A 52,729-nucleotide genomic window follows, 5' to 3' on the forward strand; every position below is an offset into this window, starting at 1 on the left:
AGGTGAAATATTACAAATCGCTCTGATTGGCAGTTTCACTTTCAACAGCCAATCAGAGCGATCGTAGCCACGAGGGGGTGAAGCCACCCCCCCTGGGCTAAACTACCACTCCCCCTGTCCCTGCAGATCGGGTGAAATGGGAGTTAACCCTTTCACCCGATCTGCAGGGACGCGATCTTTCCATGACGCCACATAGGCGTCATGGGTCGGATTGGCACCGACTTTCATGACGCCTACGTGGCGTCATGGGTCGGGAAGGGGTTAAAGAAGTTAGATAGGGAGAAGAGGTGGGTGAAGATGAGGTCCAATGTGTGGCCATCTTTGTGAGTGGCTGCAGAAGACCATTGGGCGAGGCCGAAGGAGGAAGTGAGAGATAGAAGGTTAGTGGCAGCTGAGAGGGAAGTGTCAATGGGGATGTTGAAGTCACCCATGATGATAGTGGGGATGTCCGCAGAAAGGAAATGAAGTAGGTGGTGAAGTGGTCAAAGAAGGTGGTGGCTGGCCCTGGGGGGTAAATGACAGCCAGTTGGAGGTTGGTGGGGGAGTAGATGCGCATAGAGTGCACCTCAAAGGAAGGGAGGGTAACAGAGGGTGGCAGTGGGATTGGGGTGAAGGAGCAGTTATCTGACAGGAGAAAACCAACTCCTCCGCCATGCTTGCTGCTGAGGCGGGGTGTGTGGGAAAGGTGGAAGCCTCCGTAAGAGAGTGCAGCAGGGGAGACTGTGTCAGAAGGGGTGAGCCAGGTTTCGGTGATGGCGAGGAAGGAAAGTTTGGTAGTAACAAAAAGATCATGGATGTAGGAGAGCTTGTTGCAGACAGAGCGAGCGTTCCACAGAGCTCCTGTTAGTGGGACTGGGGAGGCGGGGGCTGGGCGAATGGGTATAAGGTTAGAGAGGTTACAGAAATTTCTGATAGAGCGTGGATGGGAGGTAGAAATGATTGTGGGAATATGGTGAGGAGGACCAGGATTTGGAGAGATATCACCAGCAGTAAGAAGGAGCAGAGAAAGTGTTAGCAAGTGGGAGCAGGAGAGGGCATGAGGGGGCTGTCTGTGCTTGGAGACAGAAGATTGTATGTTAAGGAACAGTTCTGTGGAGGAGGTGAGGTGGATGGGGAGGATTGAAGAGGAGATGAACAGTTCCTTACTAGGAGTAGGGGTTAGGGGAGGTAGCAGAAAGTGAAGGATTATAGGGGTGAATGTGAAAACAAACAGAAACATTGTTTATAGTGACTGGCCAGTTACCTTCAGTTCCCTTCAGGTTCAATTCAGGTTTTAATTCTACTGTAATCCACACTTTTAAGGACACACTTCTAAGGGATCACACTGCATTTGGCAATTATGTCTCAGATTTCAAGTGGGAATGGGAGGAAGTTTTTCCTTGATGCACCAGGAGGCACCGGTAAAACATTGTTCTTTAATTTGCTGCTCGCAGAAATTCACTCAATCAATAACATTGCTCTGGTCGTTGCATCGTCTGGGATTGCGGCCGCTCTCTTAGATGGAGACCTCACGGCTCATCCGGCACTAGGATTGGCCTTGAATCTAGCGCTCTTGGAAACTCCCGTCTGTAATAACACTAAGATCTTTCAAAGATCTGGGGGGATCCAATCGCTTAATGGGGGGAATTGTTGTACTTTTTGCAGGTAACTTCTGCCAAATGTTTCGTGTTCTTAAGGTGACAACACCGGCAGGCCGGCTGAATACTTGTCAGCACGGCAGAGTCCTGCATAGTGTGCATAGTACACTGAGGCCCCTGATCATATGACCACTGTCTCCTCCCCTCCTGTGACCTCAACACAGGTCCTGTGCGCACAGAACAGCCGTATATGTGGCGTGGGGCTCTGCAGGTGGAGGTAGGTGGAGATTCCCAATTACTGGGGATGGGGGGACATTAACCCCTTCAGCACAGAGACGCTTTTGAGGTCTCTGTGGTGTGAACAGTGACATAACAGCTGTGGACAGAATGTGGCTTAGGCTACTTTCACACATCAGGTTTTCAGTGTCAGGCTAAATCCGGCGAATGTTGGAAAAACTAGATCCGGTGCAGATTGTGAAAAACTGATGCGACGGATCCCTTTTTTTTACGGATCCGGCTAGCCTATCTAGATTAATGGATAAAAAAAAAATTAGGAGCATGCTCAGTTTAAAAAACCGGATCAGGCCGCCGGATCCGCCTTTTTCCGGATCTGGCACCTTCTGGCTACCATAGGCTTCCATTCTAGCAAACAGCCGGAAGCGCTGGATCCGGCGCTTCAGGCTTTTTCGCCGGAGACAAAAAACGTTGCTATGGACATTTTTTCAAGAAACCGGAAGCGGCAGAGTTGCCGGATCTGGCGAAAACCGGACGAAACGCAATGTTATCCGGTGCGATCCGGTACTAATACAAGTCTATGGGAAAAAATCCTGATCCGGCGGCAACATTCGCCCGATCCGTTTTTTTGAAAATTAGCCGGATTTAGCCTGACACTGAAAACCTGATGTGTGAAAGTAGCCTTAGCTGGTTCCCAAGTCCACATTAATTCCATTCAGACAACTGCAGGATGAGAGGACAGAAGCCCAGAGAAGCTCTCACAAAATGTGATGTAGATACTAGGGATGAGTGAGCGCGCTCTCCACTACTCAATCTGGCATCCGGAGCTCGGACATGATTGTTACTTGTTCCCAGCCAATAAACATGCAGGGATTTCCCGCCATACACAGTATTGCCGTAGCCATGTGGACTACTGACATTACTGTGACTGTACGGCCACATCACGCTATCAGATTTATAGAAAACCTGGTGATACGATGCTCGGCAGGAAGCAGCTCGGGGAGAGTTGTTATAGGAGGAAGAGCTTAGATTATTGTCCATGCCGCTAAGTATTATAAAGTTGCATCCTTTAGTGTCTTTCATATAGCACTATAGGGTGTATTTAACCCCTTCACCCCGAAGCCTGTTTTCACCTTCCTGGCCAGGTCAATATTTTCAGTTCTGACCACTGTCTCTTTATGAGGTAATAACTCTGGATGCTTCAATGTATCCCACTGATTCTGAGATAGACTTTTCGTGACATATTGTACTTGATTATAGTGGTTAAATTTATTTGATATCACTTCCGTTTTATTTGTGAAAAAATTGAAAGTTAGGCAAAAATTTTGACATTTTCAGACTTTTATTTTTTTATGCCCTTAAATCAGAGATATGTCACATAAGTTAATATATAGCATTTCACACGTGTCTACTCTACATCAGCACAATTTCTGAAACATCATTTTTTTGGTAAGAAGTTACAAGGGTTAAAAGTTGTCGAGCAGTTTCTCATTTCTACTACAAAATTTGCAAAACATTTTTTTTACGGACCACATCACATTTGAAGTGACTTTCAGGGGTCTATATCAGAGGTGTCAAACTGCATTCCTCAAGGGCTGCAAACAGGTCATATTTTCAGGATTTCCTTGTATCGCACAGGTGATAATTTAATCACCTGCACAGAATGATTCCAGCACCTTGTGCAATACAAGGAAATCCTGAAAACATGACCTGTTTGCGGCCCTCGAGGAATGCAGTTTGACACCTCTGGTCTATATGACATAAAGTACCCAAAAGTGACACCATTCAAAAACTGCACCCCTCAAGGTACTCAAAACCACATTCAAGAAGTTTATTAACTCGTCAAGAGCTTGACAGGAACTGAAGCAACATGTAAGGAAAAAATAAACATTTCACTTTTTAGTCACAAAAATGACACAGGTCTGCAAAAAAAAAATTTTCAAGAGCTGTTTTGGTTGTTCCACGTAATCTTATGTTTTTAAGTGTGCTGAATCTGAAAATGACCTCTGTTTTGTCATAGGACATCACGTTTTCTGACAATTTAAGTAACTATGTTAAATAAGACAATACCTCAAAATAAATGAAAATAGACTCATACAATTATTTTTTTATTACAAATGTTTCATGAAAATCATTGTTTAACTGCAATGAGCTCACTAACACACACTAAAATTTATTCTTCTTCCCTGTGAGGCTTCTCTTGGTACATTTACACTTGTGAGTAGCATCTGGAATGTCTCTCTGAAGCATCCAACAGTCGTCTGCCATCATTGTAATGCTCCATCTTCCCTGGTATCTTCTTTCCATCTCTTTGATGTCCTGGTGGAATCGTTCACCTTGCTCTTCACTCACAGCTCCCAAATTTTCAGGAAAGTTGTCAAGGAGAAAATGGACCACAAATGTTTTGGGGTACTTTCTCCAGAGTATGTTGATACCCTATGGGGGAAAACCACTGTTTGGGTGCATGGAAGGTCTTGGAAGGGAAGGAGAACCGTTTGACTTTTTGAATGCAAAATTGGCTGGAATTGAGAGCGGACGCTATGTTGCGTTTGAAGAGCCCCTAATGTGCCTATACAGTTGTAACCCCCCACAAGTGACCCCGTTTTGGAAACTAGACCCCTCAAGGAACTTATCTAGACTTAAAGTGAGCACTTTGAACCGCCAGGTGCTTTACAGAAGTTTATAATGTAGAGCCAAGAAAATAAAAAATATTTTTTTTCCACAAAAATGATCTTTTACCCCCGATTTTTTTAATTCTAACAAGGGTATCATGAGAAAATTGACCACAAAAGTTGTTGTGCAATTTCTACTGAGTATGCCGATACCCCCATATGTGAAAGAAAATCACTGTTTGGGCACACGTCTGGGCTCAGAAGGGAAGGAGTGACGTTTTGGAATTCAGACTTTGAATGGTCTGCGGACGTCATGTCACGTTTGCAGAGCCCCTGATGTTCCTCAACAGTGGAAATCCCCCACAATTGACCCCAATATTGAAACTAGATTCCTTGAGGAATTTATCTAGATGTGTGTTGAGCACTTTGAATCCCCAGGTGCTTCACAGAAGTTTATAACGTAGAGCCATGAAAATAAAAAAATATAAAATTTTCCGCAAAAATTATCTTTTACCCCCGATTTGTATTTATTTTCACAAGGGTATCAGGAGAAAATGTACTGCAATAGTTATTGTGCAATTTATGTAGATACCCCATATGTGGGGGAAAACCACTGTCTGGGCGTATGTCAGGGCTCGGAAGGGAAGGTGTGATGTTTTAGAATTCAGATTTTGGTGGAATGGTCTGTGGGCGTCATGTCGCATTTGCAGAGCGCCTGATGTGCCTAAACAGTAGAAACCCCCCACAAGTGACCCCATTTTGGAAACTACAGGCGCCGGGCCTCTCTGACCTTTCCCGGCGCCTGCACATTGCAGTACTTTGCTCTGCCCTCAACAGGGCAGACAAAGTACGCCTGTGCCAGAGCCTCGACAAGAAGACGAGAAGAGTACGTCATCTGTTGTGAATTCCGCTCTTGGGCTCCCTCCGGTGGTTGTAAGTGGCACTTTTGTGAGTTCTGCTCTTGGGCTCCCTCCGGTGGTTTTAAGTGGAATGGCTGCTCCTTGGATTTAGCAGTCAGCAGCTGCTTCCACTAATTGTCTATTCTGCTCGGCTATTTAGCCTGGCTCTTCTCTTCAGCTTGTGCCACTTGTCAATGGTTCCTGGTTGGATTCACATCTCTGCTTGGATTTCCCTGATATCCTGACCAGTTCAGCAAAGATAAGTCCTTGCTTTGCTCTTTTCTGTCCACATGTTGTGGACTTCATTGTTCGGTACATTCTATGTTTTTGTCCAGCTTGTCAGTATGGATTAATTCAGTTAAGCTGGCAGCTCTGGGAAGCAGATTTACCCTCCACACCTTTAGTCAGGTGTGGAGATTTTTGTAAACTCTGTGGTGGATTTTTCTAGTTTTTAATACTGACCGCACAGTATTCCGTCCTGTCCTATCTATCTAGCTAGACTGGCCTCCTGTGCTACATCCTGGTTTCATTCTACGTATGTCTTTTCCCTTTCCACTCACAGTCATTATTTGTGGGGGGCTATCTATTCTTTGGGGATTTTCTCTGAGGCAAGATAGCTTTCCTGTTTCTATCTTTAGGGGTAGTTAATTCTCAGGCTGTGACGAGGTGTCTAGGGAGTGACAGGAACATCCCACGGCTGCTTCTAGTGTGGTGTTGAGCTTAGGAACTACGGTCAGTACAGGTACCACCTCCTTCAGAGCTTGTCCCATGTTGCTCCTAAACCACCAGTTTATAACAGTACAAGTGGCCAAAAATGAATTAAATGCATCTCAAAAGAAGGAAAAAAAAATTCTGAGCCATTTTTTTTTTTTGCACTCTGTTTTGTCTTTTTTTTCCTCTTGACTTCTGGGTGGTTCAGGATTTTGGCGCTGGCATGGATGTTCAGGGTTTGTTTTCTCGTGTGGATCAACTTGCTGCAGGAGTACAGAGTATCCAAGATTATGTTGTCCAGACTCCGGCTTTGGAGCCTAGAATTCCTACTCCTGATTTGTTTTTTGGGGACAGATCCAAGTTTTTGAACTTTAAAAATAAATGCAAATTGTTTTTTTGCTTTGAAACCCCGTTCTTCTGGTGATCCCATTCAGCAAGTTAAAATCATCATATCCTTGCTGCGTGGTGACCCTCAGGACTTGGCATTTTCCCTTGAATCGGGGGATCTGGCATTGCTGAATGTAGACGCATTTTTTCAAGCGCTCAGATTATTGTATGACGAACCTAATTCTGTGGATCATGCAGAAAGGACCCTGTTGGCCCTGTGTCAAGGTCAGGAAGCGGCAGAATTATACTGCCAGAAATTTAGAAAATGGTCTGTGCTCAATAAGTGGAATGAGGATGCTCTGGCTGCAATTTTCAGAAAAGGTCTTTCTGAAGCCCTTAAAGATGTTATGGTGGGCTTCCCTACGCCTGCTGGTTTGAGCGAATCTATGTCTCTAGCCATTCAGATTGATCGGCGTCTGCGCGAGCGCAAAGCTGTTGTGCACCATATGGCAGTGTCCTCTGAGCAGAGTCCTGAGCCTATGCAATGTGATAGGATTTTGACTAGAACTGAACGGCAGGATTTCAGACGTCAGAATAGGCTGTGTTTTTACTGTGGTGATTCTGCTCATGTTATTTCTGATTGCCCTAAGCGTACTAAGAGGGTCACTAGGTCTGTTACCATCAGTACTGTTCTGCCTAAATTTCTCTTGTCTGTGACCCTGATTTGCTCATTGTCGTCCTTTTCTGTCATGGCATTTGTGGATTCAGGCGCTGCCCTGAACTTAATGGACTTAGAATTCGCCAGGCGTTGTGGCTTTTCCTTGCAGCCTTTGCAGAGCCCTATTCCTTTGAGGGGCATTGATGCCACACCATTGGCCAAGGATAAACCTCAGTACTGGACGCAGATGACCATGTACATGGCTCCAGCACATCAGGAAGATTGCCGTTTTCTGGTGTTGCATAACCTGCATGATGTTGTTGTACTGGGTTTTCCGTGGTTACAGGAACATAATCCGGTGCTGGAGTGGAAAACTATGTCTGTGACTAGTTGGGGTTGTCAAGGGGTACATAGTGACGGTCCTTTGATGTCAATTTCCTCTTCCCCCTCTTCTGAGGTCCCTGAGTTTTTGTCGGATTTCCAGGATGTATTTGATGAGCCCAAGTCCAGTTCCCTTCCACCGCACAGGGACTGTGATTGTGCTATTGACTTGATTCCTGGCTGCAAGTTCCCTAAGAGCCGACTTTTCAATCTGTCTGTACCAGAGCATGCCGCCATGCGGAGCTATGTTAAGGAGTCTTTAGAGAAGGGGCATGTTCGGCCGTCTTCGTCACCATTGGGAGCGGGTTTCTTTTTTGTTGCTAAGAAGGATGGCTCCTTGAGACCCTGTATAGATTATCGTCTTCTTAATAAGATCACGGTCAAATTCCAATACCCCTTGCCTTTGCTTTCTGATTTGTTTGCTCGGATTAAGGGGGCTAGTTGGTTTACTAAAATTGACCTTCGAGGAGCATATAATCTTGTTCGTATTAAACAGGGTGACGAATGGAAGACTGCATTTAATACGCCCGAAGGTCATTTTGAATACCTTGTGATGCCATTCGGGCTCTCTAATGCTCCATCTGTGTTCCAATCCTTCATGCATGATATTTTCCGCAATTATCTTGATAAATTCATGGTTGTATATTTGGATGATATTTTGATTTTTTCCGATGATTGGGAGTCTCATGTGAAGCAGGTCAGGATGGTATTCCAGATCTTTCGTGATAACGCTTTGTTTGTGAAGGGGTCTAAGTGCCTATTCGGAGTTCAGAGGGTCTCTTTTTTGGGTTTTATTTTTTCCCCCTCGTCTATGGAAATGGATCCTGTTAAGGTCCAAGCCATTCATGACTGGATTCAACCCACATCTGTGAAGAGCCTTCAGAAATTTTTTGGCTTTGCTAATTTCTATCGCCGTTTCATTGCCAACTTTTTCAGTGTGGTTAAGCCCCTTACTGATTTGACGAAGAAATGCGCTGATGTGACGAATTGGTCCTCGGCGACTGTTGAGGCCTTTCAGGAGCTTAAACGCCGATTTACTTCTGCCCCTGTGTTGCGTCAGCCGGATGTTTCTCTTCCTTTTCAGGTTGAGGTTGACGCTTCTGAGATTGGGCAGGGGCCGTTTTGTCTCAGAGGAATTCTGATGGTTCCTTGATGAAACCGTGTGTTTTTTTTCCAGAAAGTTTTCACCTGCGGAGCGCAATTATGACGTCGGCAATCGTGAGTTGTTGGCTATGAAGTGGGCATTTGAGGAGTGGCGACATTGGCTTGAGGGAGCCAAGCACCACGTTGTGGTCTTGACTGATCATAAGAATCTGATTTTCCTCGAGTCGGCCAAGCGGCTGAACCCTAGACAGGCTCGATGGTCCCTGTTTTTCTCTCGTTTTGATTTTGTGGTCTCGTATCTTCAGGGATCTAAGAATGTTAAGGCTGATGCCCTCTCTAGGAGTTTTTTGCCTGGCTCTCCTGGAGTCCTTGAGCCGGTTTGCATTCTTAAGGAAGGGGTGAATCTTTCTGCCATCTCCCCTGATTTGCGGCGGGTGCTTCAGGAATTTCAGGCTGATAAACCTGACTGCTGTCCTGTGGGGAAGCTGTTTGTTCCTGATAGATGGACAAGTAAGGTAATTTCTGAGGTTCATTGTTCAGTGTTGGCCGGTCATCCTGGGATTTTTGGTACCAGAGATTTGGTTGCTAGGTCCTTTTGGTGGCCTTCCTTGTTGCGGGATGTGCGTACTTTTGTGCAGTCCTGTGGGACTTGCGCCCGGGCCAAGCCTTGCTGTTCCCGCGCCAGTGGGTTGCTTTTGCCTTTACCGGTCCCTGAGAGGCCCTGGACGCATATTTCCATGGATTTTATTTCGGATCTTCCTGTTTCCCAGAAGATGTCTGTTATCTGGGTGGTTTGTGACCGGTTCTCTAAAATGGTCCATCTGGTACCTTTGCCCAAGTTGCCTTCCTCCTCAGATTTGGTTCCATTGTTTTTTCAGCATGTGGTTCGTTTGCATGGCATTCCGGAGAATATTGTGTCTGACAGAGGTTCTCAGTTTGTTTCTAGGTTTTGGCGGGCCTTTTGTGCTAGGATGGGCATTGATTTGTCTTTTTCTTCGGCGTTTCATCCTCAGACTAATGGCCAAACGGAGCGAACTAATCAGACCTTGGAAACCTATTTGAGATGCTTTGTGTCTGCTGATCAGGATGATTGGGTGGCTTTCTTGCCGTTGGCCGAGTTTGCCCTAATAATAGGGCTAGATCGGCTACTTTGGTTTCACCTTTCTTTTGTAATTTTGGTTTTCATCCTCGTTTTTCTTCGGGGCAGGTTGAGCCTTCTGATTGTCCTGGGGTGGATTCTGTGGTTGACAGGCTGCAGCAGATTTGGACTCATGTGGTGGACAATTTGACGTTGTCTCAGGAAAAGGCTCAACGTTTTGCTAACCGCCGTCGGTGTGTTAGTCCCCGGCTTCATGTGGGGGATTTGGTTTGGTTGTCTTCTCGTCATGTTCCTATGAAGGTTTCTTCCCCTAAGTTTAAGCCTCGGTTTATTGGTCCTTATAAGATTTCTGAAATTATCAATCCGGTGTCTTTTCGTTTGGCTCTTCCAGCCTCTTTTGCAATTCATAATGTTTTTCATAGATCTTTTTTTTTATTCAAATAAATTTTTATTAAGAATAACAAGATAAATGACATGTTACATTCTCATTTTCAATACAAAGCTTTTTTCTCCCCCTTCAAACATTCCCCTTCAATCCCACCACCCCCCAACCCCACCCAACAAAGCAGCTCACCTTGGTTAGCACTTCCATCATTAGACCAATATACTATCTAATCCCTCGGCCAATAATATAAGCCACATTTAACATTACCATTAATTAGGAACCTTAATTAACTCTCCCTCTATAATACCCCTATCCTATAGCAATCCACGGAGACCACATTTTATTGAACATTTCGATTTTCCCTCTTTTTTTATAAAACCCCTTTTCTAGTGTCAGGCCCTGCTTCACATACTGGAGGAACTCTCCTCTTGACGGCGGTTCTTCCCTAATCCAATTTCGAGCTATTACCTTCCTAGCCATGTATAACAATCTGGCAATAGCTATCTTTAGGTTGTTATCCACTCCAATCTCATCCACACATCCCAACAAGCACACCACCTGGTCCCTTGGCACCTTACATCCATACGCACCTTCCATACGACTCAAAACTACCACCCAAAAAGCAGCCAGTCTCGGACACGTCCACATCATATGGAGTATATCAGCATCTGCAGTTTTACACCTCGGGCATTCAGAATCATCACGCAAACCAGCCTTATATAGCACCATCGGTGACTTATAAACCCTGTGTATCACATAGAGCTGTGACAGTCTATACGGTTCGCTCAGTGACAATCGTGGGACCCATTCTAGCACCGACTCCCAAGTCTCATTCTCCATTGGACCCAGATCCCTCTCCCACTTAGCTCTCGCCATTATTGGAAACCCCAATAGGAAAGTGTGCAACAGATCTTTATACAAAGCAGATATGACTCCTCCAGTAGTCCCTTCATTACACACATACTCCAGTACTATATCCCTCTGAATTCCAATACCTCCGTTTCTACTTTGAGCTCCAAAAGCATGCCTCATCCGCAAATACTGAAATTCCCCCACAGTCCCAAGACCAAATTCCGCCTGTAATTGGGAAAATGATTTCAATTCACCTCGCGCAATTATTTGATACACGTATTGAATCCCTTTGACTTGCCATTCTGTCAGTACCCCCAGTGCCTCAGACTCCTGTAAGTTGCTGTTATGCCATAGCGGTGAGAATCTAGTCAAATCCGTGACCCCCCGTATATGTCTCAGCCTACCCCACAGCCTGCGTATCAACAACACAGTCGGGTATAATTTCCCCAGAACCCCCAGGGATCCATCCTCCAAACATTGTACCACTGGCCTTTTTGTCACCACTTCCATCAGCCGCTGTACCGCCCCAGATGACCCTTCATGCGCCCAGCCTTTTAGATGCTGACTCTGGGCTGCAAGAAAATATATTTCAGGGTTAGGCAATGCCAATCCCCCATCTTCCTTGAGTCGCTGAAGTGTCTCCAGTTTGATACGCGGATGCTGTCTCCCCCATATCAAATTCCTGAACAGAGAGTTAATCTGTCTAAATCTCCCGCGTGGTATCCAAACTGGCGCATTATGAAGAATATACAGTATTTTTGGCATCAAAATCATTTTAATAAGATTCACCCTACCTACCACAGATAAATGCAGTTTAAGCCAAGCATCCGCTTTCGCTTTAAGAACACCTAAGATTGGAGTCAGATTTCTATGTATATAGTCAGTAACAGGCATAGATACCCATATTCCAAGGTACTTAAATTGGCTAGTCACCTCCAGTCGCCCATCCTCCAGTGGCTCCCCACCATCATCATCCACCTTAAACAAGACAGACTTACTCCAGTTTATCCTAAGTCCCGACACCGATCCGAAACGCTCAATAATCCCAATGGCTCCCTCCAAGGACGTACCCGGGTCAGCCAGAAATAGCAGAATGTCATCCGCATACAACGCCACCCTTTCTTCAATCATCACATATTTAAACCCAGTCACCTCATCAGACCGTCGAAGCTTAGCAGCCAGTGGTTCCACAGCCAGAGCAAACAAAAGAGGAGAGAGCGGACACCCCTGTCTCATCCCTCTAGCCAGTTGTATGGTCCGTGATAACTCCCCATTTACCCTAACCCTAGCCATCGGCATCGAGTACATCAGTCGAATCCAGGATATGAACTGCGGTCCAAACCCCATACTCCGGAGCACCTGCCAGAGATACCCCCACTCCACACTATCAAATGCCTTATGGGCGTCTAAAGATGCAATAACTCTCTGGCCACAGTTGTCGGATCTGAGTTGCAAATTCATATACAGCCTTCGTAAGTTGATCGCAGTGGACCTATCAGGCATAAAGCCGGACTGGTCTGAATGCACCAGGCCGGAAATAACACTTGTCAACCTCATCGCCAACACCTTAGCCAGGAGTTTAACGTCTGTAGTAAGCAAGGAGATTGGCCGATATGAATCCGGCTGTGTCGGGTCCTTCCCCTCCTTAGGAATCACCACTATTATGGCCTCCCGCATAGATGCCGGTAGACGACCGCCACTCCTAGCCTCCTCCAGAAGTACCCTTAATTTAGGGATCAGCACTTCCCCAAAGTTTTTATAAATTTCAGCAGGAAATCCATCTACGCCAGGTGCCTTCCCATTAGCCATAGACTGCAGTGCTCGACCCAACTCCTCCTCCGTGATGGGAGCTTCCAAATCTTCTCTATCTATGTCACTCAGCCTTGGGAGCTCCAATTCCTCAAGGAACGCCACCGTGTCCTCCACCGACCCATCTACCTGAGAGGAATATAGGTCCGCATAAAAGTCCGCAAAAATGTCCAAAATCTCTGAAGTCTCAGAGACAGCCACACCGCTCCCCGATACCAAAGAATGAACAAAGGAAGTGTTTCTCTGGGCAGAAGCCACCATCGATAGCAAATGACCCACAGATTCGCCCTCCTGGTAAAAAGCCAGATTCATGAATTCCCTCTTCCTTTCAGCCTTACCGAGCAATACCTCCTCCAACTGACTCTGAGCTGCCTTTAGCCTCCTCCCAGCTTCCGGAGTACCCGCTATTACCATCTCATCCTCGGCTATCCTCAGCCCATCAACCGCCAACCTCTCTGTCTCTCTTGATTTCCTCTTACACCTGCTAATATCCCTGAACAGCAGTCCCCTCAAGTACGCTTTCATGGCTTCCCACACAGTAAGAACATCTACACTTCCCTCGTTGATCTCAAAAAATTCCACCAACTCCTTCTTTATCTTTTCCAAGTCCATACTGTGTAGCCAATTAGGGTGAATCTTCCACTCCTTCCTGCTCCCGATCCGTGTCCCCACCGGCCGAAATTCCACCTCAACTGGACTATGGTCTGAAAGAGCCCTAGGTAAATATCTCACGTCCCTTACCATCATGTCCAGTAAACAGTTACCCAGCGCCAAGTCAACCCTAGACAAAGTACCATGAGCTGGCGAGTAGCATGAGTACGTCCTTTCCCCAATATGTCTAACTCTCCATAAATCAATCATACCTACTTCCCGGAAATAGGTCCCAAACGTAGTGATATGTCCCCCTGTTCTATTCTGGGGATTTTTGTTTTTATCCCAAAAGTCATCACAGATATTATTAAGATCGCCAATAATTAGAGATGGTAACGGTCCCCAACGCTCTACCCTCTCCAGCACCTCTCTTATCTTCTTACTTGAGTATGGGGGCGGAATATACATTGCCGCTATACACATCAACACTCCATTTATTTTACATTTCACCACCACATACTGACCATCCACATCCTCTTTTACCATTACCTCCTCATACTGCACCCCCGCAGGTATTAACACAGACACACCCCTAGAGTACGTCGAGAAAGTAGAATGATACGCCCTCTGTATCCAGCGCCTATTCAATACATTCACCCTCTCCCGCACTAAATGTGTCTCCAGCAGACATATCATTGAGACCTTCTGTTCTCGGACATACTGCAGACTTGCCGCCCGCCATGTTTTATCCGCCAGACCTCTCACATTCCAACTCAATATTTTAATACAATCTCCCATCATGTGGCTCATCATTTCTTAAAGTATCCAATTTCCCAAGTATGAGCTGCCCCAAACCTTCCACCACCCCTGCCCCCTCCCAACTTGCCCTCCTAACCCCCCCAATATAACGCATTCTTCCTCTCATCAAGAGTGGGGTTCCACTGCCCACTGCGAACACTCTACTTTACTTAACCCTCTCCATTCGCGTCCCGCTGCCATAGCAATCACAATTTCCCCCCCAACTTTCACTTTATTGTATCTTAACATTTCAACTTATATTAACATATAGAAAAAGTACCAAACCAGTTCACAGTACCCAGCATAACCCTCCTCCCCCGTACTTAGTAGTTGGTACTGTCCTCTCCGGCCATTCCTTCAATATGGCCCAGCAAAACCCCCAACAGTTGCTCAACTCTTTAACCATTGCTAACGAGCGCAGAACTCTCCTCTATCGACAGAGAAAACAAATCCCAACTGGATCTCGCCGAAATGTCAGTCGCCCATTCCCTTAAGTTTTTTCTCATGAGTATCAAGCCACTGGGTAGCGTCCTCTGGTGTCAAGAAAAAGTGGGTCTTATTAAAAGCCACCAGTCTCAGCTTGGCGGGAAACATCACTGAGTACTGCACTCCCAGCTCCCTCAGTCGCCGTTTGACTCCAGTAAACTTCATCCGCTGTTTCTGAACCGCAGCGGAATAATCCGGATAAATGGCGATTTTTTGACCTCCAGCCGTCAGATCCTCCATCTCTCTAGCCTTTCTGAGAATAATGTCTCTGTCCCTGTAGTTCAGTATTTTAGCAAGCATGGTACGGGGATTCGCTCCTGGGGCAGGGGGCTGCGGCGGGACCCTATGAGCACGTTCAACAGCAAAGACTTTTGTCAACACTGTGTTCCCAATCTTCTCCAACAGCCAGTTCTCCACAGACTCAGTGGGATTTCTCCCCTCAGTCTTTTCAGGCAGCCCCACTATACGTATATTATTTCTTCTGAATCTATTTTCCAGATCCTCATTTTTGGCAGCGAGCTCGGCTATTGCTTGGGCGAACTTCTTTTCAGCTTTTTGTAATTTCACTATGTGATCTTCTGCCGTGCTCACCCTCTCCTCCACCACTCCTATACGTTTGTCCATTTTCTGCAGAGCCGCATTAATCTGTGCCGTGTCCCCTTTAACTTCCTGCATCTGCTGAGCCAAGGAGTTCAGGGATTGCTGACATGAAGAGATCAGTGTGATAACATCTCTAAGAGTCGGCTCCTCTCCCTGTGATATGGCTTCAGGTCCCCCACTAGCCCCAGCCATGCTGCCTCTCTCCTTCCCCCTCTGTACCTCATGCTGCTCAGCCTTGCTTGCTTCCTCCTCCTCCTGGTCAGCTCCAGCTCCAGCTCCTGGTTCTGCCTCCTCAGCAGCCTCCACTCTGGCATACTGCTGCAGCTTTGCGGCCACCTCCATGCGCCGATGACATGCGGCGTTCTCCTTCTCGGTGTCCTCCCTAGCATTGGAGCCATCTTGGCTGGCTCCTGCATCGCTGGTGCCAGCGTCTTTCTGCCGCCTCCTGGTCATCGCTGCCGACTCCGGACCTGCTGCTCCGCACCGCTGCACTCTCCGGACCTTCAGCCAGCCGGATTTAGGTGAGTTTACCCGAAAATCGGGGTTAAAGCAGGATTTTTGTCCTTCTGGCAGCGGCAGCACTCTTCCCTGCTTCCACTCACATGGCCAGCTAGGACACGCCCCCCTTTTTCATAGATCTTTGTTACGGAGATATGTGGTGCCCGTTGTTCCCTCGGTTGATCCTCCCGCCCCGGTGTTGGTTGAGGGAGAGTTGGAATATGAGGTTGAGAAAATTTTGGATTCTCGTTTTTCGAGGCGGAGGCTTCAGTATCTTGTCAAGTGGAAGGGTTATGTGTTGTGAATTCTGTGGCAGAGCTCCCTCCTGTGGTCACAAGTGGTACTTCGGCTGATTCTCTCTGTGAGCTTCCATTGGTGGAGGAAAGTGGTACTGCGGCTTCTGAGTTTCCTTCCTCAGGTGATGTGGTGAAGTCGTTAGGTGCTGCTCTATTTAACTCCACCTAGTGCTTTGATCCTGGCCTCCAGTCAATGCTCTAGTATTGGACCTGTTTCCTCCTGGATCGTTCCTGTGGCCTGCTGCTCTGCATAGCTAAGTTCCGCTTTGCTATTTTGTCTGCTGTTTTTTTCTGTCCAGCTTGTCTATTTGTTTTTTCCTGCTTGCTGGAAGCTCTGGGACGCAGAGGGTGTACCTCCGTGCCGTTAGTTCGGTACGGAGGGTCTTTTTGCCCCCTTTGCGTGGTTTTTGTAGGGTTTTGTGTTGACCGCAAAGTTACCTTTCCTATCCTCGCTCTGTTCAGAAAGTCGGGCCTCAATTTGCTAAATCTATTTCATCTCTACGTTTGTCTTTTCATCTTAACTCACAGTCATTATATGTGGGGGCTGCCTTTTCCTTTGGGGTATTTCTCTGAGGCAAGGTAGGCTTATTTTCTATCTTCAGGCTAGCTAGTTTCTCAGGCTGTGCCGAGTTGCATAGGGAGCGTTAGGCGCAATCCACGGCTGCCTCTAGTGTGGTTGGAGAGGATTAGGGATTGCGGTCAGCAGAGTTCCCACGTCTCAGAGCTCGTTCAATGTTTTTTGGGTTATTGTCAGGTCACTGTATGTGCTCTGACCTCTATGTCCATTGTGGTACTGAATTACCTTATCATAACAGTACTGGAGGCCCAAAGTACTAATTCTCAATAGAGGGAAAAAAGAAGTTCTGAGACCATTTTTTTCTCTGCACTGTGTTTTGCCTTTTTTTTACCCTAGACATTTGGGTGGTTCAGGACACAGGTGTAGCGATGGACATTAAAGGTCTGCCTTCATGTGTGGATCAGCTCACGGCAAGAGTACAAAATATTCAAGACTTTGTGGTTCAAAATTCTATGTTAGAACCGAGAATTCCTATTCCTGATTTGTTTTTTGGAGATAGAACTAAATTTCTGAGTTTCAAAAATAATTGTAAACTATTTCTGGCTTTGAAACCTCGCTCCTCTGGTGACCCAGTTCAACAAGTTAGGATCATTATTTCTTTTTTACGTGGCGACCCTCAGGACTGGGCATTTTCTCTTGCGTCAGGAGATCCTGCATTAAGTAATATCGATGCGTTTTTCCTGGCTCTCGGATTGCTGTACTATGAACCTAATTCAGTGGATCAGGCAGAGAAAAATTTGCTGGCTCTGTGTCAGGGTCAGGATGAGATAGAGGTATATTGTCAGAAATTTAGAAAGTGGTCCGTACTCACTCATTGGAATGAAGGTGCGCTCGCAGCTATTTTCAGAAAGGGTCTCTCTGAAGCCCTTAAGGATGTCATGGTGGGATTTCCTATGCCTGCTGGTCTGAATGAGTCTATGTCTTTGGCCATTCAGATCGGTCGACGCTTGCGTGAGCGTAAATCTGTGCACCATTTGGCGGTATTACCTGAGCTTAAACCTGAGCCTATGCAGTGCGATAGGACTTTGACCAGAGTTGAACGGCAAGAACACAGACGTCTGAATGGGCTGTGTTTCTACTGTGGTGATTCCACTCATGCTATCTCTGATTGTCCTAAGCGCACTAAGCGGTTCGCTAGGTCTGCCACCATTGGTACGGTACAGTCAAAGTTTCTTCTGTCCGTTACCTTGATCTGCTCTTTGTCATCGTATTCTGTCATGGCATTTGTGGATTCAGGCGCTGCCCTGAATTTGATGGACTTGGAGTATGCTAGGCGTTGTGGGTTTTTCTTGGAGTCCTTGCAGTGTCCTATTCCATTGAGAGGAATTGATGCTACGCCTTTGGCCAAGAATAAGCCTCAGTACTGGACCCAGCTGACCATGTGCATGGCTCCTGCACATCAGGAGGTTATTCGCTTTCTGGTGTTGCATAATCTGCATGATGTGGTCGTGTTGGGGTTGCCATGGCTACAAGTCCATAATCCAGTATTAGATTGGAAATCCATGTCTGTGTCCAGCTGGGGTTGTCAGGGGGTACATGGTGATGTCCCATTTCTGACTATTTCGTCATCCACCCCTTCTGAGGTTCCAGAGTTCTTGTCTGATTACCGGGATGTATTTGATGAGCCCAAGTCCGATACCCTACCTCCGCATAGGGATTGTGATTGTGCTATCGATTTGATTCCTGGTAGTAAATTCCCAAAAGGTCGACTGTTTAATTTATCTGTGCCTGAGCACGCCGCTATGCGGAGTTATGTGAAGGAGTCCTTGGAGAAGGGGCGTATTCGCCCGTCATCGTCGCCATTAGGAGCAGGGTTCTTTTTTGTAGCCAAGAAGGATGGTTCGCTGAGACCTTGTATAGATTACCGCCTTCTAAATAAGATCACGGTTAAATTTCAGTACCCCTTGCCGTTGTTATCTGATTTGTTTGCTCGGATTAAGGGGGCTAGTTGGTTCACCAAGATAGATCTTCGTGGTGCGTATAATCTTGTGCGTATTAAGCGAGGCGATGAATGGAAAACTGCATTTAATACGCCCGAGGGCCATTTTGAGTATCTAGTAATGCCATTCGGACTTGCCAATGCTCCATCAGTGTTTCAGTCCTTTATGCATGACATCTTCCGAGAGTACCTGGATAAATTCCTGATTGTGTACTTGGATGACATTTTGATCTTCTCGGATGATTAGGAGTCTCATGTGAAGCAGGTCAGAACGGTGTTTCAGGTCCTGCGTGCTAATTCTTTGTTTGTGAAGGGATCAAAGTGTCTCTTTGGTGTTCAGAAGGTTTCATTTTTGGGGTTCATCTTTTCCCCTTCTACTATCGAGATGGACCCTTTTAAGGTCCAATCCATCCATGATTGGACTCAGCCGACATCTCTGAAAAGTCTGCAAAAGTTCCTGGGCTTTGCTAATTTTTATCGTCGCTTCATCTGCAATTTTTCTAGTATTGCTAAACCATTGACCGATTTGACCAAGAAGGGTGCTGATGTGGTCAATTGGTCTTCTGCTGCTGTGGAAGCTTTTCAAGAGTTGAAGCGTCGTTTTTCTTCTGCCCCTGTGTTGTGTCAACCAGATGTTTCGCTTCCATTCCAGGTCGAGGTTGATGCTTCTGAGATTGGAGCAGGGGCTGTTTTGTCGCAGAGAAGTTCTGATTGCTCGGTGATGAAACCGTGCGCCTTCTTTTCCAGGAAGTTTTCGCCTGCTGAGCGAAATTATGATGTGGGCAATCGAGAGTTGCTGGCCATGGAATGGGCATTCGAGGAGTGGCGTCATTGGCTTGAAGGAGCTAAGCATCGCGTGGTGGTCTTGACTGATCATAAGAACTTGACTTATCTCGAGTCTCCCAAGCGGTTGAATCCTAGACAGGCTCGTTGGTCGCTGTTTTTTGCCCATTTTGACTTTGTGATTTCGTACCTTCCGGGCTCTAAAAATGTGAAGGCGGATGCTCTGTCTAGGAGTTTTGTGCCCGACTCTCCGGGTTTATCTGAGCCGGCGGGTATCCTCAAAGAGGGAGTAATTGTGTCTGCCATCTCCCCTGATTTGCGGCGGGTGCTGCAAAAATTTCAGGCTAATAAACCTGATCGTTGCCCAGCGGAGAAACTGTTTGTCCCTGATAGGTGGACGAATAAAGTTATCTCTGAGGTTCATTGTTCGGTGTTGGCTGGTCATCCTGGAATCTTTGGTACCAGAGAGTTAGTGGCTAGATCCTTTTGGTGGCCATCTCTGTCGCGGGATGTGCGTTCTTTTGTGCAGTCCTGTGGGATTTGTGCTCGGGCTAAGCCCTGCTGTTCTCGTGCCAGTGGGTTGCTTTTGCCCTTGCCGGTCCCGAAGAGGCCTTGGACACATATCTCTATGGATTTTATTTCAGATCTTCCCGTCTCTCAAAAGATGCCAGTCATTTGGGTGGTCTGTGATCGCTTCTCTAAGATGGTCCATTTAGTACCCTTGTCTAAATTACCTTCCTCCTCTGATTTGGTGCCATTGTTCTTCCAGCATGTGGTTCGTTTACATGGCATTCCAGAGAATATCGTTTCTGACAGAGGTTCCCAGTTTGTTTCGAGGTTTTGGCGAGCCTTTTGTGGTAGGATGGGCATTGACTTGTCTTTTTCCTCGGCTTTCCATCCTCAGACTAATGGCCAGACCGAACGAACCAATCAGACCTTGGAAACATATCTGAGATGCTTTGTTTCTGCTGATCAGGATGACTGGGTGTCCTTTTTGCCTTTGGCTGAGTTCGCCCTTAATAATCGGGCCAGCTCGGCTACCTTGGTTTCGCCGTTTTTCTGCAACTCTGGGTTCCATCCTCGTTTCTCTTCAGGGCAGGTTGAGTCTTCGGACTGTCCTGGTGTGGATACTGTGGTGGACAGGTTGCAGCAGATTTGGACTCATGTAGTGGACAATTTGACCTTGTCCCAGGAGAAGGCTCAACGTTTCGCTAATCGCAGACGCTGTGTGGGTCCCCGACTTCGTGTTGGGGATTTGGTTTGGTTATCTTCTCGTCATATTCCTATGAAGGTTTCCTCTCCTAAGTTTAAACCTCGTTTCATTGGTCCGTATAGGATTTCTGAGGTTCTTAATCCTGTGTCTTTTCGTCTGACCCTTCCAGATTCTTTTTCCATACATAACGTATTCCATAGGTCATTGTTGCGGAGATACGTGGCACCTATGGTTCCATCTGTTGATCCTCCTGCCCCGGTTTTGGTGGAGGGGGAGTTGGAGTATATTGTGGAGAAGATTTTGGATTCTCGTGTTTCAAGACGGAAACTCCAGTATCTGGTTAAGTGGAAGGGTTATGCTCAGGAAGATAATTCCTGGGTCTTTGCCTCTGATGTCCATGCTTGTTCGTGCCTTTCAAATGGCTCATCCTGGTCGTCCTGGGGGCTCTGGTGAGGGTTCGGTGACCCCTCCTCAAGGGGGGGGTACTGTTGTGAATTCTGTGGCAGAGCTGCCTCCTGTGGTCACAAGTGGTACTTCGGCTGATTCTCTCTGTGAGCTTCCGTTGGTGGAGGAAAGTGGTACTGCGGCTTCTGAGTTTCCTTCCTCAGGTGATGTGGTGAAGTCGTTAGGTGCTGCTCTATTTAACTCCACCTAGTGCTTTGATCCTGGCCTCCAGTCAATGTTCTAGTATTGGACCTGTTTCCTCCTGGATCGTTCCTGTGGCCTGCTGCTCTGCATAGCTAAGTTCCGCTTTGCTATTTTGTCTGCTGTTTTTTTCTGTCCAGCTTGTCTATTTGTTTTTTCCTGCTTGCTGGAAGCTCTGGGACGCAGAGGGTGTACCTCCGTGCCGTTAGTTCGGTACGGAGGGTCTTTTTGCCCCCTTTGCGTGGTTTTTGTAGGGTTTTGTGTTGACCACAAAGTTACCTTTCCTATCCTCGCTCTGTTCAGAAAGTCGGGCCTCACTTTGCTAAATCTATTTCATCTCTACGTTTGTCTTTTCATCTTAACTCACAGTCATTATATGTGGGGGCTGCCTTTTCCTTTGGGGTATTTCTCTGAGGCAAGGTAGGCTTATTTTCTATCTTCAGGCTAGCTAGTTTCTCAGGCTGTGCCGAGTTGCATAGGGAGCGTTAGGCGCAATCCACGGCTGCCTCTAGTGTGGTTGGAGAGGATTAGGGATTGCGGTCAGCAGAGTTCCCACGTCTCAGAGCTCGTTCAATGTTTTTTGGGTTATTGTCAGGTCACTGTATGTGCTCTGACCTCTATGTCCATTGTGGTACTGAATTACCTTATCATAACAGTTATGGCCAGGAGGATAATTCTTGGGTTGTTGCCTCCGATGTCCATGCCACCGATTTGGTTCGTACTTTTCACTTGGCTCGTCCTGATCGGCCTGGGGGCTCTGGTGAGGGTTCGGTGACCCCTCCTCAAGGGGGGGTACTGTTGTGAATTCCGCTCTTGGGCTCCCTCTGGTGGTTGTAAGTGGCACTTTTGTGAGTTCTGCTCTTGGGCTCCCTCCGGTGGTTTTAAGTGGAATGTCTGCTCCTTGGATTTAGCAGTTAGCAGCTGCTTCCACTAATTGTCTATTCTGCTCGGCTATTTAGCCTGGCTCTTCTCTTCAGCTTGTGCCACTTGTCAATGGTTCCTGGTTGGATTCACATTTCTGCTTGGATTTCCCTGATATCCTGACCAGTTCAGCAAAGATAAGTCCTTGCTTTGCTCTTTTCTGTCCACATGTTGTGGACTTCATTGTTCGGTACATTCTATGTTTTTGTCCAGCTTGTCAGTATGGATTAATTCAGTTAAGCTGGCAGCTCTGGGAAGCAGATTTACCCTCCACACCTTTAGTCAGGTGTGGAGATTTTTGTAAACTCTGTGGTGGATTTTTCTAGTTTTTAATACTGACCGCACAGTATTCCGTCCTGTCCTATCTATCTAGCTAGACTGGCCTCCTGTGCTACATCCTGGTTTCATTCTACGTATGTCCTTTCCCTCTCCACTGACAGTCATTATTTGTGGGGGGCTATCTATTCTTTGGGGATTTTCTCTGAGGCAAGATAGCTTTCCTGTTTCTATCTTTAGGGGTAGTTAATTCTCAGGCTGTGACGAGGTGTCTAGGGAGTGACAGGAACATCCCACGGCTGCTTCTAGTGTGGTGTTGAGCTTAGGAACTACGGTCAGTACAGGTACCACCTCCTTCAGAGCTTGTCCCATGTTGCTCCTAAACCACCAGTTCATAACAGTCATCGTATGAAGATAGGAGGCGCTGGACCGGACCGCGATGCCCATCGGACATGGATCGCAGCGGGACCGCCCCTGGGTGAGTATAATCTAAGCTTTATTTCTCATCTTTCAGGTTAGATCGGGGGCTTATCTACAGCATCACAGAATGCTGTGGCCGCAGCTCATATACGATTTTGGGGGTGACAGACTCCCTTTAAGCTCGACTTTTACCCTTTTTCAGCATTTACCCAATTAGCGGCTTAGGCAGGCCTCTCTGATTTTTTCGTGTGGTGCCGCTGGCAATTGTATCTCTGATAGAGAGGTTCTTGAAAAGCGGGATGCTAAAAGTTATCAATGTAAAGGTAATAACCCTTATCCAGCAGTGGGTGTAGAAATTTCCACACAATTTTCCCACTCACCCCCAGGACGGGTGGGCATTCAGGGGGGTTAATCTGGGTGTCCTTACCCTCATAGACCCTAAATCTGTTGGTATACCCTGAGATACTGTCTGGCTCAAAAAAGAAAGTAAAAAGTTTATATACAGTCCTGTTCAGTACTCCTGGAACAACACCTATGGCAGCTCTCACATGAGTTTCTCCACACAACACAGCCAGAGGAAAAAACTCACTGGACATTTAACTCCCTCCCACCCCCTGGAAGTGGAGATATGGTGGGTAGGTGTCACGCCCATGTCTGACCTACTCACCATGAAAGCCATGCCCATATAGCAACTGGATTGCTCTCAGCACATATCATGCCGGAGAAAACATTTATGGCTTTCACACCACACAGGAAAGCAATCTTTGTGACACATATCTCTCCTCATGTACGACACCAGTAACCCTGTCACAATACCAATATGCAACACAATTCTCAAAGTGTCATCATCTCTGCAGCATTTATAGGAGTCTATCTGGCGTATGATGATGTAGGATTTTGGGTGAAAAATTCATGGGCATACAAGTTTATCTGGGCCATCATAAGATTTATTATTTCCTTGCTGAAAAAGAATTTGAAGAAGTCAATTTCAGTGAGGCCTGTAACATCAAACTGGATTCCTGAGCTGCTGATGAAATCCGGAATGACGGGCTGATCATTTTTTCGGGGTACAATCTATATGGGATCGATAGCTACAAGGGTTGCCTGGGTCCTAGGGCGCCTTGCTAGGGGGTCCTTCCTAACTAGATGAGGATCCCTGGATCCCCTTCCCTGCCGCACCTCAAGCTCACTAGACATCTTTGAGCCTGTTTCAGAAGAAGAAGTTTCAAAGCTCCTCACTTCTGCTCGGCCTACAACCTGCAATAGTGACCCCATTCCTTCACCTCTCCTGCAGTCTCTCTCACCAGTGGTCACCACTCACCTGACTAAAATATTTAACCTCTCTCTTTCCTCAGGCATCTTTCCCTCCTCATTTAAACATGCCATCATTACCCCTTTACTTAAAAAGCCATCCCTGGACCAGAACTGCACGGCTAACTACAGACCTGTCTCTAACCTTTCCTTCATCTCTAAACTCCTGGAACGCTTGGTCCACTCCCGTCTTATCCGCTATCTCTCGGATAACTCTCTTCTTGACCCCTTACAATCTGGTTTCCGCTCTTTACATTCCACTGAAACTGCCCTCACTAAAGTCTCTAATGATCTAATAACAGCTAAATCCAAAGGTCATTGCTCCCTGCTGATTCTCCTGGATCTCTCTGCCGCATTTGACACTGTGGATCATCAGCTCCTTCTCACCATGCTCCGCTCCATAGGCCTCAAGGACACAGCCCTCTCCTGGTTCTCCTCCTACCTCTCTGACCACTCCTTCACTGTATCTTTCGCCGGCTCCTCTTCCTCTCCTCGTCCCCTTACTATCGGGGTTCCGCAGGGCTCAGTCCTGGGCCCCCTCCTCTTCTCTCTATACACTGCCCCTATCGGACAAACAATCAGCAGATTTGGGTTCCAGTACCATCTCTATGCTGACGACACCCAATTATAAACTTCTTCCCCCGACATCACCCCTACCCTAATTCAAAATACCAAGGATTGTCTGTCTGCTCTCTCTAACATCATGTCCACCCTCTATCTGAAACTAAATCTCTCCAAAACTGAACTACTTGTGTTTCTCCCTTCTACTAACCTCACTCTACCCAACATCGAAATTACCCTGGAGGGTTCAACCATAACTCCCAAGCAGCATGCCCGCTGTCTTGGGGTGATATTCGACACCGAACTTTCCTTTACTCCCTATATCCGATCACTCACTCGCTCCTGTCACCTGCATCTTAAAAACATCTCCAGAATCCGACCTTTTCTCACCTTTGAAACTGCTAAGACTCTAAGGGTATGTTCACACGTTCAGGATTTCCATCCTTTTTTTTTCCTGACTGTTTTTTAAAAAACTGCAGCTCTTGGCAGAAAACGCAGGTCCTTTTTTTGGTCCTTTTTTGGTCCGTTTTTGATGCGTTTTTTGATGCGTTTTTTGATGCGTTTTTTTGATGCAGTTTTCTAGCCAGAGTCTGTGTGTTTTCTAGGAATTTTTTTAGGGTTAAAATGGCTGAAAATACCCTAACCCTACCCCTACCCCTAACCCTACCCCTAACCCTAACCCTACCCCTAACCCTAACCCTAACCCTACCCCTAACCCTAACCCTACCCCTAACCCTACCCCTAACCCTACCCCTACCCCTATTCTAACCTTAGTGAAAAAAAAAAAAAAAAAATTCTTTATTTTTTTTATTGTCCCTACCTATGGGGGTGACAAAGGGGGGGGGTGTCATTTACTATTTTTTTATTTTGATCACTGAGATAGGTTATATCTCAGTGATCAAAATGCACTTTGGAACGAATCTGCCGGCCGGCAGATTCGGCGGGCGCACTGCGCATGCGCCCGCCATTTTGCAAGATGGCGGCGCCCAGGGAGAAGACGGCCGGACGGACACCGGGACGCCGGGTGAGTATAAGGGGGGGAGATTAGGGCACGGGGGGGGCATCAGAGCACTGGGGGGGGGCATCGGAGCACTGGGGGGGGCATCGGAGCACGGGGGGGCGGGATCGGAACACGGGGGGGGCAGCCACACTCCGCCCACGCACTTCCGCCCGCTCCCCGCACTTCCTGCTGCAGCGGTTCTGCACATCAAACCGCAGTAAAACCCGCAGATATATTTTTGATCTGCGGGTTTTACTGCGGTTTGGACCTCACAATGGAGGTCTATGGGTGCAGAACCGCTGCGGCTCCGGAAAAAGAATTGACATGCTCCTTCTTTTTTCCGGGAGCTATTCAGCGCGTCTTTTTTTTTACAATTTCCGGACCATGTGCACAGTGTGTCCTGTTTTCCATAGGGTACAGTGTACTGTACCCTGCATGGAAAACAGCTGCGGAACCGCAGCGGCAAAACCGCCGCGGTTCCGCGGTAAAAAACGCACTGTGTGAACATGGCCTTACTGTCGCTCTCATTCATTCCCGTCTGGACTACTGCAACTCTCTTCTGATCAGTCTCCCTCTTTCCAAACTTTCTCCTCTCCAATCCATCTTAAATGCGGCAGCCAGGGTCATATTTCTGTCCAGCTGCTTCACTGATGCCTCCATCTTGTGCCAGTCATTACACTGGCTACTCATTCGCTACAGGGTCCAGTATAAACTCATCTCTCTCACCCACAAAGCTCTCCACAGTTCTGCACCGCCTTATATCTCCTCTCTCATCTCCGTCTATCGCCCTACACGTGCCCTCTGTTCTACAAATGACCTAAGACTAACATCCTCCGTTATCCGAACCTCGCACCTCCGTCTTCAAGACTTCTCTCGTGCTGCGCCAGCTCTCTGGAATGCACTTCCCCAGACGATCAGACTGATACCTAGCCCCGACCTATTCAAGCGCGCTTTAAAAACCCATCTCTTCAAACAAGCCTACCAAATCAACTACTCTGTAAACTAACTTTGTCCTGTTTCCTCCTTCCAAATATTATCTGCATGTGAATCTGCACCCTACTATTCATCTGTCTCCACACCCTCCATGCACACGATAACTGCACTTGATACTTGACTATTGCACTTAAACACACGGGCTGATGACCGGATCATGTAGCTTTATATGAAAATCCCTATTTATTATAATTGCCAGACCTGAAATAACAAGCACTTTTCACCTATTGTGTCCCCCCATTTCCTTGTAGATTGTAAGCTTGCGAGCAGGGACCTCACCCCTAATGTCACTGTTTCAATTGTCTTAACTTGTACTGAATTTATTGTCTGTACATGTCCCCGCTTAATTGTAAAGTGCTGCGGAATTTGTTGGCGCTATATAAATAAAAATTATTATTATTAATAGAGAAATGTGGGATCTTTCTCACTGGCTGAATCCGTGTCGGAAGCAAGAAAAGAGTATGCCTTCTCTGGTGAATAGCGTCTTGATGAATGGGCCATTTTTATTTTCTTTTTCAAAACCCTGGGAATGTGTGTATAAGTGGTGCCTTATACGTGTAGTGTGTGGGACTTGTGTATAGGATACTATTTATTATAAAAAGTAGAGAGAAAAAAATATAGAGAAAAAAAATTTGAAAAAATATTTAAAAGAAAAAATTGAAAAGAAAAGTTAGATATGCCCTCCCTACAAATTTACCCAGCGCTAACTATTCTTTTTTTTTTTTTTGCAAAACAAAAACAGACATCACCAACAATGCAACATATGCTTCCCTAATGCACTACCTAAAAATTTACTAGGCGGAAATAATTCTTATTTTTGTGCAAAAGAAAAACGAATGTCACTAACAATGCAACGTACGCTCCCCTAATACAGCACCTAAAAATGTACCCAATGCAAATAATTATTTTTTTACAAAAGAAAAACAAACGTCATCAACACTGTAATGTACACTCCCCTAATGCACTCGCTAAAATTTACTCGACACAAATAATTATTTGTTTGCAACATAAAAATGAACGTTATCAACTATGTGACCGTGACGTACGCTTACCTAATGCACGAGAAATTACCCGGCGATAACAATTTTTTTTATGTAAAAGAAAGACACTACCTCCTTAACTATACAGCTACCCTGTACGATTTTTTTCTCGAAAACAAATTCGGACTTCAGCAAACACCTGCTACATTAACCCCTTACTGACAGAGCCAATTTGCAGCTTAATGGCCAGGCCAATTTTTACAATTCTGACCACTCAATTTATGAGGTTATAACTCTGGAACATTTTAAAGGATCCCGCTAATTCTGAGACTGTTTTTTTGTGACATATTGTACTTCTTGTTAGTGGTAAAATTTCTTCAATATTACTTGCGTTTATTTATGAAAAAAAATGGAAATATGGTGAAGAGTTTTAAAATTTAGCAATTTTCAAACTTTTAATTTTTATGCCCTTAAATCAGAGAGATTTGTCACACAAAATACGTAGTAAATAACATTTTCCACATGTCTACTTTACATCAGCACAATTTTGTAAAAATAAATTTTTTGTTAGGAAGTTATACGGGTTAAAAGTTGACCAGCGATTTCTCATTTTTGCAACAAAATTTACAAAACCATTTTTTTAGGGACTATCTCACATTTAAAGTCACTTTGAGGGGTCTATATGTCAGAAAATACACAAAAGTGACACCATTTTAAAAACTGCACCCCTCAAGGTGCTCAAAACCACATTCAAGAAGTTTATGTACCCTTTACGTGCTTCACAGGAACTGAAGCAATGTGTAAGGAAAAAATTAACATTTAACTTTTTTTTTACAAACATTTTAATTCAGAACAAATTTTTTTTATTTTCACAAGTGGAAAAAGAGAAAATGAACCACAAAATTTGTTTTGCAATTTCTCATCAATACGCATATAACCCATATGTGGGGGTAAAGCACTGTTTAGTCGCACAGCAGAGCTTGGAAGGGAAGGAGCGCTGTTTGACTTTTCAATGCAAAAATTGGCTGAAATTGAGATCGGACGCCATGTCGCGTTTGGAGAGCCGCTAATGTGCCTAAACAGTGGAAAATCCCCACAAGTGACACCATTTTGGAAACTAGACCCCTTAACGAACTTATCTAGATGTGTGGTGAGCACTCTAAACCCCCCAGTGCTTCACAGAAGTTTATAACGTAGAGCCGTGAAAATAAATTATATTTTTTCCACAAAATTGATCTTTTCACCCCCAAATTTTCATTTTCACAAGGGTAACAAGAGAAATTAAGACTCCTAAAGTTGTGTAATTTGTCCTGAGTATGCTGATACACCATATGTGGGGCTAAACAACTGTTTGAGCGCATGGCAGAGCTCGGAAGGGAAGGAGCACCGTTTGACTTTTTCAATGCAGAATTGGCTGGAATTGAGATCGGACGCCATGTCACGTTTGGAGAGCCCCTGATGTGCCTAAACAGTGGAAACCCCCTACAAGTGACACCATTTTGGAAACTAGACCCCCAACAGAACTTTTCTAGATGTGTGGTGAGCACTTTGAACCAAAATGAACCAATAGGAAAAATCTCCCTATAGTTGCCGGGTGCCGGCTGGCAGATCTCGGCGTGCGCACTGCTCATGCGCCTGCAATTTTCTTCCCGAAAGAAGATGCGGGGTGATGAAGGTGGGGCCAGGCATATTGCAGGAACACCAGGAGGTATCGGGGTGGGGGATCAGGGACCCTATTTCTCCTAATGTGCAATCACATCAGAGGAGAGAGAAATTAAATGGTAAATCGCACTTTTTTTTGTGGTCTCCGTTATACGGTTAATAACGGCGATCACAACCTGGGGTTGGTAAAAACCGACCCGATTAATGTTCTCTGGGGTCTCGGCTGCCGGGGGTAGAATAGAAATTCCAAGTCTTGGGCGGCGCTATACACTTTTCCACAGCGCAGTTAATTAACGGCGCTGTGGTTTAAGTACCCCTAACTACCGCCGTTAAAGGCGTATCGGCGGTCGTTAAGGGGTTAATGTGCCACCACACTACCTATAAAACTACTCTGTACAATGTTTTTTTTCTCTAAATAAGATTGAACAACACCAAATACTGTGACGTCCGCTACAATAACACGCTATCTCACTACAAATGAAACTACACTGTACTAACTACTATTATTTTTATTTTTATAAAAAAAACAGTTGGAAGTCGCTTACACTGCGACGTTGAGTACGCTAGCTAACTAGCTAGAAAAAGTCCCTTGGTGCAGTCTCTGATCAGCAGCGATATTGATCAGAGCACTGCTGACATGTGAAGAGCACGAATGTTCAGCGCAGGATGCCGCACACACAAAAAAAGTGCGCTAAAAATACAATTGGGAGGGGAGGGGATGCGAGGGGGACTGGAACAGGGATTGGGAAGTTGCTGCTGCTGTGTGTGACGCCGATCCAGCGATGTGTTCACTTGTAACCAGGGTAAACATCGGGTTACTAAGCGCAGGGCCGCGCTTAGTAATCCGATATTTACCCTGGTTACCATTGTAAAAGTAAAAAAAAAAAACAGTACATACTTACATTCCGATGTCTGTCACGTCCCCCGCCGTCAGCTTCCCTGCACTGACTGTAAGCGTCGGCCGTAAAGCAGAGCACAGCGGTGACGTCACATCAGAATGTGAGTATGCAGTGTTTTTTTTTTTTAACTTTTACAATGGTAACCAGGGTAAATATCGGGTTACTAAGCGCGGCTCTGCAATTAGTAACCCGATGTTTACCCTGGTTACCCGGGAAGACAGTTTCAACGATGCCGAAGTCTTTCCCCTGATCGTTGGTCGCTGGAGAGAGCTGTCTGTGTGACACCGCCCCAGCGACCACACAACGACTTACCAACGATCATGGCCAGGTCGTATCGCTGGTCGTGATCGTTGGTAAGTCGTTTAGTGTAACGGTACCCTAACCCCTTTGGCAATGATTGTCCAGAAACTAATTTTTAGCCAATCAGCGACAGACGGGTTAATCAGGAGAGGTGACATTGTGAAAACCCCACCCATTGTGACAGCTGTAATAGGTGCTATGTCACACAGCACTGATCACAGCATGTCCCATGTTTTTTTTCTTTAAACTTTATTGACACATTGCATATGTGGGGGGTGGGGGGGGAGTACAGACCCCTGAGGCAATTCACAGGGATGATCTGCTCTCCTATCTTAATCCAGTCCAGTCACTGCACAATGCAGCATGGTGACTGGAATTAGCTGCACCATATACACTGGAGGAAATAACTATTTGATCCCTTGCTGATTTTGTAAGTTTGCCCACTGACAAAGACATTAACATTTAAGGGTAGGCTAATTTTAACATTGATAGACAGAATATCAAAAATAAAATCCAGAAAATCACATTGTATAAATTATATAACTTTATTTGCATTTTGCAGTGAAAATAAGTATTTTATCTCCTACCAACCATTAAGAGTTCTGACTCCTACAGACCAGTTGGACGCTCCTAATCAACTCGCTACCTGCATTAAAGGCAGCTGTCTTACATAGTCACCTTTATAAATGACTCCTGTCCACAGACTCAATTAATCAGTCAGACTCTAACCTCCACAATATGGAAAAGCAAATTCTGATGAACATAATCAGTAGTAGAAAGTGTTAGTTAACACAAAAAGCATGAAAAAATAATATAAAGCCTGCTTATCTACCACCTATGTATGGATGTGTGGACAACTGCAACGCACAAAACAGAAAAAACGGACGACTGAGCAGTCATGAAATCCAATAATAACAATTTTATTAGCTAAAATATATAAAAAGCATAGTAAGTCAGACAATCGGACTCAACTGGGCCAAAAGATGGTACAGAGACAAAACCCACATATAGAAAGCCCAAGGTAGGGTATATCCCTAGTACAGGTCATATATAGATATATCGGTAGGGTAATACTATACTCGTATGTAGAACATGCAGATGTCTATCAATTATAATGATCATAGCGCAGTGGCCCATATAGCACATCACCTATTCCTATCATAATTATAAAGCATAGACCACCACTCACAGTACCTTGTCGCTGCAGACGCTGACACCCAGGGACACCCTTTTCACCCCCACAATATGGGCAAGACCAAAGAGCTTTATATGGATGTCAGGGATAAGATCACAGACCTGCACAAAGCTGGAATGGGCTACAAAACCATAAGTAAGATGCTGGGTGAGAAGAAGACAACTGCTGGTGCAATAGTAAGAAAATGGAAGAAATACAAAATGACTGTCAATCGACATCGATCTGGGGCACCATGCAAAATCTCACTTCGTAGGGTATTTCTGATCATGACGAATGGTGAGAGATCAGCCTAAAACTACACGGGGAGTACTTGTTAATGATCTCAACGCAGCTGGGACCACAGTCACCAAGAAAATCATTGATAACACATTACGCTGTAAAAATTTTAAATCCTGCTGTGCTCACAAGGTCCCCCTGCTCAAGAAGGCACATATGCAGGTCCGTCTGATTTTTGCCAGTGAACACGTGGATGATTCTGTGAGTGATTGGGAGAAGGTGCTGTGGTCAGATTAGACAAAAATTGAGCTATTTGGCATTAACTCAACTCGAAGAGAAATGCTGCCTATGACCCAAAGAACACCGTCCCCACTGTCAAGCATGGAGATGGAAACATTATGTTTTGGGGTCGATTCTCTGCTAAGGGCACAGGACTACTTCACCGCATCAATGAGAGAATGGATGGAGCCATGTACCGTTAAATTCTGAGTGACAACCTCCTTCCCTCCGCCAGGACATTATAAATGGGTCATAGATGGGTCTTCCAGCAAGACAATGACCCCAAATATACAGCCAAAGCAACAAAGGAGTGGCTCTAAAAGAAGCACATTAAGGTCATGGAGTGGCCTAGCCAGTCTCCAGACCTTAATCCCATAGAAATCTGAAGTTATTATTTATTTATATAGCACCATTGATTCCATGGTGCTGTACATGAGGAGGGGTTACATACAAATTACAGATATCACTTACAGTAAACAAACTAACAATTACAGAATGATACAGAGGGGCGAGGACCCTACCCTTGCGGGCTTACATTCTACAGGATTGAGGGGAAGGAGACAATAGGTTGAGGGTTGCAGGAGCTCCGGTGTTGGTGAGGCGGTAGCTCCGGTAGTGATGAGGCAGTGGGGTCAGTGCAGGCTGTAGGCTTTCCTGAAGAGGTGGGTTTTTAGGTTCCGTCTGAAGGATCCAAATGTGGTTGACAGTCGGACGTGTTGGGGCAAAGAATTTCAGAGGATGGGGGATATTCGGGAGAAGTCTTGGAGGCGGTTGGGTGAGGAGCGAATAAGTGTGGAGGAGAGAAAGAGGTCTTGGGAGGAGCGGAGATTACGTGAGGGAAGATATCGGGAGATTAGTTCAGAGATATATGGAGGAGACAGGTTGTGGATGGCTTTGTAGGTCAGTATTAGTAATTTGAACTGAATACGCTAAGGGAATGGGAGCCAGTGAAGAGATTTTCAGAGGGGGGGAAGTGGAGGAGTAGCGAGGAGAGAGATGAATTAGTCGGGCAGCAGAGTTAAGGATGGACTAGAGAGGTGCAAGGGTGTTAGCTGGGAGGCCACAGTAAAGGATGTTGATGAGGGCATGCACAAGCATTTTAGTAGATTCATGGTTGAGGAAAGGACGGATTCTGGAGATTTTTTTTTTAGCTGGAGGCGACAGGAGGTGGAAAAAGCTTGCATATGCGGTTTGAAGGACAGGGCAGAGTCAAGGGTTACTCCGAGGCAGTGGACTTCTGGTACGGGGAAAGCGTGATGTCGTTGATTGCGATAGGTCAGGTAAGGAAGATCTATGAGATGTAGGAAAGATGATGAGTTCAGATTTGTCCACATTGAGTTTGAGGAAGCAAGAGGAGAAGGAGGATATGGCTGATAGACACTCTAGGATTCTGGACAGCAGGGAGGTGAAACTCTGACTTGCCAAGCGACAGCCTCAAAATCTTAATAATTTAGAGATGATCTGCAAAGAAGAGTGGACCAAAATTCCTCCCGACATGTGTGCAAACCTCATCATCATCTACAAAAAAATGTCTGCTGTGCTTGCCAACAAGGGTTTTTACACCAAGTATTAAGTCTTGTTTGCAAGAGGGATTCAATACTTATTTCTCACTGCAAAATGCAATTAAATTTATATCATTTATACAATGTGATTTTCTGGATTTTATTTTTGATATTCTATCAATGTTAAAATTAACCTACCCTTAACATTATAGACTATTCATGTCTTTGTCAGTGGGCAAGCTTACAAAATCAGCAAGGGATCAAATACTTATTTCCCTCACTGCATATACTTCACTTTGCGGGAATGCAGCTCCTGCAGAGCAGTATACAGTTTTGCTCAAAAGTTTACATAACCCTGAATTTTTTTTTGCTTTTTGGCCTTTTTTCAGAGAATATGAATGATAACACAAAACCTTTTTCTCCACTCATGGTTAGTGGTTGGGTAAAGCCATTTATTGTCAAACTATTGTGTTTTCTCTTTTGAAATTGTAATGACAACCCAAAACATCCAAATGACCCTGATCAAAAGTTCATATACTGCATTTCTTCATACTGTGTATTGCCTCCTCTAACATCAGTGACAGCTTGAAGTCTTTTGTGGTAGTTGTGGATGAAGTTCTATATTTTCTCAGCTGGTAAGGCTGCCCACTCTTCATGACAAAAAGCCTCCAGTTCCTGTAAATAGCATGAACTGCGCTCTTGAGATCTTCCCAGAGTGGCTCATTGATAATGAGGTTAGAAGACTTTGATGGCCACTCCAAAATCTTCACTTTGTTATCCTGTAGCCAATGACAGGTCAACTTGGCCTTGTGTTTTTGGATCGTTGTCATGTTGGAACTTCCAAGTACGTCCTGTGCGCAGCTTCCACGCTGATGAGTGCAAATTTGCTTCCAATATTTGCTGATAATGTGCTGCATTCATCTTTCCGACAACTTTGACCAAGTTTCCTGTGCCTCTGTAGCTCACACATCCCCAAAACATCAGTGATACACCTCAGTGCTTTATAGTAGGAATGGTGCTCCCTTTCATCATAGGCCTTGTTGACCTCTCTTCAAATGTAACGTTTTTGGTTGTGGACAAAAAGTTCAATTACTTTGTTCCAGAAGATTTGAGGCTTGTCTCTGTGCTGTTTTCATATTGTAGGAGAGATACCGGTACTTTGTGGCATTTCCGCAGTAATGGCTCTCTTCTGGCGACTCGACCATGCAGCCTATTTTTCTTTAAGTTCCTCCTTATTGTGCATCTGTGAACAGCCACACCACTAGTTTTCAGAGAGTCCAGTATTTCAGCTGATGTTATTTGTGGGTTTTTCTTTGCATCCCGAACAATTGTCCTGGCAGTTGTGGATGACATTTTTGTTGGTCTTTCTGACTGTGGTTTTGTTTTTATAGAGCCCCTGATTTTCCAATTGTTAATCACAGTTTGAACGCTGCTGACTTGCATTATCAATTCCTTGGATATCTTTTTGTATCCCTTTCCTGTTTTATACAGTTCAACTACCTTTTCCTGTAGATCTGTTGACAATTATTTTGCTTTCCCCATGACTCACAATCCAGAAACGTCAGTGGCTGAATGAAAGATGCAAGAGTCTGTCTGGATCCCAGAAACTCAGCTTTTATGAACACACACTGATTACAAGCAAACAGGTCACAGGTAAGGATGTTACCTTTACTAGCCATTCAAACTCATTTGTGTCACCTTCTGTGCATGTTATCATGTGAACTTTTGATCAGGGTCATTTGGTTGGTTTGGGTTGTCATTATGATTTAAAAAGAGAAAACACAGTAGTTTGACAATAAATGGCTTCAACCAACCACTAATATATACTACGTGGGCTGTGTTATATACTGCTTGGCTGTGCTATATACTACTTGGGCTGTGTTATATACTACGTGGCTGTGTTATATACTACGTGACTGTGCTATATACTATGTGGCTGTGTTATATACTACGTGGCTGTGCTATATACTACGTGGGCTGTGTTATATACTACGTGGGCTGTGTTATATATTATGCGGGCAGTGTTATATACTATGCGGGCTGTGCTATATATTATGCGGGCTGTGCTATATATTATGCAGGCTGTGCTATATACTATGCGGGCTCTGCTGTATACTATGCGGGCTGTGCTATATACTATGCAGGCTGTGCTATATACTATGGGGGTATATTGTATTCTATGGGAGAGGCTGTGTTATATACTATGTGGCTGTGTTATATACTATTGGAGTGTATATTATATTCTATGGGGGAGGCTGTGTTATATACTATGGGGGGTATATTCTATTCTATGGGGAGGCTGTGTTATATACTATGTACTATGTAGCTATGTTATATAGCTATGTAACCGAAATGCTTCTGTGTGATGTGCAATATGTTAGCATTTGGGGCCCCATTTTAAACTTCGCCTAGGGTCCCACTTTGCCTAAAACCGGCCCTGGATATCATTCAGCCTAAAAATCCAGTCGAGCATCATCTTCTTTCATACAGAGTAATGTGTACCACTTTTGACCGATTTTATTATCACAGTATAGCCATCCCCCCACACACAGTGTAATGTTCCCACATTGCTATCATCCCCCACACACAGTATAATGTTCCCGCAATACGCCATGCCACCATACACAGTATAATGTTCCCACAGTACCACCATCCCCCCACACACAGTATAATGTTCCCACAGTACCACCATCCCCAACACACACCGTATAATGTTCCCACAGTACCACCATCCCCAACACACACCGTATAATGTTCCCACAGTACCACCATCCCCAACACACACACAGTATAATGTTCCCACAGTACCACCATCCCCAACACACAGTATAATGTTCCTACAGTACCGCCGTCCTTGATTTTATTTTGTATCATTTTAACATATTTTTTGTGTTTTTCATATAATTTATGAAAGTCTAATGATGAGAAAATTCCCCCTAAAAACATCATACCCAGAGGGGAAAAAAATCTGTACATGGAGACATTAGCATCAGATAACTCCTGCCTTGTTCTTACAAACAAGCTTTTATAAAAGCCTCAAACTTTAGTGTATGAATCAGATATAAGATCGCACGTGTAAAATAAAACAAGAAAAGGATTGCTCCCAGATAGCAGTGTATGTGTATTCCACCGTGAAAACGCCAATAGTGCTGTAGATGCAGTGTAATAAGCAAAAAGTTGTGTGTATGGACCGAGTGAAAAAAACGGACAGTTGGAAAATTATCAAAACAAGACCAACCAGGAAACCCAAAATACCGACCACACGTCCACAATGTTAAATATCAAAATAATATAAAGTTTATTAATACATCAGGTAAATTATAATGGAAAAGTCAATACACAAATTTTATAACTGATAGACAGAATATTTCAATTTAAAAACAAAAGAACGCTACATCCAGTTATAAAAATAGATGTACCGTAAATATGCACCCACATAAATCAATCCTTACATTGGATATCTAAATAAATTAATAAACATGTGACACCAAAAATTGCAAAATAAGAAAACCAAAATAACGCAAAGTGGAAATAATATCTGACCATGGTATGTCACATGTATAAATTATATAAAAAGTGCTAGTGCAAACGTCCACCAGAAGGTGTCAGTGTATACATGTCATGTAAAAAAGACCGAGCAAAAACGTGCAGGGAATGAGAGATAAAACAACAGTTGGATATTACTTACTAAAATGCTAGAGTCTCGGTCACCTGGATGGCGCCTTTCCCAACGCGCGTTTGGCACGCTGCCTTCATCGGACAAAACGCGCATTGGGGAGGGCACCATCCAGGTGACCGAGACTCTAGCACTTTAGTAAGTAATATCCAACTGTGGTTTTATCTCTCATTCCCTGCACGTTTTTGCTCTGTCTTTTTTTACATGACATATATACGTGGCACCCCAGAGTCTGGTTGCCACAGTGACATTGCCTCCCTCCAAGAGGTGATGTCATGCCTGGAGGCAAGAAGGAAGGTCCCCGTGCCAGGTAACAGTGTATATGTCAATTTCTGCTCCAGGCCAGAAAGAGGAGATTCCTTATAAATTCTGGCCAGCAGGTTGGGTTAGTGAGTCAGAATGAAGTCAGCTGAGAGAGTAAGCAGGGGAGTTGTGATGGAAACGGGAGCCAGCTAGAGCTCGCCACTGGACAGTGAGAGAGGAGAGTTGGCAGTTGGTCTGTGGAGATGGAAGGGACAGGAGCAGAGACAAGAGCTCTGGGGAATGAAAACTGCGTACAGCTGACCCCAGAGCAGAGCGCTGATAAAAAGACACCAGAGTCCTTGGCTGCGCGGGTGCTGTACACCCTGACAGCCAAATCTGGAGGGCAGGGGACTGCAAGTTCCCTGACCACAAGGAACAACTGAAGGCACGGTAGCAGACTAAGACCCCGGGTCTGCCAGTGAAAAGGACAGTACCTGTGAAATAGGCTCACGCTGTCTGCTATACAGGTTAGAAATCAGGAGAAGGACACAGCTTAGCTACAAGCACCAGGGACCCTAAAAGAGAGCGCAGAAGGAAGGTCCCCAAGCCCACCTGGCAGGGTGGTTCCCTGAAAGCCTCCAGGCAAGCCGGACTCAATCCGTCATCTGTAATTGGTAACCCAGATTGCATCTACTTTCAAGTAAAAGGTAAAGAAAACTGCACCTCTCTGTGTCCTTCACTTATTCTCTGCACCCCAACGCTCACCACCATCTGAACAGTCATATATATTTGCCCTGGGGCCCCGCTCTACCCGTGGGGAGCTGAACCATCTTTGCTGCGTCACCATCAGCCCCAGTGGACCTAAACCGCAGCGTTGGCCACCCATAGCCGAACACAACGGGTGGCGTCATGACCAAACACCACATAATTATCCTCCATTTTATGACACAGCGAGGGCTACGGAAACGGATCACGGCCCTATGACCTCCGCCATAGAACTGTCCGATTCCGGATACTTCACTGCCCTGGCGGGTGCGTCATATACACTGACACCTACTGGTGGACATTTGCACTAGCACTATATATATTTATACACGTGACATACTATGTTCAGATATTATTTACACTTTGCGTTATTTTTGTTTTATTATGTTGCAATTTTGGTGTCAAATGTTTATTATTTATTTAGATATCCAATGTAAGGATTGATTTATGTGGGAGCATATTTACATCTATTTTTATAAATGGATGTAGCATTCTTTTGTTTTTAAATTGAAACATTCTATCAGTTATAAGATTTGTGCATTGACTTTTCCGTTACAATTTACCTGATGTATTAATAAACTTTATAAGATCTAACGTGGTAGAAGACGGGAAACATTCATATAGACGGCCGGTGGTGATGGAGTCAGTGACGGACTCTGACCAAATATGTTTCTAGAGCCGTAGTAGAAGATGATGTCGTCCTCATCAGAATGTAATTATTTCTCGTGTAACTTGTAATGAATATCTCCTGCAGTATTGCTAATGCTGGTCCCAGTGTCGGTAAATGAGACGAGAATTAGCGTTATGGAAGATGAGTCTATGAGAAACGTATTCAGCTGCCGACTCCGAGGAAAAAACTGCCTGTTGTCTGTGGCCTAAAATATATAGGTTTTGTTAGTAGATGTAAAGAAGAAAACTAAATATCGTAAAATAATAAATCTCCTCATATGATTTCCTTATTATCTTAAGCAATTGTATTATTACCTACGATTTTATGATGTTAAATTGGCTCATCTTTTTCTCATTCAGGACTCTATAACATTGGATCCTCTCAGTGAAGATTTTCTATAGAACAGTATTTTCCTGATTTACCCATCAAGGATGGGTATGGACAGGGACAAGATGGCAGAGAGGATATTACACCTCACCCTAGAGATCCTCTTCCGTCTTACTGGAGAGGTGAGAGATTCTGATGACATCACATTACATCATTCTTATCTATGGGAATAACAGATGGACAGAACTGGAGAGGTGAGGACTCTGGAAATGTCTGTAATGAGATTTATTATTTTGTCTCTTCATTATCAGGATTACACTTTAGTGAAGAACACCTCTAGTGAGCGCTGCCAGGCCCCTGTGTCTGAGAAATGTGGAAGACCCCTGAGCCCAATCATGGAGCCTTCACCTCACCCCCAGATACATGAGGACATCAATGACCAGAATATCCTAGAACTCACCTACAAGATGATTGAGCTGCTGACTGGAGAGGTGACACTGCTGGGAATGCTGGGACATTATACAGTTAAGCAATGAAGGGATTGAGGGGGATGACGGTATCATTGTATGTGTCAGGTTCCTATAAGGTATCAGGATGTTGCTGTCTATTTCTCCTTGGAGGAGTGGGAGTATTTAGAAGGACACAAAGATTTGTACAATCAAGTCATGATGGAGCCCCCAATATCACCAGGTAATAGACAGGACTAAATACACACGGCCTATAATTATCTGTATGTAAAGAATAAGTTCAGTCCGTGTATGTGTTTCCTCCAGATCCATCCAATAAGAAGACAACACCAGAGAGATGTCTCCATCCTCTCCTCTTCTTCCACAGGACTGTAAACAAGAAGATCCCCAATTTCCTCAGGATAATCAGGTAGATGGAGAGAAGATGTCATGAGATCTCTTCTATGAAGCGTAGACAACCGTGAAGGTCTTGTGCTTGGTCTTGATTTATCCACTAATATTAAATGTTTTATACTTGTGTAATGAGAACGGTGGAGATGACAGGATTAGATCTGATCATAGATGTGACTTCTCCATCTGTCTGTGACTTTTATACTATTTGTTTCAGGGTGAAAATCTGACCCATATTAATACTACAGAGACATATGTGAGGGGTGATGAGTGGTGGAAAGAGGAGATTCCTGCAGATAACCGCTCAGGTGAGTAGTAACTACTAAATGCTGAGAAATCACAGTTTCTTCTCAGTCACCCTTTGTGGCTCCTTTATCTGTTGTGTAGTCAGGCCGTATCACAATCGTGTGTTCACCATTTTAGAACACAACATTCTCCTCCACCCCAAACTGTTCAAAAGACTATGGGCATTAAAAGCCCTTTTCTATAGAACTTGCAACCTGGAAGATCCACCTCCTCCAGGGATTAGAAGATGCTGACCGTTACCTGCCCAGATTTGTAAACTACAAAGCCAAATGACAGCGTACATAGAATGTGCTGACAAGTTAGAAAATCACTTAAAGAAAAATATTATGATGGGCTTCTTAATGAAAGTGGAGGGTATTGATGCCGCTGATTTCCTAGAACCCTGATATCTTATTGAATGAATCTACCTTTTCTCCCTTCTGTGCTGCTGAATCTGCTCATATGGTTCCTACAACACCAGGTCCACTCTTTCTGGCCAAACTTTGTTTTTATGATCAGCTCTGCACTATTATAAAAAGTTATCTTTAATTGCCTAATATTTCTTCTTGAAACTCATATGACAGTAAATATTGGCCCCTACAGTAGTTTACTTTGCCAAGTAAAGGTTCCACCACTAGTTACTCATATTTTACTGATGAAGACTGTTGAGTCTGATCATTTCAGCAGATATATTATTGTCTATACTCACAATTTTTGACTACAGTAGTTAGTGCCCAAAATACTCTGATTTAACCATTTCCCGCAGCCAGTTCTGTGATCCTAATCGGGTCCCATTTTTCAAATCTGACGTGTCACTTTATATGGTGATAAGTTTGAAATTCTTGACAAAGGATAATAGGAATCAAATGGACCTAACAAACTATTTTCCAACTGTTCGTGGTCACCTACTATCTACTCCATTTTCCAGATCCCAGGGATTGCCTTGCAGTTCTGTGATGTGAGATGGCAAGAAGAATAGTCAAGTAGCCGGGTCAGAACCAGGAAAGCAGAGAGTAGCCAGGAAACGGGCCAGGCTCACAACAGGAATCAAATACACAACCTGGAGCTGGGCACAGAGGACTGAATCAGAGGAGAGCAAGGCTTTATCTGGCAATATCCTTTGAGCTTTAGTAGGGTGTAATGCTCTCCGAAGCAAAGAGCAGATCACTTCAGCTGGACTGCATACACAACCATACTGCCAGACTGGATGGCACTACAGGTCCCAGGCAGCCTAATCTTAGTGGCTGACAGAGACTGCACTGCCCTCAGGTTCTGACCTCTCCTTCATTACTAGTGCCATTTGCAGAATGAATATGGTGGCACCTGGTGACAGAAGCAGATGTCGCAGGAACAGATCCCAGAGGAGATGGGACACACCATTTGCAGAATTCCTAATATAACAAAATGGCAGAAATCCAAAGCAGTAGAAATCCCCAAAAAGTGACTTCACTTTGGAAATTATAACCCTCAGTGAATTAATCTATAGGAGGAGTGACTAGTTTGACTCCACAGCCAATTTCCTGAAATTAGCACGCAGTGGATGTTGGAGAGCGAAAATTTAATTTTATTACCCAACACATAGTTCCCAGATTGTGCTCCAGGAGACACACACACACTGTAATTTAAGTGAGTTCTTCTCACTATAAAATGAATGCTAAATGTGGTTTGGGCACACTGCAAGGCTGAGAAACGAGGGGGAGAATTCACTTTAGGAGAGCGGATATTGCTGGATTGGTTTATGGAAGCCATATTGCTTTTCAAGATCCTTTGAGCCACTAATAATGTGGAAACCTCTGTTTTTCCTCTGACAAATGATGGCCCTGAGTGGGTGACTTGTTTTTTGTGAGATGAGCAAAGTTTTTATTGGTATTATATTCGCCTACATAACATTATTTGGAGGTTTTTTATTCCATATTTGGGAGACAGAATGACCAAACAGTTGAACCTCACGCTCCACTGGTTCATGCTATGAGAATTTCTATTAGACTGAACTGTCATTGTCTTGGTGAATAATTCAATTTCTCAAACAGCTTGTCATTTTTTCAGTAAAAATGTTCAAAACTATAAAATTCAAGTAAATTTTATTTAAAAATAACAATTTATTTTCTTCTTAACAGATGACTGTACCAGGAGATCAGAGGGACAGGTGTCATCTTCAATTTTTAAATCAGATGATCTTGAGATCCCACAGGGTACGATTGAAGGGAATGCCAGTACTCCAGATATACCATCATCCCTTCACAGGAAAGATCTGTCATCTGATCCTAAACCAAATAAGCCATTTTCAGAATGTAGACATAGTTTTCCCCTCAAAAAGTATTTTCTTAAACATCAAAAAATTCACATAACAGAGAATAGATTTTCTTGTTCCAAGTGTGGGAAATGTTTTAACCAGAAATCAAATCTTGTTAGTCACCATAGGCAAGGCAAGGCACCATAGGCAAGAAGGCATTTTCATGTGCAGAATGTGGGAAATGTTTTGTATGGAAATCATTTCTTCTTAGGCACCAGAGAACTCACACAGGTGAGAAACCATTTTCATGTTCAGAATGTGGGAAATATTTTACAGAGAAATCAAATTTTGTAAAGCATCAGAGAACTCACACAGGGCAGAAGCCTTTTTCATGTTCAGAATGTGAGAAATGTTTTAACCGGAAAGCACATCTTGTTAGTCACCAGAGAACTCACACAGGGGAGAGGCCTTTTTCATGTTCAGAATGTGGGAAATGTTTTAACCGGAAAGCACATCTTGTTATACACCAAAGAACTCACACTGGGGAGAAGCCATTTTCATGTTTAGAATGTGGAAAATGTTTTACAGAGAAATCAACTCTTGTTACACATCAGAGAACTCACACAGGGGTGAAACCATTTTCATGTTTAGAATGTGGGAAATGTTTTACACAGAAGTCAAATTTTTGTACACACCAAAGAACTCACACAGGGGAGAAGCCATTTTTATGTTCAGAATGTGGAAAATGTTTTACAGAGAAATCAGCTCTTGTTACACATCAGAGAACTCACACAAGGGTGAAACCATTTTCATTAAAAATGTTTTGTGAAGAAATTATCTCCTCTTAGTCACCAGAGCAAAAGCCTTTTTTATATTCTTAATGTGGGAAATGTTTTACTTTGAAAGACACACTTGTAGCAAGAAAAAAAATCTTACTTATAAGTGAGTGAGTCTTATACCGGAGGCAGCTTCCAGTGACAGAAGAGAACGCTGACACAGTGTCCTTCCTGATCACCTAGAGAACTGCTCTCTCTCTTCCAGCCCCACACTTACAGAACTGATTGGGGTATAACAGGAGAGGAAGGTACCGGGACCTGCACAGAGGCTTTACATCTTGAGTGAGCAGCTAAAGAACCCTACACCCGACTAGCTCAAGGACCTTTCAGATCATGTAACACTGTTTTACATATTTTCAAAAGTTGTCAGGTTCAGTTATGAAATGAGCCATTCCTTAATGTTTTTGAACTCTTGACTTCAAATTCGACATTGAAAATTTGTAGTTGACTCTTGTCGCTATGATATCATGTTTTTCTTTTACTGATACATACAATTAATGCATAACAGCTTCAGTACTTTGAAACATTATTTTTTTTTTGCAAATATAAAAATGCAGAATATTTTGTTATGCCAATTTTCTGACATTTATATCGAGGAAACTTAGCAACAATTCAAATAAATAAAACATGTTAACACAACATAATTGCGAGTTATAACTACTTACAGAAATTGCACTACAAAATTTGGTCCTCATTAAGGGACAACTCTTTTTTTTTTGTTTCTCTCTTGTACTTCTGCATTGGATCATCTCTTACAATAGTCCAACAGTAATCTGCAAGCATTGATGGATTCGATTTTCCTTGATATCTTTTCTCTATAGCCGCAATATCTTGGTGAAATGTATCACCGTGCTCTTCAGCCACTGCTCTGCAGTTTGGTGGAAAGCAGTCTAGATGCAAATGTAAGAAATAAGCCTTTAAGGACATGTTACAGCCAAGATCCTTATATATTTTGAGATTTTCCACCAACTCTTCATAGTTATCTGCTCATAAGTTTCCCCCCAAATTAGTTAGTACTAATGTTAATGCTACCCATGCAGCCTTTTCCTTCCCATTCAGCAAACAGAGAAACTCCTCATCTTGGAGAAGCTTATGAATTTGAGGTCCAATAAAGATTTCTTCTGTTATCTTTGCTTTACTGAACATTGGAAATTTATCAATGAGATACTTGAATGCTTTTGCATTTTTATCCATTGCCTTTACAAAGTTCTTCCTTAGGCCCAATGTGATATGCAATGATGGTAGCAAAATCTTATGTGGGTCAACAAGTGTTGGATTCAGGACTTTTTTACTCCCTGGATGAAGTGAATGTCAGAGACCTGTCTCTTTTATTGTAATGATATTCTTTTCCTGGACTATCCCACTCACACAGAAAGCAGTAGTATTTTCTTTATCCACCCTGGAGACAAAGTAAGAGGTCAACTATATTAACGGCATGTGAGAACAAGCAGATGGAGCAGCTCATCCTGAGCATCTAACTATTTACCCGGTATAGGACCTGAAGATCATCCTGAAAATCACATCTGTGTGGAGGTACTTTGCTTATGGGGGAAAAAATGACCAGGAAAAGCCAAAGAAAGACAAAGTGAGAAGCAGGCTCTCAGCTCCAAGATCATACTACAGTCTTCACGCTGGAGACAGATTGAGCAAGGCAGACGAGGAACAGGAAAATGGTAGCCAGGTTAGAGCGATTTTGCCTCATAAAAACACAGGTCTCAGTCGGTGACAATAGCCTTCATATAGCAGCTTCCCTGCCGCTGTGCACGGGCTTCAGAGCGGAAGAGTCAGGTGAGGAGGAGATGGGAGCGGTAGCTGCATTGATGGAGAAGTGAAAAGACAGTGACTCTACATGTGGCACAGTACTTTCCACCCCACATCCTGAGGAACCAACTTTAAAAGTAATTTTCATGGCACACTGGTACATTGTAAATTATCTCTATCTGTTTTGAATGCACAGTTTTGTGGTTTTAAAGATAATATAACTGCAAACTGCAGAAAATAGCAAACATTAAGGACAGTGGAAGGCAGAGTCAGCACCATTGAGGATCAGATAGCCGATGCAAGCAGTGAGAACAGGTTTGCAGCACAGCAAGTATCAGCACTGCTGGCGAAAACAGATGACCTTGAAAATAGATTAAGATGCTCCATAGAATAATATGCCCCATATGCTGCTCCATAACGGTTGAAGGCCCCATAAGATGCTAAATATGCCCCATATGCTGCTCCATAATGGTTGATGGCCCCATAAGATGCTCCATAGCATAATATGCCCCATATGCTGCTCCATAAAGGTTGAAGGCCCCATAAGATGCTCCATAGCATAATATGCCCTGTATGCTGCTCCATAAAGGTTGATGGCCCTGTTAGATGCTCCATAGCATAATATGCCCCATATACTGCTCCATAAAGGTTGATGGCCCCATAAGATGCTAAATATGCCCCATATGCTGCTCCATAAAAGTTCATGGCCCCATAAGATGCTCCATACCATAATATGCCCCGTGTGCAGCTCATAAAGGTTGATGGCCTCATAAGATGCTCTATAGAATAATATGCCCCATATGCTGCTCCATAAAGGTTGATGGCCAGATAAGATGCTCCATAGCATAATATGCCCCATATGCTGCTCCATAAAGGTTGATGGCGCCATAAGATGCTCTATAACATAATATGCCCCATATGCTGCTCCATAAACGTTGATGGCCCCATAAAATGCTCCATAGCATAATATCCCCATATGCTGCTCCATAAAAGTTGATGGCCCCATAAGATACTCCATAGCAAAATATGCCCCGTATGCTGCTCCATAAAGGTTGACGGCCCCATAAGATTCTCCATACCATAATATGCCCCGTATAATGCTCCATAAAAGTTGATGGCCCCATAACATGCTCCAAATCATAATATGCCCCACATGCTGCTCCATAAATGTTGATGGCCCCATAAGATGCTCCATAGCATAATATGCCCCGTATGCTGCTCCATAAAGGTTGATGGCCCCATAAAATGCTCCATAGCATAATATGCCCCATATGCTGCTCCATAAAGGTTGCTGGCCCCATAAGATGCTACATAGCATAATATTCCCAGTATGCTGCTCCATAAAGGTTGATGGCCCCATAAGATGCTCCATAGCATAATATGACCAACACATGCTGCTCCTTAAAGGTTGATGGCCCCATAAGATGCTCCATAGCATAATATGCCCCATATGCTGCTCCATAAAGGTTGATGGCCCCATAAAATACTCCATAGCATAATATGCCCTATATGCTACTCCATAAAGGTTGTTGACCCCATAAGATGCTCCATAGCATAATATGCCCCACATGCTGCTCCATAAAAGTTGATGGCCCCATAAGATGCTCCATAGCATAACATGCCCAAAATGCTGCTCCATAAAGGTTGATGGCTCCATAAGATGCTTCATAGAATAATATGCCCCGTATGCTGCTCCAAAAAGGATGATGGCCCCATAAGATTCTCCATAGCATAATATGCCCCGTATGCTGCTCCCTAAAGGTTTATTGCCCCATAAGATGTTCCATATCATAATATGCCCCACATGATGCTCCATAAATGATGATGGCCTCAAAAGATGCTCCATAGAATATGCCTCACATGCTGCTCCATAAAGGTTGATGGCCTCATAAAATGCTGCATAGCATAATGTGCCCCGTATGGTGCTCCATAAAAATTGATGGCCCCATAAGATGCTCCATAGAATAATATGCCCTGTATGCTGCTCCATAAAGGTTGATGGCCCCATAGGAAGCTCCATAGCATAACATGCCCCATATGCTGCTACATTAAGGTTGATGGCCCCATAAGAAGCTCCTTAGCATAATATGCCCCGTATGCTGCTCCATAAAGGTTGATGGACCCATAAGATGCTCCTTAGCATAATATACCCCACATGCTGCTCCATAAAGGTTGATGGCCTCATAATATGCTCCATAGTATAATATGCCCCACATGCTGCTCCATAAAGGTTGATGGCCTCATAAGATGCTACATATCATAATATGCCCCATATGGTGCTCCATAAATGCTGATGGCCCCATAAGATGCTCAATAGAATAATATGCCCTGTATGCTGCTCTGTAAAGGTTGATGGCCCCATAAGATGCTCCATAGCATAATATGCCTTGTATGCCGCTCCATAAAGGTTGATGGCCCCATAAGATGCTCCATAGCATAATATGCCCCATATGCTGCTCCATAAAGGTTGATGGCCCCATAAGATGCTCCATAGAATAATATGCCCCGTATGCTGCTCCATAAAGGTTGATGGCCCCATAAGATGCTCCATAGCATAATATGCCACGCATGCTGCTGCTGCGATAAAAAAGACACACTCACCTCTCATCGCTGGTTGCCGAGTTCCGTGAGCCTGAGCAGGTGTGGACATCAGCACACTATGGGGGTCAGGTACCGGAGTCGCCGCTGGCTCAGGCCCTGGCACTTGCGATATTCACCTGTTCTATTGCCTTGCGCTGCTGTGTCTTCCGGTTCCTCTGGCTGTGACTGTTCAGGCAGAGGGCGCGCACTAAGCACGTCATCACACCCTCTGACCTGAACGTCACAGCCAGAGGATGCGGAAGACACAGCGTGGCAGTGGAACGTGGACAGGTGAATATAGCATTGCTCAGCCTCCCCCGTCATCCCTGCTTCTCCGTCGGCGATCGCGGTATGCGTTCAGTGCTTATGCATACCGAGATCTCCTGGGCCACATTCCTCATCCCCGGATGCATAACTCTGTGGGGTCCATTACCATTACCCCTGATGAAGTCACTTATGTGACGATACGCGTTGGGTGGGCCACAAGGGGGCTGATTTCCTTATGTCCTTTTTTGCCTCAGGGGATTGATCCACTATGAGCATGTCCATGGATATCCTTATTTGGTAATTATATAGTTCAATGGTTCGCCATAGGTTGGTATATACTATTGGGCTGTGCTGTGGTTTTTCTATTTGTCTACTTATTGCTTTAGCTAACCATCGGATCGCTTGTTGTTATATTGCCTATTTGATTGTTTGTAATATCTGCACTTTATATGGTTATCTGGTTGGTAGACTTTTTTGAACAGCTATATGCTCAGGAAAATATAGGGACATGGAGATTTTTGGCAGGTTTTCAGGCTTCTTGTGGGTTATTAGTTCTCATGGGTAATTGTTCTATGTATGTTTTTAAATGTGATGGTGTGCTGTTTAAAGGACTTGTAATAAATAAATATTGCTATATCTGTTGATCCCTGCATTATTGCATGTTCTTTTTCTTTCTTGTGAGTTTATTCTTGTAGCAGGTTGAACACCGTTGTATTATAGATGGTGCCCTCTATCTAGTCTTTTCAGTCTGTGGGGTCCAGACTGCGCAGGCGCGTTGCGCTTGCGCAGTCTATACAGGCTTCGGACAGAGTGACACTCCTAGCGTTATGCCATAGATATATTTGATTGTTTAACAACCGTATCAAATTTGGTTTCACCTGCCCCCTGCACTGCAAGGCTGCATGTTTGCCCTCTTTTTAACCATGTCTGTCCATGTTATTCAAGAATGGTCAGAGTTGTTCTGAAGCCACTCCTTTGTTATTTTAGCTGTGTGCTTAGGGCCATTGTCTTGTTGGAAGGTGAACCTTCGGCCAAGTCTGAGGTCCAGAGCACTCTGGAAGAGGTTTTCATCCAGGATATCTCTGTACGTGACCGCATTCATGTTTCCTTCAATGACAACCAGTCGTCCTGTCCCTGCAGCTGAAAAACACCCCTATAGCATGATGCTGCCACCACCATGTTTCACTGTTGGAATTGTAATGGGCAGGTGATGAGCAGTGCCTGGTTTTCTCCACATATACCTTTTAGAATTATCACCAAAAAGGTCTATCTTCGTCTCATCAGACCAGAGAATCTTATTTCTCATAGTCTGGGAGTCCTTCATGTATTTTTTTTAGCAAACCCTATGCGGGCTTTCATATGTCTTGCACTGAGGAGAGGCTTCTGTCTGGCCACTCTGCCCTAAATTCCTGACTGTGGAGGGCTGCAGTGATAGTTGACTTTGTGGAACTATCTCCCATCTCTCTACTGCATCTCTGGAGCTCAGCCACAGTGATCTTGGGATCTCTCACCAAGGCTCTTCTCCCATGATTGCTCAGTTTAGCTGGACTGCCAGGTCTAAGAAGATGTCTGGTGGTCCCAAACTTCTTCCATTTAAGGATTATGGAGGCCACTGTGCTCTTAGGAACCTTGAGTACTGCAGAAATTCTGTTGTAACCTTGGCCAGATCTGTGCCTTGCCACAATTCTGTCTCTCAGCTCCTTGGCCAGTTCTTTTGACCTCATGATTCTCATTTGGTCTGACATGCACTGTGAGCTGTGAGGTCTTATATAGACAAGTGTGTGCCTTTAGAAATCAAGTCCTATAAGTTTAATTAAACACAGCTGGACTCCAATGAAGGAGTAGAACCATCTCAAGTAGGATCACAAGGAAATGGACTGCATGTGACTTAAATATGAGTGTCTGAGCAAAGGCTTTGAATACTTATGGCCATGTGATATTTCAGTTTTTCTTTATTGGGATAAAAAGGTGGATTAACTCTGGGCTGCTTGAAAGATAGAAGTCCAAATGGATATTCAGATGAAAAGTGGCTTTATTCAACACATTTTGGAATACTATGACTCCATCAGGAAACCACATTAGTATATCATATACTTTTGTGGTTTCCTGATGGAGTCATAGTACTCCAAAACGCGTTGAATAAAGCCACTTTTCATCTGAATATCCATTTGGACTTCTATCTTTCAAGCAGCGCAGAGTTAATCCACCGTTTTATCCCATTTTTATTTTTGCTTACTCTGGCTGGTCACGAGGAGACCGGTGGATCTGCAGCGGCTAATATTTCTGTGAACCTGTGTTTGGGCTCTATCTGGTGAGTAAAATCTGATTACAGGTATCTCTTAATACCCAGATAAGACCCTATTGCGCTTTTACTTTCCTTCCAGCTTTTTATTAGTTTTTCTTTATTAAATTTGCAAAATTTTCTACATTTCTGTTTTTTTTCAGTCAAGATGGGGTGCAGCGTATACATTAACCCCTTACCGGCATCGGACGTACTATACCGTCCGATGCCGGCTCCCCTGCTTTGATGCAGGGCTCCGCGGTGAGCCCGCATCAAAGCCGGGACATGTCAGCTGTTTTGAACAGCTGACATGTGCCCGTAATAGGCGCGGGCAGAATCGCGATCTGCCCGCACCTATTAACTAGTTAAATGCCGCTGTCAAACGCAGACAGCGGCATTTAACTACCGCTTCCGGCCGGGCGGCCGGAAATGACGTCATCGCCGACCCCCGTCACATGATCGGGGGTCGGCGATGCTTGTATATTGTAACCATAGAGGTCCTTGAGACCTCTATGGTTACTGATGACCGGTGGCTGTGAGCGCCACCCTGTGGTCGGCGCTCACAGCACACCTCCATTTCTGCTACATAGCAGCGATCAGCAGATCGCTGCTATGTAGCAGAGCCGATCGCGTTGTGCCTGCTTCTAGCCTCCCATGGAGGCTATTGAAGCATGGAAAAGTTAAAAAAAAAAAGTTTAAAAAAATGTGAAAAAAATAAAAAAAAACATAAAAGTTTAAATCACCCCCCTTTCGCCCCAATCAAAATAAATCAATAAAAAAAATATCAAATCTACGCATATTTGGTATCACCGCGCTCAGAATCGCCCGATCTATCAATTAAAAAAAAGTATTAACCTGATCGCTAAACAGCGTAGCGGGAAAAAAATTAGAAACGCCAGAATTACGTTTTTTTGGTCGCCGCGACATTGCATTAAAATGCAATAACGGGCGATCAAAAGAACGTATCTGCACCAAAATGCTATCATTAAAAACGTCATCTCGGCACGCAAAAAATAAGCCCTCAACCGACCCCAGATCATGAAAAATGGAGGCGCTACGAGTATCGGAAAATTGCGCAATTTTTTTTTTTTTTTTTTTAGCAAAGTTTGGAATTTTTTTTCACCACTTAGATAAAAAATAACCTAGTCATGTTAGGTGTCTATGAACTCGTACTGACCTGGAGAATCATAAAGGCAGGTCATTTTTAGCATTTAGTGAACCTACCAAAAAAGCCAAACAAAAAAACAATGTGGGATTGCACTTTTTTTGCAATTTCACCGCACTTGGAATTTTTTTCCCGTTTTCTAGTACACGACATGCTAAAACCAATGATGTCGTTCAAAAATACAACTCGTCCCGCAAATAATAAGCCCTCACATGGCCAAAGTGACGGAAAAATAAAAAAGTTATGGCTCTGGGAAGGAGGGGAGCGAAAAACAAACACGGAAAAACGAAAAATCCCCTGGTCATGAAGGGGTTAATGTGAAAAAAATGAACTTTTTTTGAATTTACCAAATGGCTGCGATGAAACAAAGAGTGACAAATTTAAAGGGGTCTGAATACTTTGCGTACCCACTGTGTATGAGCCCAATTGCCACATCAAGGTGTCCTTCATAAATTGGGTCCCTGTCCTGTTTTGTCACCTCTCCTAGTCAAAAAAGGAGTGGACCAGGTAACTACTTAAAATCACCTGTGAGGACCTCGTTGTCTGCTGTGTCACAGGAGAGGAGCTACAAGATTCTGTCGAGGTGGTATAGATGCCCTTGCCAGGTTCATGCTATGTTCCCGGTGATCCCAGATGTCTTTTGGAAATGTGCAACAGAAAAGGGGACATATGTCCATATCTGGTGGGAATGCCCGCCTACAAGGAAACTGTGGACGTAAGTCTTTGATCTTTATAATAAATAATCTATTCGCAAAATACAGCCCACGGTAGAACTAGCCCTTTTGTCTGTGTGACCTATTGATCTCTGGGTTTAAGAGGAGTCTTCTCAGACATTTTCTCACGGCAGTCAGGAACTTGATCCCCCGATATTGGAAGCAGGATCGCTACCCCTCAGGCTCCGATTTTGTTGCAGAACTGAACGATATTTACAGAATGGAACAATTGATAAACCAGTCCACTGGGGATCCCGATAAATTTTATAACGTTTGGGCTCCATGGATTGTATTCAGGGAGACCCCAGAGCTGGACATGTGGCTATCCCTATCCTAACCTACATCCGAAACTGCTCCAGATGCGTCCATAATGTGGATGCTGCCCCCCTTCCCCAGCTTGCTACCATGGCTTGAAATCAATGTCAACGATATATTGGCTTATCCACTGCTACATGGGGACTGGGACCCACCCGTGGGAGGG

At 44.4% G+C, this 52,729-nt stretch overlaps 1 protein-coding gene and 1 pseudogene across 1 annotated transcript; both read left to right on the forward strand.

Moving 5' to 3' along the window:
- The first annotated feature begins 1,799 nt into the window (after positions 1 to 1,799).
- On the forward strand, positions 1,800 to 39,977 carry LOC138651800 (gastrula zinc finger protein XlCGF66.1-like). The gene is made up of 5 exons (XM_069742304.1): positions 1,800 to 1,854; positions 35,146 to 35,242; positions 39,303 to 39,452; positions 39,582 to 39,761; positions 39,846 to 39,977. The coding sequence occupies exons 3-5, from the start codon at positions 39,375 to 39,377 to the stop codon at positions 39,975 to 39,977; spliced, it is 390 nt and encodes a 129-aa protein (XP_069598405.1). The 5' UTR covers positions 1,800 to 1,854; positions 35,146 to 35,242; positions 39,303 to 39,374.
- A 38-nt stretch (positions 39,978 to 40,015) lies between these two features.
- Positions 40,016 to 44,585, forward strand: LOC138651795 (zinc finger protein OZF-like; annotated as a pseudogene).
- Positions 44,586 to 52,729: the final 8,144 nt, after the last annotated feature.

Source organism: Ranitomeya imitator, chromosome 10, assembly GCF_032444005.1.
Source record: "Ranitomeya imitator isolate aRanImi1 chromosome 10, aRanImi1.pri, whole genome shotgun sequence".
NCBI classification, from domain to species: Eukaryota; Metazoa; Chordata; class Amphibia; order Anura; family Dendrobatidae; genus Ranitomeya; species Ranitomeya imitator.

What these genes read in the sequence shown, in the direction of transcription:
- LOC138651800 (XM_069742304.1), top strand. Translation starts at nt 39,375, where the DNA reads ATGGGTATGGACAGGGACAAGATGGCAGAGAGGATATTACACCTCACC. An exon ending in TCTTCCGTCTTACTGGAGAG is followed by an intron (nt 39,453 to 39,581) that starts GTGAGAGATTCT and finishes CTTCATTATCAG; the next exon opens with GATTACACTTTAGTGAAGAA. An exon ending in TTGAGCTGCTGACTGGAGAG is followed by an intron (nt 39,762 to 39,845) that starts GTGACACTGCTG and finishes TGTATGTGTCAG; the next exon opens with GTTCCTATAAGGTATCAGGA.